Genomic DNA, 72,089 nt, shown 5'->3' with positions numbered 1-72,089 from the left:
TTGTGAAACCCTGAATGTTGCTATTATGTCCATGTACAATAGTCCCTGTGTCGGCTGAGTGTCCACTGGTGTCATTGTTGTTAGATGACGTATTGATGTTTTGATTGTAAGTGTTCAGTGTGTGATCAATCCCGGAATTACCTACAGAGTCGTAACTATTAGATATTATGTTATCTGGTGTCGCTGTAGGGGAACTAGACTGATCATCATTCTGGTCTTCTTCTACATAAATTATTTCATTGAAGCCAAAACTTTCATAGCTTTCAATTTCAACATTATTTGAGTAGTTATTATTTCCATAAGGTGAGTTGGGGTCAGTACTGTTGTCTACGTCACTGGTGAAATCAGGTACAGCTGGGGGCTCGTCCGGGACAGAGCTATCGTCAGTGCTACTATAGTCAGTGGAATTTTCTCCACCAAGTCCTGATCCTCCTTGTAACAACACACTGAAATTATTGTCCCCGGCTGAATAATTAGTAGGATTGGACACATTATGACTTTCTCTCAGAGTAAGGACACTAGCATTGCCAACACTAGAGTTGTTTCCACTTCCCATAGGGTTGGCCCCTGAGATATAATTTCCAGATCCATTATTGTTTGCAATATTTGGATTATAACTATTAGAGTCGTATCCTGAAATTTGCTGATCAGTATCAGAATTGTACGTTTTTGTTGTCGTAGGTGTGACATTCTGAGTACTGCCATTATTTTCTTGTGTATTTTGGACATTATAGCTACCAATGTCCTCTTTGTCAACTGAATATCCGCTGGTCTCATTGTTATTATCTGATGAAATTATATTTGTATTATTGGTGCTGGTTTGATTCTTAGAATTACTAACAGAATCGTATCCATTAGGAATTATGTTATCAGGTACCACTGTGGGGGAATTAGGCTGATCATCATTCGAGTCTATGTCTGTAAACACTACTTCTGTGAAGCCTGCACTCTCATAGGGGTTAAAGTCATCATCATTTGGGTAGTTCATATTGTTGTCGTAATATGAGTTGGGATGAGTACTGTTCTCTACGTAATTGATGTAATTAGGCACAATTTGGGGTATGTCTTGGGTAGAGATATTGTTATTTGGTATCACTATGTTTTCTGGTGTCACTGTGGGAGCAGTAGATTGATTGTTATTTACATCTACATTATTTATCATTGTGTCTGTATACACTATTTCTGCGAAGCCTCCATTCTCAAAATTAGAGTCATCATTCGTCATAGAGTCCTGATCTGTACTATCATCTACATTCTTGGTGAAATCAGGTACAGTTGGGGGTGCGTCCGGGATGGAGCTACTGTCACTGTGATTATAGGCAGTGGAGTTTGACAAACGTTCACCACCAAGTCCTAATCCTCCTGGAACTAATACATTGTTTCCCCCTGATAAATTACTGATAGAATTGGGAACAGTGTTACTTTGATTCTCTACAAAGTTCCCATCACGGTCTGTAGTTTGATTATCATCTGAAAGGACATTAACTGAATTTGGGTTCCTTGCGGTTAAGTCATCGTATAAGCTGCCTTGGTCAACTTCGGTAATATATGGAGAACCACTATTGCTAAACTCATTATAAGAGGGGTTGGGATAGCCACTGTTACTATTACTGTTCCATGAACCTTTGATGCCTTGATCATTGCCGTTTCCTGGAGACATTTTGAGGCCGTTAAACACACTGACACAATCATCATTGCTATAGCCTGAAGATGTGGCGGTCAGGCTACCAGTGCCATATTTGTTATTAGGATGATGTCCTGTTTTGACTGAGCTGCCGGATTGTCTACGTCTTCTGGAATTTCCACCAGAAATAGCATGAGAAGGTTTGTTTTTGATACCTGTTCCTGGAGAAGCATTTCCTATGGGCAGATAGCCACTGGCTTTGAGACTGCTCTCTGAAAGTTGGTCGTTGCAGAGACTTCCGTTGCAGCACTTGACAGTTGCAGAGCCCAGCTTTTGTAACATGGGGAGAAAGGAGGAGTCACACATTGATGGGGTGGCACAGCCTTTCATCACGGTGGGTATAGCTCGTCCATCTGGGACACAAACACAAGAATAGTTGAGATCACATTATGGCATTAAATTAGGATGCAATTTGGAAAGCTGTCTATGGTTTCAACCCATTCTGTGTGTATAGTACTCTAGTGTTTTCCCCTTGTCAATCGGTACGTCTGTTGCTGAGATATCACCATTCTTGTTAGTATGAAATGAGATCTTAGAAGCAGCAATGAGGGCACAGCCATTGCACTAAACAGCTCATTTACATATTGACAAAACCAGTGATATCTGAGCAAAAGAGGCTGGGGTTCACAAGGGGAAAACATTGTTTGATTCAGGTGACCCTTAACTATCTGTGGGGCTCAGTTGATATGCTCTGGTCTGCTGACACTAATCTATCCATCTGTGGTGCTCATTTGAAATGTTGCATCTGATACTAACCTATCTATCTGCAGGGCTGGGGTGATATGCTGGTTCTGGTGACAGTAACCTATCTATCTGCAGGGATGGGGTGATATGCTGGTTCTGGTGACAGTAACCTATCTATCTGCAGGGATGGGCTGATATGCTGGTTCTGGTGACAGTAACCTATCTATCTGCAGGCCTGGGGTGATATGCTGGTTCTGGTGACAGTAACCTATCTATCTGCAGGCCTGGGGTGTTATGCTGGGTCTGGTGACACTAACCTATCTATCTGCAGGGCTGAGGTGATATGCTTGTTCTGGTGACAGTAACCTATCTATCTGCAGGACTGGGGTGATATGCTGGTTCTGGTGACAGTAACCTATCTATCTGCAGGGATGGGGTGATATGCTGGTTCTGGTGACAGTAACCTATCTATCTGCAGGGCTGGGGTGATATGCTGGTTCTGGTGACAGTAACCTATCTATCTGCAGGGATGGGGTGATATGCTGGTTCTGGTGACAGTAACCTATCTATCTGCAGGCCTGGGGTGATATGCTGGGTCTGGTGACACTAACCTATCTATCTGCAGGGCTGGGGTGATATGCTGGGTCTGGTGACAGTAACCTATCTATCTGCAGGGATGGGGTGATATGCTGGTTCTGGTGACACTATAACCTATCTATCTGCAGGACTGGGGTGATATGCTGGGTCTGGTGACAGTAACCTATCTATCTGCAGGGATGGGGTGATATGCTGGTTCTGGTGACAGTAACCTATCTATCTGCAGGGCTGGGGTGATATGCTGGTTCTGGTGACACTATAACCTATCTATCTGCAGGGCTGGAGTGATATGCTGGTTCTGGTGACAGTAACCTATCTATCTGCAGGGCTGGGGTGATATGCTGGTTCTGGTGACAGTAACCTATCTATCTGCAGGGCTGGGGTGATATGCTGGGTCTGGTGACAGTAACCTATCTATCTGCAGGGATGGGGTGATATGCTGGTTCTGGTGACACTATAACCTATCTATCTGCAGGACTGGGGTGATATGCTGGTTCTGGTGACAGTAACCTATCTATCTGCAGGGCTGGGGTGATATGCTGGTTCTGGTGACAGTAACCTATCTATCTGCAGGGCTGGGGTGATATGCTGGTTCTGGTGACACTATAACCTATCTATCTGCAGGGCTGGAGTGATATGCTGGTTCTGGTGACAGTAACCTATCTATCTGCAGGGCTGGGGTGATATGCTGGTTCTGGTGACAGTAACCTATCTATCTGCAGGGCTGGGGTGATATGCTGGGTCTGGTGACAGTAACCTATCTATCTGCAGGGCTGGGGTGATATGCTGGTTCTGGTGACAGTAACCTATCTATCTGCAGGGCTGGGGTGATATGCTGGGTCTGGTGACAGTAACCTATCTATCTGCAGGACTGGGGTGATATGCTGGTTCTGGTGACACTATAACCTATCTATCTGCAGGACTGGGGTGATATGCTGGGTCTGGTGACAGTAACCTATCTATCTACAGGGCTGGGGTGATATGCTGGTTCTGGTGACACTATAACCTATCTATCTGCAGGGCTGGAGTGATATGCTAGTTCTGGTGACAGTAACCTATCTATCTACAGGGCTGGGGTGATATGCTGGTTCTGGTGACAGTAACCTATCTATCTGCAGGGATGGGGTGATATGCTGGTTCTGGGGACAGTAACCTATCTATCTGCAGGGCTGGGGTGATATGCTGGATCTGTGACAGTAACCTATCTATCTGCAGTGCTGGGGTGATATGCTGGTTCTGGTGACAGTAACCTATCTATCTGCAGGGATGGGGTGATATGCTGGTTCTGGTGACAGTAACCTATCTATCTGCAGGGCTGGGGTGATATGCTGGTTCTGGTGACAGTAACCTATCTATCTGCAGGGATGGGGTGATATGCTGGTTCTGGTGACAGTAAACTATCTATCTGCAGGGCTGGGGTGATATGCTGGTTCTGGTGACAGTAACCTATCTATCTGCAGGGCTGGGGTGATATGCTGGTTCTGGTGACAGTAAACTATCTATCTGCAGGGCTGGGGTGATATGCTGGGTCTGGTGACAGTAACCTATCTATCTGCAGGGCTGGGGTGATATGCTGGGTCTGGTGACAGTAACCTATCTATCTGCAGGGCTGGGGTGATATGCTGGTTCTGGTGACAGTAACCTATCTATCTGCAGGGCTGGGGTGATATGCTGGTTCTGGTGACAGTAACCTATCTATCTGCAGGGCTGGGGTGATATGCTGGTTCTGGTGACAGTAAACTATCTATCTGCAGGGATGGGGTGATATGCTGGATCTGGTGACAGTAACCTATCTATCTGCAGGACTGGGGTGATATGCTGGTTCTGGTGACAGTAACCTATCTATCTGCAGGGCTGGGGTGATATGCTGGTTCTGGTGACAGTAACCTATCTATCTGCAGGGCTGGGGTGATATGCTGGTTCTGGTGACAGTAACCTATCTATCTGCAGGGCTGGGGTGATATGCTGGTTCTGGTGACAGTAAACTATCTATCTGCAGGGCTGGGGTGATATGCTGGGTCTGGTGACTATAACCTATCTATCTGCGGGGTTCAATTGATATTTTAGGGTCTGGTGACACTAACCTATCTATAGGTGGGTCTCAGTTGATAATCTGGGTGTGTCGACAGACTAATTTTAAAGTTCATAATAGTTGCAATGAAGATAAAAAAGAGATAAAATAGTTCTAATACTCTAGGAAATGTTTTGCACTTTAATAATGGACCCTCTGAGCCACCATACTGTAAACCCAGAACAAATAATTGTAAATTGACAAGATATTATATAGACACTAAACTATACATTTTGTTATATGGCACGAGCCAAGTTAAATAATCTGAATGAACAGGTTACCTTTCAAACTTATACCAGCGACTTCTAAGCACGATGTCAGGTCTCCATAGCATTGGGCTTTGACTACCTGGTCAGGTGAGCACCCTGCCCCATCAATGCTATTGCAGCTGTAACATTGTACTCCGTTGGGTGACTTCTTCACAGTTACAGGATCTATAAAGAAGACATGATGCATTACCATCTGATGTCATGCGGACCTTAAAAATAGTCAGTCGGGAAATAGATGAAAATTTTGTGACACGGGATAACAATGGCGATTGGACATGGACCATTGCAATGTCTTTGTGTGTATACCCTAACTTTATCAAAAAACTTATGTATTTTTTTGTCTATCCCATGTTTTTGCCTAGTATTGACAGTTTGAGTTTTCCGTTGACCACGTCCATTGTTTGCCAAAAGTATAGTCTATCTTGAAGGAGATATTTCACCAGAATAACTCAGGATTCTTAAAAAATTTACTCATAATTTCGTAACCTGCTTGGAGAACTTCCTAAACCATCTTTGATTTGAGACGTAGTCAATGTCATGAAGACTGGAAACCAATGTCCATAAGTCAAGTGCCATTAAACCATACGGACCTTCTGTACTTGACCCGGGACCTTGTCTTGGATGGGAATTATTTTTGTAGTGTTACATTTTCCTCCTTGGCTATGACTAACCATGACATTCTGAAATCCTTCTACCTTCCACGTCAGCCATTTACCTGTATTGCCGTTGCAAAAGTTTCCATCGCAGCACTGGACAGCCACAGAAGACGTCTGGCTGGAGAAGGCCATGTCCTCGGTACATGATGGAATATATCCACATCCTTTCACATTGACATCTGCTATGTCACCTTTTGTGAGATGAGAAGACACAGAGGAGTCAGAAAGAAGAAACTCAATGAGATTCCGCAAGTGCTAAAAATATCATTAAAAATCTTTGGACCATCATAAGAATTAATAACAAGAATGATTTTTGCAACGTAAATTGATTTATGGATGATCCCCAGCCCCAGATGTACTATGTGGTCCTCTACATATCTCAGGAGGTTAAAGGGGATGTCCAAAATTTACATTTTTTAACTGTTGCAAGTGGAATTATAAAAAAAAAAAAAAATGGATACTCATGTATCCATTTCGTCAAGCACCCACCATTACCTCTTCCAGGTGTCTGTTTACCTGATGGTATATGTCGTCTGCAGACAATTAGTGGCCTCATTGGTCATGTCATGTGCCCCATTACTGGCATTGTGGTTAAGTGAAGGCAGCAACAAGTCACCTGACCACTACAACCGTCACATTCTGTGCACAAGTAACCAGACACCCAGTGAATTCTGGGATCCTAGGGGTCACAAAATTTTTGTAACCCCTGCAAATGGTCTAACATTAAAAAAAGATATATATATATATATATATATATATATATATATATATTGAAATATTCTTATATTTTTTGTTTATCCTTTTTAATTTTACACCATTTGAAGGAGTTACAAAAATATTTAAAACTTGAACAATCCCATTAACGACTGTCTGATAATAAAAAATCCCAAAAAATCCAACCTCCTAAGTAAATGGTTTACATTATAAATCCAGTTTTATCTATCTATGAAAAAAACAAAAAGCACCTCCTAATGTGAACAGGTGCAAGCCGTCTATAATCTATCTATCTATCTATCTATCTATCTATCATCTATATTCTATCTATCTATCTATCTATCTATTATCTATATTCTATCTATCTATCTCCTATCTATCTATCTATCTATCTATCTATCTATCTATCTATCTATCTCATATCTATATATCTCCTATCTATCTATCTATCTATCTATCTATCTATCTATCTATCTATCTCCTATCTATTTATCTATCTATCTATCTATCTATCTCATATCTATCTATCTCCTATCTATCTATCTATCTATCTATCTATCTATCTATCTCCTATCTATCTATCTAGCCTATCTATCTATCTCCTATCTATCTATCTATCTATCTATCTATCTATCTCCTATCTATCTATCTATCTATCTATCTATCTATCTATCTCCTATCTATCTATCTATCTATCTATCTATCTCCTATCTATCTATCTATCTATCTATCTATCTATCTCCTATCTATCTATCTATCTATCTATCTATCTCCTATCTATCTATCTATCTATCTATCTGCTATCTATCTGTCTCCTATCTATCTATCTATCTATCTATCTATCATCTATCTATCTATCTATCTATCTATCTATCTATCTATCATCTATCTATCTATCTTTCTATATATCTCCTATATATCTATCTCCTATCTATCTATCTATCTATCTATCTATCTATCTATCTCCTATCTATCTATCTATCTATCTATCTATCTATCTCCTATCTATCTATCTATCTATCTATCTATCTATCTATCTATCTCCTATCTATCTATCTATCTATCTATCTCCTATCTATCTATCTATCTATCTATCTCCTATCTATCTATCTATCTATCTATCTATCTATCTATCTCCTATCTATCTATCTATCTATCTATCTATCTATCTATCTATCTATTTATCTATCTATCAATCCTATCTATCTATCTATCTATCTATCTATCTATCTATCTATCCATCTATCTATCTATCTATCTATCTATCTATCTATCTATCTCCTATCTATCTATCTCCTATATATCTATCTCCTATCTATCTATCTATCTATCTATCTATCTATCTATCTATCTATCAATCCTATCTATCTATCTATCTATCTATCTATCTATCTATCTCCTATCTATCTATCTATCTATCTATCTATCTATCTATCTATCTCCTAACTATCTATCTTCTATCTATCTATCTATCTATCTATCTATCTATCTCCTATCTATCTATCTCCTATCTATCTATCTATCTATCTATCTCCTATCTATCTATCTATCTATCTATCTATCTATCTATCTATCAATCCTATCTATCTATCTATCTATCTATCTATCTATCTATCTATCTATCTATCTATCTATCAATCAATCCTATCTATCTATCTATCTATCTCCTATCTATCTATCTATCTATCTATCTATCTATCATCAATCCTATCTATCTATCTATCTCCTATCTATCTATCTATCTATCTATCTATCTATCTATCTATCTCCTATCTATCTATCTATCTATCTATATATCTCCTATCTATCTATCTATCTATCTATCTATCTATCATCTATCTCCTATCTATCATTTACATTTTACTAGCAGGAGGACCTGGCTTTGCACGGGTATATTCCATTTTTTGTGTAGTGGCCCCATAAGGATTGCCCAGTTATGCAATGAAGTATTTTGTATATCGTTTGTGTGTGTGTCCATAAGCTTCATGTGATCATTTGTATCTCAGTTTGGATGTCAATGAAAAACCTGCAATCAGTTATTATGGAAACCTGGAGTAAAGCTGTGTGTATGTGACCTTGTATAACAGTGTCATCCACAGCGCCCTGCCTCTTTAAAGCTGACCAACAGCAGTGAAGAAAAATGTCTGTGTTGTTATGTAAACCTGGAGTAAAGCTGTGTGCATGTGGAGACTAAGCACCTGTGAGCTTCTATTGTCTGTATCTCAGGAACAGTATGTCTTAGAGAGATGAGGTCTGTTCTAAAACCTCCCCAGTCACCTGATGTTCCTGTGTGCCAAATTTGGTGAGAATTGGTGCAGTCATTTGATCACGCATAAAGAACAGACAGACAGACAGAAACTCATGTTTTTCTATATATAAATGGTAAGTGATAAGAGATTTACTCACCAAAGCTCCCTATGACGCTCATGTCCACACACTTGTTCTGCTCTCCTATACATGTCAGTGGTGCCATTTTGGCACTGTTGCAACTGGAACCAGGAGATATACATGAGTGACAGTAGAGAGTATTCGGACTTGGTTTGGGTTCTGAAAATAAATACATGATGGTCAGATCGCTGCTAATATAGACTAATCAATTGATATTGGCAAACTGGTGAGAATTATTGAATCTGTTTCTTCTAATATAGCCAGTTTGATCAATACAGTCATGGTGGCCATTGTGATGGGATCAGACAAACCCTTGTGTATGCCCTTGGTGGTCTTTACAATTTGGAGATTAACCCCAATCAATTGTTGCCCATAATGGAACCCAGTGGAAGGCGATTGAATGGTCAACCCTTCTTTGCAAAATCCAAGCCTGGAGATTAACACACCTAACACTGCCCATTGAACAGATTCCTCTCCGCACCACCAAAACTTTTCGATACTTGATGATTTTAATTTCCAAAAATCATAAAGAACATGCAAATCGTGCGGCTACTGTACCTGAGATTTTTTGTTTGTTACAGAGATCTGAGTTGCACATTTCCTGCCGCATGGATAAGGTGACCAGTGAACTTGGGGATAGCGATAGTTTCTTGGAAGTTGCCGTCGAGTTAACGCAGCCCTTGAAAACTTTCCTTACGTTGCAAGGAACTTCATAAAAATGGAAATAAGTGTTACATGGAAGCAATATAAGAGATGACATCAAATATTGGGGAGTTTAACAGTCGAGACAAGACTTTGCTTATTTCTTTAAAATTCCATATTACATAATAATAATGATGATGATGATGAGCATCTACTTACAGGAGTCTATGTTTAGGATGGTGCTAGAGCACATATCACTGTCACCGGAACATGTCACTTCTGTGGGGTTGCAATTCTCTTCATTGCCTACACACATGTGACACTTCACGGAATTGGCTGAAATAGAAAAACGGTAAATAGTTTAGAGGATCGAACCATAAAGTCAGTGAATTTTATCCATATTGGCACCATAGGGATATCAGTTTCGGTTTTATTTACATGTATTTTACCATTTTCAACAGTCAAAAAGTTACCCCAAAAATTCGATTTATATTGGTAGAATAAGCGTCAATCTGCCATGTACATGCCGTGAATGGTGGTTCACAGCTGGGTAATGGCAGACTTTAGACTCTCGAAAGCAGATCAGCTATGCCGGATATTTTTGTCCGGCTGTCGGACAGAACTACCAATTTTTGGCATGAGCCGCCACTTTTGCCCCATCGTCTTCCAATTTGAGCAAACTCCATTTGTCTTTTTCCTCTTAACAGCCATGATCAATCAGACAGGGTTTTTTGGTCAGATTTTGAGGCCATATCCTCCTCAAAATTCTGCCCAAAAAGATAGCTCCCATGGAAATCAATGGGAGCCAGTAAGTTCTTCTTTCTGGGACACCTTTGTTCCGGCTCCTGGGAAAAAAAGAACGGACATGCTCATTATTCAGGCGGCGTTGCCTCATGAGTCTGCCTGAAGACACTCCCTCCTCCCTGCTAGGCCAATTCATGAAGCCTAATCCGGAGCGGAGTGCGCGACTGGATGTCGGTATACTGCAGCGGCATCCAGTCACAGCTACCCGTTTTTTGTTCCTCAAACTGAGGCGGAGACTGAGCTACCCGTTTTTTGGTCCGGAAACAGAGCTGGCCTCCGCCTGAGGCGGAGACTGAGTTACCCGTTTTTTGGTCCGGAAACAGAGCTGGCCTCCGCCTGAGGCGGAGACTGAACTACCCATTGTTTGGTCCAGAAACTGAGCCGACCTCCGCCTGAGGCGGAGACTGAGCTACTCGTTTTTTGGTCCAGAAACTGAGCCGACCTCCGTCTGAGGCGGAGACTGAACTACCCATTGTTTGGTCCAGAAACTGAGCCAACCTCCGCCTGAGGCGGAGACTGAGCTACCCGTATTTTGGTCCAGAAACTGAGCCGACCTCCGCCTGAGGCAGAGATTGAGCTACCCATTTTTTGGTCCGAAAACTGAGGCGGCCTCCACCTCAGTTTCCAGACCAAAAAACCCCATGTGAACCCGACCTTAGAGGATCTTTTCATTTTTGTCATACTGCCAGAGGATATGTAATGTGGTCAAAGACCTGAAAACTCCCAAAAAGTTCAAAAAGTAGGGATCAAAGCTAAGCAGTGTATCTAAGCCTTATCCATACTGATTCTCCCGTATCTGCCAAGTCACAAAATTTGATTATGTAGGTAACCCATTCAGTTACTTTGCTGGTCACCATCATGGATACTCAGTATCAAAAACACTAGCAAAAATTTTCAAACTATCTTCATTTGACATAAATGATGCCCAACCCCATCCAACCTTCAACCAACCCACAGACCACCATGAGAATATCCAACATGACGTCTTAAGGCCATTTGTAACCCTTTCATTGCTTACCTTTTATTCCCCAATTTCCACCCAATATAATAGTATTGTGATCTAATGGACGGAATCTGAATGTTGCAAATTTTTAAAACCAATTTTACAAATTGATACACGATGATCTTGCACTGACGTACAACAGGGGCGTGAAGATTTATGCTAATGTGTTTTTTTGCTTTTGTTGTTTGGTTTTTTCCAGTTGCAGGGCGCGGAGTCTTTTATGAGAAGGGCCGGGACTGATTTCCCTTGTAAGGTTTATTTGCACAGAGCTCATAAATGGAGAGGAAGATCTATAATTAGTCCGTCATTTGTAGTTATTATGTGAGCCCACTAGGGGACGTCCCTGCCGGTTACTTCACTTCTATAGGGCACCTCTTATGTAATAGGGCAGAGATTAGTCAGTCCGTGCGAGATCTTATATAGGGGAAGCTGCTGCCCTGCCCCATTAATCTCAGATAATGACACCCGTAATTAGAGGGCACTTCCATTACAAACTGCCCTGTAATAATATATAATATAACCTAAAAATGAGACAACCAGTAGAACTTTAAGGCCATTTTCACCAGGGAACGAGAGATTCCACCTTCCAGATATCGAGAAATTTAAGCTGTGTGTGCCTAAGACTGTTGAGACACTACTGAATACAGAGATACTACCGGCTGTGGAGATACTACTAACTGTGGAGATAGTAATGGAGATAGTAATGACTGTAGATTTAGTATCAAATGTGGAGATACTACTGAATACAGAGATACTACCAAACATGGAGAAAGTAATGACTGTGGAGATACCACCCACTGTGGAGATACTACCGAATACAGTGATACTGCCACCTGTGAGAATACTACCAAATGTGGACATTAAAGATGAGCAAATATTCTCAATCAAATACCTCGGCCGCATAGCTCCCGGTGCAAAAACACTTCTGGGGCTTCGAGTTTTACTGCCCCTCCCACCTTCCCTGCCGCCGGGAGCTATGCGGCCAAGGTATTCGATCGAGCATATTTGCTCATCTCTAGTGGAGATACTACCGACTGTGGAGCTACTTCTTAATGTGGAGATATTATGGACTGTGGAAATACTACCAACCATGGAGATACTACCAACTGTGAAGATACTAGCGAATGTGGAGATAATAATGTGAAGATACAAATGTGAAGATACTACCAACTGTGGAGATACTACCAACTATGAAGATACTACCAACTGTGGAGATACTACCAACTATGAAGATACTACCAACTATGAAGATACTACCAACTGTGGAGATACTACCAACTATGAAGATACTACCAACTGTGAAGATACTACCGAATATGGAGATACTACCAACTATGAAGATACTACCAACTGTGAAGATACTACCAACTATGAAGATACTACCAACTGTGGAGATACTACCAACTATGAAGATACTACCAACTGTGAAGATACTACCGAATATGGAGATACTACCGTCTGTGAAGATACTACCAACTGTGAAGATGCTACCGAATATGGAGATACTACCGTCTGTGAAGATACTACCAACTGTGAAGATGCTACCGAATATGTAGATACTACCAACTATGAAGATACTACCAACTATGAAGATACTACCGAATATGGAGATACCACCAACTATGAAGACACTACCAATTGTGAAGATACTACTGAATATGGAGATACTACCGACTGCGAAGATGCAACCACGGTTAGGATACTACGAAATGTGGAGATATGACTAGATGTGGAAATACTACCAACTGTAGAGATACCACCAACTGTGGAGATACAACAGAGTGTGGAGTGCTGCCAACTGTATAGATACTATGGACTGCGGAGATACTACCGAATGTAGAGAAGCTACTTATCATCTTTATCTATTGCTGTTTATTTACCGCCTTCTATCATCTGTATGTTTTCCATTATTGACCATGTTACACATCCAAATCAGCATGGACAGAGACGCCTGCCTCCTGCCCCGCACTGCTTCCCCTGGTTTTACTATAGCTCATACATTGCAGGTTTCCCCACAAGTATACAAAATTCCATATCACAGGGAAAAAAAGTTGGAGGTGAATCCTTGCCAACAAAAACAGGGACAAAACCAGGGTGGGAGGCCGAGCAAGGATTGGCCCCATGTAGACCCCATGTCCAACATGGACAATTCCTTTAAATTCCCATCCTTCGAGGAACTGATATGTATCTTAGCTGATCCCGTCCTGCCTCAGCTGTGATTATTTCACCACAATAGGAGCTCATTTCAGTGTACAAGGTGTGGTGGTTGCGTTATCACACATCTGAGTCCACCCCGCCCCGGCCCAGGTTATTAATAACAGTAATTATATCCTCCCATCATCTGCACTTTCTCTCGCTCCATTGTTTTAGCTCTGCAATGACAATATTTCTTCTTTTACGATTCCTCCCGCTCGCTCTTCCACCCACTCTTCTCACCCGCACCCAGAACTTCTGACTTAATGAAGTCTTCACCCATAATATATACATTAAGATCATTCACACTTGTATTGTCCCATCCTGTCCAAATGCAAACACATTGGCACTTCTCATACTGATCAACCTATGTGGGGGACGGCGTTGATCGTGTGCCCCAATGGGCTCGCCTAAATTTTGCAGACTTTGAGATTTCCGAAACATCATCCAACAATGTCTAACAGATGTAGCAGAGATTATTTGGTGCTAAGATTTGAGAATACATAGGACTGCAGGTAAAGTATTGTGCGGCCCATGTGTTACACACGAGGTTAGCTCTGCTATATCTGTACACATTGTATCCATATATGCTACGTAAACTTTGTCCATCGTGGTAACACATTTGCTTTCCTACAAATCACTGCCCATCATGAATTGTTTCATGGACCACAATCTATAGCTAAGCCCCACAATCGTGTGATGTCCATATCTGATCGTCTACAAATTCAACATCTGTCACTTATGGTCACCAGAGAAGCATCAAATCCCAGTTTTCCATAAATTTTCATTGCAATAAGTCCTCTCCAATGAGAAGACCACCACCTTCTCCAGACCATAGTCCTTCCACCATCTCTTAGGCACACTGGCCATGTTCCTTGAGAAGTCCACCAACTAGAAGACCTTGTCCAATGCAATTTTTGAGGTTGGATGAACTTTTTATGATCGTTTGATATAATCCAGATTAAGTTGATACATTTTCTAGATTTCTTAAAGACACCATAAGTTTTATCTTTAGTCTCCGAACATGAGCAAGAATTCTAACTCTTACCTGGAATAACCAAAGCCACAAGGCAGCCGAGCAGCAGGAACCTCTCCATTGTGTGTGCACCCATCCTGAGTGCTCCCCGTGTGCCCTCACCCAGGGCACAGCATGAGGTATATATACCTGTGCCACCATCCTGCATCACCCATCAGATACGCCCGAGATCCTCCACCCCGGTAGTCCTGATGATGAGTAACACATGCAAAAGCCTGCCAGGCCTGTAATTAATATTTTGGTGTAGAAAGAGTGAGAGAGAGAAAGAGAGAGACAGAGAAAGAAAGAGAGAGACAGAAAGAGAGAGAGACAGAGAGTGACAGATAAAGAAATAGAGAGACAGAGATAGAGAGAGAGATAGAGAGAGACAGAGAAAGAGACAGAGAGTGACAGATAAAGAAATAGAGAGAGACAGAGAAAGAGAGAGGCAGAGAGAGAGAGACAGAGAGTGACAGATAGAGAAATAGAGAGAGACAGAGAAAGAGAAACAGAGAGTGAGAGATAGACAGAGAAAGAGAGAGACAGAGAAAGAGACAGAGAGTGACAGATAAAGAAATAGAGAGACAGAGAGAGAGACAGAGAAAGAGACAGAGAGTGACAGATAAAGAAATAGAGAGACAGAGAGAGAGATAGAGAAAGAGACAGAGAGTGACAGATAAAGAAATAGAGAGACAGAGATAGAGAGACAGAGAAAGAAACAGAGATAGACAGAGACAAAGAAAGAGAGAGACAGAGAAAGAGAGACAGAGATAGAGACAGAGAGTGACAGATAAACAGAGAAATAGAGACAGAGAAAGAGAGACAGATAGAGAGAGACAGAGATAGACAGAGACAAAGAAAGAAACAGAGAGTGACAGACAGAGAAATAGAGAGAGACAGAGAAAGAGATAGAGAGAGACAGAGAAAGAGATAGAGAGAGACAGAGAAAGAGACAGAGAGTGACAGATAAAGAAATAGAGAGACAGAGAGAGAGACAGAGAAAGAGACAGAGAGTGACAGATAAAGAAATAGAGAGACAGAGAGAGAGATAGAGAAAGAGACAGAGAGTGACAGATAAAGAAATAGAGAGACAGAGATAGAGAGACAGAGAAAGAAACAGAGATAGACAGAGACAAAGAAAGAGAGAGACAGAGAAAGAGAGACAGAGATAGAGACAGAGAGTGACAGATAAACAGAGAAATAGAGACAGAGAAAGAGAGACAGATAGAGAGAGACAGAGATAGACAGAGACAAAGAAAGAAACAGAGAGTGACAGACAGAGAAATAGAGAGAGACAGAGAAAGAGATAGAGAGAGACAGAGAAAGAGAGAGAAAGAGACAGAGAGTGACAGATAGACAGAGATAGAGAGATAGAGACAGAGAAAGAGATAGAGAGACAGAGAGTGACAGATAGACAGAGAAATAGAGAGACAGAGAAAGAGAAACAGAGATAGAGAGAGACAGAGAAAGAGAGAGAAAGAGACAGAGAGTGACAGATAGACAGAGAAATAGAGAGACAGAGAAAGAGAGACAGAGAAAGAGAGATAGAGACAGAGAAAGAAACAGAGATAGACAGAGACAGAAAAGACAGAGACTGAGAGACAAAGAAAGAGAGAGTCAAAGACAGACCACGGAAGAGCGAGAGAGACAAAGTCAGAGAGAAAGATAAACAGAGAAAGAGACAGAGACGGAAAGACCAACAGAAAGAGAGACCGTGATTTCTTGGACATTGTTGCAAACATTGCCAAAGCAAATTGTATGACCTCCAGAAAGGCTTGAGCCAAAGAATAAGAAGTCTCCATCTACTATTGTACTGAGAGACGTGAAGTGCTTAAAGGGGTTGTGCAGGAATTTCTTTATTATGGCCTCTCTTTAGGACCGGTGGTGGCCACATCCTGATTGGCTGTACACGGCCGCTTCTGAATTAAAATTGAGAATATAGGTCCTCAACATATTCCAAATAAAATGGCGCCTCCTAAGCCTACAAGTTTGGGAAATAGCTGAGTCTGACATCAGTCTCTGAGGAGAATATTCCTTTAAGGGTTCGTTCACACTTGCACTCGGTGTTCGGTGTCTGCATTCCGCTGGGTTTCAGTCTTCAGCCCCGGCGAAACTGGACAGGGGACGGAAACTCGGTGGTCAGCTTTAAACCCCATTCACTTGACTGGGTTTGTAAAGGAGACCGCCTGTGTCCACCTGTGGACTATCAGCAGGGAAACTGTTTCTTTTTAGCCGGACACAAAGTCAGACATACGGCTGAAGACGGAAACCTGGCGGATTGCACACACCGGTACACAGGGCGCAAGTGTGAAGGCCCCTAACCATGAAAATGCCAAGTAAGGTGAAATCGAAAAAGAACCCTGTATGGTAAAATAATCAGTGCAAATCATGTGATAGACCATGAAAAATGAGCATGGCCAAATGTTTCCAAAAATTTGGGGATTGAATAAAAAAGAAATGGAGGATGCCATGTAAAATCCTGGAGAAAGCAGAGAAGAAGGGTCCCATGTCCTCAGGGACCACCTTTGTAACCGACCTCATGACTTGGGACAGCCCACCATGGTGGATTATAGGGCAGAGGTCTCTGATGTCTCACAGGCAATGTACAAGGCCCAGGGAGAAAGAGGAATTCATTTTGTGGGGAGAGATGAGAGAGATAAGGTCTCAGAGGCCAAACTGATGAAGATAGGCAACTATGCACTGTTGGTAACCCCTGGGCATTCTGGGTACAGTGTTGGATTTCACCATTTGATTTTGGTGATCCATTCTTTTTAACGCTTGTGTAGCAATCCAGTATTAGAGATGAGCGATATTTGTGTTGGGTCCATTCTCCCATTGCTGAGTTTACGGACCCAGCAGTCCCATAGCAGTGAATGGAGCACCCATCCTGACCCCCGTTCTCCTGATCCCTGGAGGCCCCGGCCGTCTGACCCTCAGCCATCGGACACTACGGCCCGGTCCTGCCACATTGCTCTTTGCAAAGGAGGTCTTGAGTAGAGGCCTCCACAAATGGGAATAGGGCCAAACCAAATTACCAAAACTCTTTAACAAGATGGCGGCCGAGATATTTTTGCGTTCCTCTCCGCCTCTAGGTGACGTGTCTGACGGTTGAGCGAGCAGATAATGAGCGGGTAAGCCTGTGCTGTAATATCTTATGGTTCAGTCTTGTTATTACGCATTTACCAAAACAGAAACCGGCCCATAATAATTGATTGTCCTCTGACTCATGTCACTTGTAGGCAAAACCTTCCGGATTTTCTACCTTTCGCCAAACTGGTTACGACTGGCTGGAATTTTTGTATTCTGTTTTACTTTATGCCGGATTATTTTGGAAGAGCTTGTGACTTCTGATGGACGATACGAAGGAGGCCAAAGATCGAAGACGTTGTGCAAAGATAATCATGGTTTATCACGGATATCTGTCAAATCTGTCAAACCAGGCTCCGCCCCCAATGCACTTGCAGGCTGATTTGCAAATCCATCAGATTGCTCACACTAAATTATGTTTTTGTTTTCCCATTGCTGACATGTGACATAACAGTGCAGTAGATGTGGCGCCCTCTCTGGAGCAGGGCAGGCGCTAGAACTGCCTGGTCTCCGTTGTATTATATAGTGCCAATGCCCATGAGCAGTCTGCGCCCTGATCACCAACATTAACCTTGGGATTCCCCAGTCAAATGGGAGTTTTCGAGCTTACCAATGCATTGTACGGAGTATTAAGTGGCACCATGATGAAGTGCAATTTGTTCTGCAAAAAATAAGCCCTCACATACCATAACAATGGGTGCAACAGAAGACTTTTAAAGGAGCACTGTATGGGACTATTTGGTACTGCATGGGGCACTGAGTAGTTATACCCCATCAGGTATAAATATCTGGGTGCAACGTCCCCCCCCTGCAGCCCCTGTAGCTGCGCCCTGCACGGTATACTGTACACTATTTATCTCCATATTGTGCAACACTGGCCCGGCGCTGCACTAAACTATGTGCATGGTTTTTGGACTGATCTGGGCACATTATTTAGGTACCCTATAGCGATACCTAAGGGCAGCTGGCATGCTTTTTCAGGGCACTGTATAGCACCATTTATCTGAGCACTATGTCTTATCATCTGGGTACTATAGGCACTATATAGAGGTACCTGAGCTTTGCAGGCATGCTTTTTCAGGGCACTTTAGGGAGCAGTTTATTAGTGCACTGTATGGCATTATCTGGGCACTGTATGGGCTAATTATTAGGTAACCTACAGCGATACCCGGGTCTTATAGGCATGCTCATTCAGGACACCATATAGCCTGATTTATTGGTGCATAGTGTGACATTACCTGGGCACTGTCTGGCGTGATTTATCAGGGCACTATACGTATTATATAGAGATACCTGGGCCTTGTACACTTGCTTTTTCAGGGCGCTGCATGGCACGATTTCACAGGGCACTGTGTGGTATTATTTATGCACTGTATGGAATAATTATTAGGTTCTCTACAGCGATACCTGACTCATAGAAGCATGCTTTGTCATGATGTAGTATGGCCAATTTATTTGGGCATTGTGTGGCATTATCTGGGCACTGTATAGAGATACCAGGGTTGTATATGCATGCTTTATCAGGGCGCTATATGGCACGAGTTATCTGCTCACTGTTTGGCGTTATCTGGGCACTGTATAAAGATACCTGAGTTTTATATGCATGCTTTTTCAGGGCACTGTAGGGTGTGGTTTATCTGTGCACTGTGCAGTATTATCTGGGCACTATAGATATTATATAGATACCTGAGCATTGTATACATGCTTTTTCAGGGCACTATAGGGTGTATGATTTATCTGTGCACTGTGCGGTATTATCTGGGCACTATAGATATTATATAAAGATACCTGAGCATTGTACACATGCTATTTCAAGGCACTATATGGCATGATGTATCTGGGCACCGCGTACCATTATCTGGGCACTGTATACAGATACCTGAGCATTGTATACTTGCTTTTTCAGGGCATTGTATGGCATTATCTGGGCACTATAGATATTATATAAAGATACCTGAGCATTGTATATCTGCTTATCCAGGGCACTGTATGGCAGGATATATCTGGGTAATGTGTAGCATTATCTGGCCGCTGTATAAAGATACCTGAGTATTGTATACCTGCTTTTTCAGGGCACTATATGGCATGATATATTTAGGCACTGTGCGACATTATCTGGGTACTGTATGGCACAATTTATCTGGGCACTATAGGTATTATATAGAGGTACCTGAGCATTGTATACTTGCTTTTCCAGTGTGCTCTAGGGCATGATATATCTGGGCACTGTGCGGCATTATCTGGGCACTGTATGGCATAATATATCTGGGCACTGTGTGGCACAATTTATCTGGGCACTATAGATATTATTTAGAGATACTGTACCTGAGCATTGTATACCTGCTTTTCCAGTGCGCTCTAGGGCATGATATATCTGGGCACTGTGGGGCATAATCTGGGCGCTGTATGGAGGACCTATCTGGGCACTGAGTAGCATTATCTGGGCACTGTATACAGATACCTGAGCATTGTATACATGCTTTATCAGGGCGCTGTATGGCAGGATATATCAGGGCACTGTACGGCAGGATATATCAGGGCGCTGTACGGCAGGATATATCAGGGCGCTGTACGGCAGGATATATCAGGGCGCTGTACGGCAGGATATATCAGGGCGCTGTATGGCGGGATATATCAGGGCGCTGTATGGCGGGATATATCAGGGTGCTGTATGGCAGGATATATCAGGGCGCTGTATGGCAGGATATATCAGGGCGCTGTACGGCAGGATATATCAGGGCGCTGTATGGCAGGATATATCAGGGCGCTGTACGGCAGGATATATCAGGGCGCTGTATGGCGGGATATATCAGGGCGCTGTATGGCAGGATATATCAGGGCGCTGTATGGCGGGATATATCAGGGCGCTGTATGGCAGGATATATCAGGGCGCTGTATGGCGGGATATATCAGGGCGCTGTATGGCAGGATATATCAGGGCGCTGTACGGCAGGATATATCAGGGCGCTGTACGGCAGGATATATCAGGGCGCTGTACGGCAGGATATATCAGGGCGCTGTACGGCAGGATATATCAGGGCGCTGTATGGCAGGATATATCAGGGCGCTGTATGGCAGGATATATCAGGGCGCTGTACGGCAGGATATATCAGGGCGCTGTATGGCAGGATATATCAGGGCGCTGTACGGCAGGATATATCAGGGCGCTGTATGGCAGGATATATCAGGGCGCTGTACGGCAGGATATATCAGGGCGCTGTACGGCAGGATATATCAGGGCGCTGTACGGCAGGATATATCAGGGCGCTGTACGGCAGGATATATCAGGGCGCTGTACGGCAGGATATATCAGGGCGCTGTACGGCAGGATATATCAGGGCGCTGTATGGCGGGATATATCAGGGCGCTGTACGGCAGGATATATCAGGGCGCTGTACGGCAGGATATATCAGGGCGCTGTACGGCAGGATATATCAGGGCGCTGTACGGCAGGATATATCAGGGCGCTGTATGGCGGGATATATCAGGGCGCTGTACGGCAGGATATATCAGGGCGCTGTACGGCAGGATATATCAGGGCGCTGTATGGCAGGATATATCAGGGCGCTGTACGGCAGGATATATCAGGGCGCTGTACGGCAGGATATATCAGGGCGCTGTACGGCGGGATATATCAGGGCACTGTACGGCAGGATATATCAGGGCGCTGTATGGCGGGATATATCAGGGCGCTGTACGGCAGGATATATCAGGGCGCTGTACGGCAGGATATATCAGGGCGCTGTACGGCAGGATATATCAGGGCGCTGTATGGCAGGATATATCAGGGCGCTGTATGGCAGGATATATCAGGGCGCTGTATGGCAGGATATATCAGGGCGCTGTATGGCGGGATATATCAGGGCGCTGTACGGCAGGATATATCAGGGCGCTGTATGGCGGGATATATCAGGGCGCTGTACGGCAGGATATATCAGGGCGCTGTATGGCAGGATATATCAGGGCGCTGTATGGCAGGATATATCAGGGCGCTGTATGGCGGGATATATCAGGGCGCTGTATGGCAGGATATATCAGGGCGCTGTATGGCGGGATATATCAGGGCGCTGTACGGCAGGATATATCAGGGCGCTGTATGGCAGGATATATCTGGGCGCTGTACGGCAGGATATATCAGGGCGCTGTATGGCAGGATATATCAGGGCGCTGTATGGCAGGATATATCTGGGCGCTGTATGGCGGGATATATCAGGGCGCTGTATGGCAGGATATATCTGGGCACTATAGAATATACTTTTTCCTATAATATTTCATTTGTATATGAGATTTCTTTATCCTGCCTTTGATCCTGCTCACGACCTATGTCAGGGATTATCGGTGATGTGATGTCAGGCTTCTTGCTGCAGGCAGGTATTTTTGACATTTGGGCTACCAGTCTTCCGCCACGCGCTCTCGCGTTGCGCTGTCACTCCAGTATTTACAGCTTATTATTTCCTTTCTGCTTTGTTTCGTTCTGTTTGTTTTTCCATCATAATCCAATAATGAGATCGTGAAGGAAATGAATCCGTGACAGTCTCATCCTCCAGCCGTGTATACTGTGCTGGGGTGTCTGAAAAAGACTTGTCTTAGGTTTATCTTTGACCAGGAAAGCTGGGTGACAACCAGTAGGTAAGATACAGTGGAAGAAACAGCGCCACCCTTTTTCACAGGTTGTTTCTGGTATTGCAATTGATCGGCTTTGAAGTGAATAGGGCCCAGATGCAATACCAGACACCGCCTGTGGACAGGTGTGGCGTTGTTTTTGGATGCTTATATCATCATAGACACCTCCTTTAAGCGATTCTAAATCCCCCGATCCATATTGTTGTATTTGTGACATTCCGGAGTGAAAGATCGTCAATCACCCAGCTTTCCCAGAAACAGACTAAAGCACTTTCCTATTGTATCCACATCTTTCAATGCCTGCACCAGTCCAAATCTAAACTGGGAATAGCACAATGAAACTGGGAACGCCACACCTAATAAACTGGGAATAGTGCAATAGTAGAAGTCTCTCCACCCTGGGCAGACCTCATTCAGCAACGCGGAGTCATGTTTTTATATGGGCACAATATGTGCCCATCTACCCCGGGGCTTCCATGGCATCATGGTTACTGCCCGGGCGATACGGCACTAACAAGGGACCTAGTTGACTCTGTGCAGCTTTCTGTGCAGGGAGATGTGTACTTACATATTTGATACCTTGTTATCCCTGCATGTAGATCTGCAATAAAATGCAAAATGGGGGCTGAGTGTCAGTCATCACTGCAGTTTCGGAGTTCTATTCAGGTCTATATGACGTTCGCAGCATGAAGTTGTATAATCCAGGGAGATGCTGCAGAACATAATGTCCGGGATAATTATGCTTTATGGACTGTATTTTTAGTTGCACAATTTTTTGGATCCAACTTTTCCACCAGGTTATTGGTAATCAGTAATTTTGCATCATATAAACGGCCATAAATAAAGTTCATTACAAGTCTCTTGTCAGCGACTATAAATATTAGTCATTGCACCCTCTCCATAGACAAGGAACACGAGGACCGTATAATTATGGAGCACCAACAACCGAGGATGAGGAGGATAATGAGGAGGCTGAGCATGATAGCGATCTTACACAATCGATACGACCTATTCACACTCAGTGATATAAGTGGAATATTTAATACACTGCCACTTAACCTGTTCACGACCATATTGCAATAGGTGGCACCGGCTGCCAACAGATAACAACAGCTGGCACTGACTGAACAAGGCGCTGAAATCCTTGTACATGGGGTCCGCCAGCCACAGTAATGGCCCCACACCATCAACTATGACTTGGCGCACATGAAGAAATAGCACACAGCAACAATATCAATGGACACAGGTGGCGCTCTAGGGGGCATTCTGCTTTGAGAGGGGTGGTAAGAGGGAGAATACTCCTGTGAAAAGGGATTTAAGGGGAGAATTCTGCTAGGAGCAAAGGGTGAGAAGAGGGAGTATTCTACTGTCAAGGGATGGGAAGAGGGAGCAGTCTGCTGTAAGAGGGGTGGGAAGAGGGAGCATTCTGCTGTGAGAGGGGTGGCAAGAGGGAGCATTCTGCTGTCAGAGGGATGGGAAGAGGGAGCAGTCTGCTGTGAGAGGGGTGGGAAGAGGAAGCATTCAGCTGTGAGAGGGATGGGAAGGGGGAGCAGTCTGCTGTGAGAGGGGTAGGAAGAGGGAGCATTCTGCTTTGAGAGGGGTGGTAAGAGGGAGCATTCTACTGTGAGAGGGGTGGTAAGAGGGAGCATTCTGCTGTGAGAGGGGTGGCAAGAGGGAGCATTCTGCTGTCAGAGGGATGGGAAGAGGGAGCAGTCTGCTGTGAGAGGGATGGGAAGAGGGAGCATTCTGCTGTCAGAGGGATGGGAAGGGGGAGCAGTCTGCTGTGAGAGGGGTAGGAAGAGGGAGCATTCTGCTTTGAGAGGGGTGGTAAGAGGGAGCATTCTACTGTGAGAGGGGTGGTAAGAGGGAGCATTCTGCTGTGAGAGGGATGGGAAGAGGGAGCAGTCTGCTGTGAGAGGGGTGGCAAAAGGGAGAAGACTGGTGTGAGAGGGGTGAGAAGAGGGAGCAGTCTGCTGTGAGAGGGGTGGCAAGAAGGAGCATTCTGCTGTGAGAGGGGTGGTAAGAGGGAGCATTCTGCTGTGAGAGGGGTGGGAAGAGGGAGCATTCTGCTGTGAGAGGGGTGGCAAGAGGGAGCAGACTGGTGTGAGAGGAGTGAGAAGAGGGAGCAGTCTGCTGTGAGAGGGGTGGCAAGAGGGAGCATTCTGCTGTGAGAGGGGTGGGAAGAGGGAGCATTCTGCTGTGAGAGGGGTGGCAAGAGGGAGCAGACTGGTGTGAGAGGGGTGAGAAGAGGAAGCAGTCTGCTGTGAGAGGGGTGGCAAAAGGGAGAAGACTGGTGTGAGAGGAGTGAGAAGAGGGAGCAGTCTGCTGTGAGAGGGGTGGCAAGAGGGAGCATTCTGCTGTGAGAGGGGTGAGAAGAGGGAGCATTCTGCTGTGAGAGGGGTGGGAAGAGGGAGCATTCTGCTGTGAGAGGGGTGGCAAGAGGGAGCAGACTGGTGTGAGAGGGGTGAGAAGAGGAAGCAGCCTGCTGTGAGAGGGGTGGCAAGAGGGAGCATTCTACTGTCAGAGGGATGGGAAGAGGGAGCATTCTGCTGTGAGAAAGGTGGTAAGAGGGAGCAGTCTGCTGTGAGAGGGGTGGGAAGAGGGAGCATTCTGCTATGAGAGGGGTGGGAAGAGGGAGCATTCTGCTATGAGAGGGGTGGGAAGAGGGAGCATTCTACTGTCAGAGGGATGGGAAGAGGGAGCATTCTGCTGTGAGAAGGGTGGCAAGAGGGAGCAGTCTGCTGTCAGAGGGATGGGAAGAGGGAGCATTCTGCTGTCAGAGGGGTGGGAAGGAGAATACTGATGTGAAAGAGGGGTGAGAAGAGGGAGAATACCCCTGTGAAAAGTGATTGTATAGGGGAGAATGCTGCTATGAGCAAAGTGTAGGAAGAGGGAGCAGTCTGCTGTCAGAGGTAGAGAATGCTGCTGTGACAGAGGGGTGAGAAGGAGTAGACTGCTGCTTATGAGAGAAGGGGAAGGAAAGAGCAATCAAAAAGGATGGAATGTAGAGAAGGTGGAAAATGTTCTCGTCTGAGCATCAAACATGGCCGACGTCTCCCCAGATGAGGAGATTACTTGTATGTTATTGATTGGCTATGGCTGAAATCATCGATTATAGTCTAATGTGTATGGACACCAAGAGTCAATCATAAAACATGGAAAAAAGCGAAAGCAGCGAATATAAAACCTCCTGCAAACTCTCCCCTTTGGCCTAGTTTTCGCCTTCTTCTTGCGCAGGATTACACAGCGGAGAAGAATCCGTCACGTTGCTCAATCTTTATGCAATAAGAAAGATAAAAATAAATCAAACCAGAGAAAATAAACTTTGCTGTTTGTCTGAACACAACTCTATAACTCGTGTGTATAGAACATGGATCCTGCCCCCGGGGCACCCACATACGTCCCCGCCCATCAGGAGCCATCACAGGTGACACCAAACAAGTCCCATCCTGCACCCAATAAAGTCCTGAGAAACACAAGAAAATCCGGTTTAATAAAGTTCTCAATTGCAAATTAAATGTAATGAATTATTCATCAGAGAAATCATTAGTAACTGATTAATTTATCAACACCAGAGACAAGAAATACAAGTGAAGGCTACAATGTCTGCGGCCATGTATTATATCTACAGATGGCACCTGCAACATCCACAGCAAAGTACAAGAAACCATAAGATATACATATAAAGCAAATCATAATGGAAAAACGTGAGATATTTTGTAAAAACATTACATAACCTGTATTATACTCCAGAGCTGCGCTCACTATTCTGCTGGTGCAGTCACTGTGTACATACATTACATTACTTATCCTGTATTATACTCCAGAGCTGCGATCACTATTCTGCTGGTGCAGTCACTGTGTACATACATTACATTACATATCCTGTATTATACTCCAGAGCTGCGCTCACTATTCTGCTGGTGCAGTCACTGTGTACATACATTACATTACATATCCTGTATTATACTCCAGAGCTGCGCTCAATATTCTGCTGGTGCAGTCACTGTGTACATACATTACATTACTTATCCTGTATTATACTCCAGAGCTGCGATCACTATTCTGCTGGTGCAGTCACTGTGTACATACATTACATTACATATCCTGTATTATACTCCAGAGCTGCGCTGACTATTCTGCCGGTGCAGTCACTGTGTACATACATTACATTACTTATCCTGTATTATACCCCAGAGCTGCACTCACTATTCTGCTGGTACAGTCACTGTGTACATACATTACATTACTTATCCTGTATTATACTCCAGAGCTGCGCTCACTATTCTGCTGGTGCAGTCACTGTGTACATACATTACATTACTTATCCTGTATTATACTCCAGAGCTGCGATCACTATTCTGCTGGTGCAGTCACTGTGTACATACATTACATTACATATCCTGTATTATACTCCAGAGCTGCACTCACTATTCTGCTGGTACAGTCACTGTGTACATACATTACATTACTTATCCTGCATTATACCCCAGAGCTGCGCTCACTATTCTGCTGGTACAGTCACTGTGTACATACATTACATTACTTATCCTGTATTATACTCCAGAGCTGCGATCACTATTCTGCTGGTACAGTCACTGTGTACATACATTACATTACTTATCCTATATTATACTTCAGAGCTGCGATCACTATTCTGCTGGTGCAGTCACTGTGTACATACATTACATTACATATCCTGTATTATACTCCAGAGCTGCGCTCACTATTCTGCTGGTACAGTCACTGTGTACATACATTACATTACTTATCCTGTATTATACTCCAGAGCTGCGCTCACTATTCTGCTGGTGCAGTCACTGTGTACATACATTACATTACTTATCCTGTATTATACTCCAGAGCTGCGCTCACTATTCTGCTGGTGCAGTCACTGTGTACATACATTACATTACTTATCCTGTATTATACTCCAGAGCTGCGCTCACTATTCTGCTGGTACAGTCACTGTGTACATACATTACATTACTTATCCTGTATTATACTGCAGAGCTGCGCTCACTATTCTGCTGGTGCAGTCACTGTGTACATACATTACATTACTTATCCTGTATTATACTCCAGAGCTGCGCTCACTATTCTGCTGGTACAGTCACTGTGTACATACATTACATTACTTATCCTGTATTATACTCCAGAGCTGCGCTCACTATTCTGCTGGTACAGTCACTGTGTGCATACATTACATTACTTATCCTGTATTATACTCCAGAGCTGCGCTCACTATTCTGCTGGTACAGTCACTGTGTACATACATTACATTACTTATCCTGTATTATACTCCAGAGCTGCGCTCACTATTCTGCTGGTACAGTCACTGTGTACATACATTACATTACTTATCCTGTATTATACTCCAGAGCTGCGCTCACTATTCTGCTGGTACAGTCACTGTGTGCATACATTACATTACTTATCCTGTATTATACTCCAGAGCTGCGCTCACTATTCTGCTGGTACAGTCACTGTGTACATACATTACATTACTTATCCTGTATTATACTCCAGAGCTGCGCTCACTATTCTGCTGGTACAGTCACTGTGTACATACATTACATTACTTATCCTGTATTATACTCCAGAGCTGCGCTCACTATTCTGCTGGTGCAGTCACTGTGTACATACATTACTTATCCTGTATTATATCCCAGAGCTGCGCTCACTATTCTGCTGGTACAGTCACTGTGTACATACATTACATTACTTATCCTGTATTATACTCCAGAGCTGCGCTCACTATTCTGCTGGTACAGTCACTGTGTACATACATTACATTACTTATCCTGTATTATACCCCAGAGCTGCGCTCTCTATTCTGCTGGTACAGTCACTGTGTGCATACATTACATTACTTATCCTGTATTATACTCCAGAGCTGCGCTCACTATTCTGCTGGTACAGTCACTGTGTACATACATTACATTACTTATCCTGTATTATACTCCAGAGCTGCGCTCACTATTCTGCTGGTACAGTCACTGTGTACATACATTACATTACTTATCCTGTATTATACTCCAGAGCTGCGCTCACTATTCTGCTGGTACAGTCACTGTGTGCATACATTACATTACTTATCCTGTATTATACTCCAGAGCTGCGCTCACTATTCTGCTGGTACAGTCACTGTGTACATACATTACATTACTTATCCTGTATTATACTCCAGAGCTGCGCTCACTATTCTGCTGGTACAGTCACTGTGTACATACATTACATTACTTATCCTGTATTATACTCCAGAGCTGCGCTCACTATTCTGCTGGTACAGTCACTGTGTACATACATTACATTACTTATCCTGTATTATACTCCAGAGCTGCGCTCACTATTCTGCTGGTACAGTCACTGTGTACATACATTACATTACTTATCCTGTATTATACCCCAGAGCTGCGCTCACTATTCTGCTGGTGCAGTCACTGTGTACATACATTACTTATCCTGTATTATATCCCAGAGCTGCTCTCACTATTCTGCTGGTACAGTCACTGTGTACATACATTACATTACTTATCCTGTACTATACTCCAGAGCTGCGCTCACTATTCTGCTGGTACAGTCACTGTGTACATACATGACATTACTTATCCTGTATTATACTCCAGAGCTGCGCTCACTATTCTGCTGGTACAGTTACTGTGTACATACATGACATTACTTATCCTGTATTATACTCCAGAGCTGCGCTCACTATTCTGCTGGTACAGTCACTGTGTACATACATGACATTACTTATCCTGTATTATACTCCAGAGCTGCACTCACTATTCTGCTGGTACAGTATAGTACAGTATAGTATAGTATATATATAGCTTGTATATACAGTATAATACGGGGTGTACGTTACATGGACATGTGTGATTGTTGTATCTATATCTCTTCTTGTGTATACAGTATAGTATATATATATATAGATTGTGTATATAGTATAATACGGGGTGTACATTACATGGACATGTGTGATTGTTGTAGCTATATCTCTGACTGTGTATACAGTATAGTATATATATTTAGTCTGTGTATATAGTATAATTTGGGGTGTACGTTACATGGACATGTGTGATTGTTGTATCTATATCTCTTCTTGTGTATACAGTATAGTATATATATATATAGCTTGTGTATATAGTATAATACGGGGTGTACATTACATGGACATGTGTGATTGTTGTATCTATATCTCTGTCTGTGTATACAGTATAGTATATATATATATATATATATATATATATATATATATATAGTCTGTGTATATAGTATAGTATATATATATATATATATATATATATATATATATATATATATATATATAGTCTGTGTATACAGTATAATACGGGGTGTACATTACATGGACATGTGTGATTGTTGTAGCTATATCTCTGACTGTGTATACAGTATAGTATATATATTTAGTCTGTGTATATAGTATAATTTGGGGTGTACGTTACATGGACATGTGATTGTTGCTGCAGTGAATCACCGGGAGAAAATATTTGTGTTCCCTCATTGAAGATTCTCACAATCCTCATAAAGATCTGCACAGCCGAAACTAGGTCAATGTCAGTGTTGCTCATTGCCGGGACACCCCGGGGGTTTCAGGCTGACTGATCCATTAAATAATACATCATTACAAGGGCAACTGCAACCTAATTCCTAATTCCGGAGGAGCCGCCATGTATCCATCCTGCAGCCTTTCATTGACCACATGCAAACAGCAGCCACGTGTCCTTAGTATACAGGTGACCAAGGGATTGACTATAAGAGTCACAAATGGACCACGGGCAGGAGAAGTCATCAAGGACTAGCAATACAGAGGACTAGAGGGGCGATAGAAGGGATTAGGCAGTAAATGCAGAGTTCCTAGACCAGAGAAGAAGGGGCACTAGGAAACCCCATATTAATCCATCTCCAGCTGGCTCTGCTTGGACTTCTTTGGAAGTCAAATGGTCGGACATTGGCTAAAATGGAGAAGACCCAAGGCTTTACCAACACTATGTGTAAGATGGTGAGCAATGATGCCTCACCCAACCCCTAAGAAGTGTTTGCTGAGGGCCTTCTGTCCTTGGGGACAATCACGTTGTGTGTTTTGGTTCTTTTGTACAGGTGGGTGGTACATTTAGGGGTGGATGGAGCTACATGTTCAGTCTCAGGCCTCCTTGTTTCTCCAGGGTCTTTGACATCTGTCAGAAGTCTGAAAGATGACCAAAGCGGATTACGAGAGATCCTAAGAGATGTGAAGGAGCTGAGAAGATTGAGGGGTGGTGAACTCCAAAATTTGTTGGATAATTTGTAACAAATCTGGTTTAAAAATCGGTCCAGTCTTCTCTAGTCCCAAGACAATATGTAGGTGCATTGATTGAGGTTCAGGTTCAATAGATGATATTGACAATTTTGTAAGGGGACTTACCCAAAATTTTGATGTGGGTATATTCACAATGGAGGAAACCACAAAGTTAGCCCCACATCATGGTGGACTATGTTCTTCACTCATGTATGATCTAAAACAATACAGGTCTTACCAATTTAGCAAATAATGGAAGACAAAATCCATAGGATGATAGGACGCCACCACCATGTGAGGGATTGGTAATAGCCAAGACATAGCCAAGTGGCCCATTGGTCCTGGGATGGGATTTTTTCATTATATTCATGTGCATTCTGGGCTTAGGAGTCCAGAGGGTGGTGTGACTTCCCATACAGATATAGCTGTCAATCAACAGATAGGACCGCCCACTGGACTCCTAAGCTCATAATGAGCATAAATTTAGATTCCTGAAATACATTTGTCCTGTATTTGACTCTTTGTATTCGGCTGTTCACGAGTCTCCAGCACAAGAAGGCGAGTAAGGAGAGGCGCGGCGTGGTGTTGTGTATACGGCTTTTATTACTACAGTGGTTGATGAGTAATTTGGCACAGTCATCCCGCTGGTAAAAGCATCAGAGAGACACAATACAAAACTCCAGAATGGTGAAGGCAGAGAGAACCCCGACGCATGAGACTCCAGATCAATAACAAGATGGGTTGACTGGTCACCAGGAGCCATTCTCAGTGCAAACCCTTAAAGGCACCAGTAGGCGTACTAGTAGTGAGAGTGGACGTTGGCAATGTGTGACTGGTTGGGTAGATTTCAGGGACCTAAAAATACAAGTGTGCACTACTTTGAATAGTGACTAAGTGTTAGTGATAGATGCAGCAGAGCTGAATTCATCATTTTTGGTGGGGCATCATGTGTGTATCCCAATGAATGTTGGGTATTAAAGACCATCAACCAACCTAGTTGAGACCAATAACAAACTCAACACTGCTACATCCAAAGTTCCACTCCATTTGTCAACAATAGAGGAGTTATTGGTTGTTAAGGCGCATCCATGAGGTTGTTCTATCTACCAATACCGTAAGTAGGAAAAATGGGCCTTGAACATGTCTCTGATTTGGGGGCAGGTAGATCTACAGCGGACATAATACTATTAGAACCTAAAGATTTCTGGAGATCTAGCCAATGAAGTCTTCATCTCAATCAAGACTTGCACCAAACATCTAGACCAACAATCACCATACTGTGGCTCTCCATATTCCAAAATTACAAGACCAAAAATGCCCTGACAGCTTGTGGCCAAGGCTGTGCATATAATTGAGAATTCGATAGTTGCCATGTGGCTATCCAGTTGATGGTGGGATCGCTCTTACTAACAATCCCAACTTCAACATGAACAATTTAGGTGATGGTTGGCCAAAATCAGTAAATAATGTCAAGTACTGGATGAAAGTATCCAACATGGCGGATCTGTTTTCAGCAGATTCTAGGCTAGATTTCCAAAGCCGTGGCTATCAGGATATGATGGGAGAATCACAACTTAGAGACTGCTGCTGTAGGACAAAATCATTTTAGCTTTGGCTTGACCTGCCTTGACTTTGTGGAATCCGTAAGAGTGTCAAGAAGATACAATGGTTGTGCTGAGACCTTCGAAGACTTGATTTTGGAAATACAGAGATCTATTTTTTATTCCTTTTGGCACCAAGTGACCGATGACCTTGGCAAATCCTCACCTGCTGCCCATGGTGTCACGTCATGTATGGGTACAAGGATATGATGGAACACTATCAGGACACAACATGGCACCCAGAAGATGAATATCTAGATGGAGCATTCCCACCTTTATATAGACATTGAGACACCTAGTATGAAGTGTATCAGTAGTTTCTCCATAATAATTTTGGCTAAAGAACCCAAATGTGATGTGGGAATGGGGTGGTCTAAGGAACAGAATAAAAGTCTAAAAAACAAAGTTGCAATTGACAACATCTCCAAATTAGAATGGACTAGAAGGCCAATGGTAGGTTGGGAAGTCACCTTGACTTGTTGTTATCTGGGAGAAGTAGAGCAGTGGAAGGTTCACGTTTTGGTTTACCCTAGCCTGTATGACCAATGTAGCTGCATTTTTAAGATTTTTTTTTATATCTTTGGCAAAATAAATCTGGAACCTTCTTGGAACATGTATAAGAGAAACCCTATAGGGTTCAGCATCTCTATGATGCCGGTCATGGCTGCCATTCTTCGATGGTATATTGTAACATCCAAAGTTCAAGGTATGGAAGACGTTTGTCTCAGACAATAGAAAATAAAGGACCCGGGATCGAAAGTCTTAAACACAGCGACAAGTACTTGGTAGAACAGAGTAGAGTACACACTGCATAAATACCTATAGGGTGGAAGGTGGCCGCAGGCTACACTGGTCATATGAAGATATAACAGTCTGCTTGCAGGATCTATATAATGATGACTATTGAGTGTGTCGAATAGGGACTGTGCCGTGAAATCTGCTTTACGTAGGTTCTTAATCGACTTCTTCAATGGTGGGTCCAGAAGATCCACCTCCTGTGCTTCCCCCAGCTCCAGGGAAACCACCTGGCATCCCACCGGGCATTCCAGCCCCACCAGCTCCTTGGTATAACTTGGTGATTATTGGGTTGCAGAGGTTCTGCAGCTCTTTCTGTTGATGTTCATATTCTTCTTTCTCAGCCATCTGAAAAATAGGCAAAGATAGGCAATGGCGTGTGAGATTTAACCACTGAAAAAGGAATTAGAACATGTCCTCCAACTGCCCCCAGAACATCTCCTCCAACCTATGTCTATACATTCCACCTGGTCAGCCAGTACCCTGGTTGGCACTGATGAGGGGCAATAACCTCGAAACATTTGTCTCTTCCTTTTGGAGGAGATCTGGTTTGGCTTCAATCCAAGGTCATGTCTCTAGGTTTTTGAGAAAACCTGCTTATCTCATGATACACCTATGTGGACATGTCCAACCAAGGGGACAAGTAAGGGAGTACATAGCTGTATGTGAGTGCCAGAGGTGAGACTCACCTCTATCCAACATTGATAGCATATACTATGGATAAGCCACAAATGGGAATACTGCTTTAACTGTATCTTCTACTGGATTTGGTAAGTGGCCACTGGACCTGCTCCACATGGGAATAACCAAAGCCTTCTAAGACCAAACCCATAGATGGGGTTACTAATAAACAACGCAAATCCTTAGATTTGGTTGCACGTAGTTAAAAATTTCCTGGAGCTTGAATGTGCCACTCCTTGTATTTGCAAGTTCCCAAAGAACTTGCTTTCGACTTACTTGACATCACACCTGGGCAGATGACCAATGAGATAATCTTGGCAGATGAGACAATATAATATTAATTGACTTGTAAATTTTATGAATGGTTTAGAAATGTCTTAAAATAGGAAGATAAGAGTTCAGGGCCGGGCAAGTATCTTGTCTTGAGGCTTTCCTCGGGGATTCACCCTGAAAATACTCTACAAAATATGCATCCAGTTACTTAGAGTCCTATTACAAGGAGGAGCACTCACTTGGTTTCTGTCCAACCAGGAGATGACCTCATTGCACTTGTCTAGGATCTTCTGCTTATCCTCTGGGCTTATTTTGTCTTTCAGCTTCTCGTCTTCAGCTGTGCTCTTCATGTTGAAGGCCAAAGACTCCAGCGAATTCTTGGCAGCAATCTTGTCTCTCTGAGCTTCGTCTTCAGCTTTATATTGGTCCGCCTCTTGGACCATGCGCTCAATCTCCTCCTTGCTCAGGCGGCCTGTAATACACATTATAGCATTAACCTTGGTTTTATCCTAGGAGTCTATATGAGCAGGAGCGGAGACTCGCTATGGCTTGGGGTATTGAAAGTAAAGAGATGCAATTAACTTCAAATATTGTAGTTTTCATATTGACCTCTAGGTGTCAACACAGATTACCATCCTGGAACCATGGCCTCACTTTACAGGCTGTTGTAAAACAGGATCCTATTGTCTTTTTATCACATTTCAACCCCATTTTATGACTGTTCTTCAGCCAAGCAGTCAACCAAGTCCAATCCCACCTCTGGATTCATGTCCTCCACCTAAGCCCTTACAATGGGAATGTGGCCTACAATGCACATGGCATCATAGATAGATAGATAGATAGATAGATAGATAGATAGATAGATAGATAGATAGATAGGAGATAGATAGATAGATAGATAGATAGGAGATAGAGATAGATAGATAGATAGATAGATAGATAGATAGATAGATAGATAGATAGATAGATAGATAGATAGATAGATAGATAGATAGCACATACCTTTGTCGTTGGTTATGGTGATCTTATTTTCCTTGCCGGTGCTCTTGTCTACAGCAGACACATTCATAATCCCATTAGCGTCAATATCAAATGTCACCTCAATTTGAGGAACCCCGCGAGGAGCAGGTGGAATTCCGGTCAACTCAAACTTCCCGAGAAGATTGTTGTCCTTGGTCATCGCTCTTTCACCCTCAAACACCTATAAACAAAGATTTATGTTATTGGTTGTGTTGACCATGGTCACCCAACCATTAATGTGAAAGTAGCATCAAAATGGTTGCAAAGGGCAACATCACCGCTTACCTGGATGAGGACACCTGGCTGGTTGTCAGAGTAGGTGGTAAAGGTCTGGGTCTGCTTGGTGGGTATAGTGGTGTTACGTTTGATGAGCACGGTCATGACTCCTCCAGCGGTCTCAATGCCAAGAGACAAAGGAGTCACATCCAGTAACAGAAGATCCTGAACGTTCTCAGACTTATCTCCAGATAAGATTGCGGCCTGAACAGCTAAGGAAAGAGCAATGGACGCAAGAGTCAGCGTCATCCTAAATAAATGTGAATAACATGGTGAGAAATCTACGAATCGTAGGTGAGGATATCTCAGGTTCTCAAAGAAAAGGTCTCCATCCCCAGATACAAGAATTGTGACATCTTAGTATAGAAATTAACCAAATATACAAAATTTGGGAATCTGTAAATTTTCTCCAAGATAAAACCCATTGGACTCTTAATAAACGTACTTGAAGCATTTATATATTTATAGTGGGAGGTCCTTGTTCCGGATCCTGATCCTCATCTCTAGCTCAGAGTGGAGATCAAACCACTTTGGAACAAACAAGATTGTTCTTGGATTTTCCAATAGGTTCAGCTTTAACCCAAGGGCATCAATGTACTCCATGTGACTGCTGAAGCCCAATCCAAGGCCTCAAAGGTCCATCGAGGACATGACATCACTCAGGAGGGCAAAAGAGGCCTGAAGAAGATCCCAATGGAGCACCAGATGCTTCTCACGTCCCCTGGGCCTCTTCTCTCTCTCTCTCTCTCTCTCTCTCTCTCTCTCTAGAGTATCTCCACTGGTCTAACCAACAAAGACAACCAACCCATTGATGGGGACACTGTGTAAGACTTAGTTTTATGGTTGTCCTGCAGAGAATTTGATGAACCCTTCTAACAACTGGAAATTCCTTTAAGATATTTTGGGTACTCTTGGACGATCCCTTTAGACTTGATCCCTCAGTAACAGGACGTTCTACCTAGTCCCCTAATGTCACATGTCCCTGTTCCCATTTCTAGCTGTCGCACCACAATTTCCCTGTTGCCATAACAAACCCTTTGCATAAACCGGTTCCTGTTATTTCACCAAATAAATTGATATAAAACATTGAGTAACCTTGGAAATTCTTATTTTCGGCAGAGATTTGGAAGAACGTCATGTCTTTCCCGTCTTTATGTATGAAGATGTTTTCAGAATTCTGGTGCTTGTCCTTGGAATGGATCATGGATAGATGAAGCGGAATCTGACTGTTTCGCTCGCGCTATAAAATTGCTGCAGTGTAGGGGTGGGAAATTTTTGGGTCCATCTATGTAGGACATGTCCAAATACACTCACACAGGGCATGTCATCAAGAAGATCTAATGGGTTATTTGTAGGGTTGAGCCAATCTTGAGATTTCAGGATCGATTTTATAATCCAATTTTCGGTCATTTTCCAGCCGATCCCGATCATGAAATTTGCTCAATTGCCGATCGGAATCCGATCTTTTGCAATCCCGATTAATCAACCCTAGTCAATGCCTCTCTATGGGAAAAGTCACTTTTAGGGTGGAGCCGATCTTGAGATTTCCAAATCCGATTTCCAATTTGGAATTTTCTCAATCGCTGATCGGAATCTGATCTTTTCCGATCCCTCAACACTAGTTATTTGTAAGTCCTCCCATAAGATAAACCCACTTACGTCAAGGACGGGCTCAAAGGTTAAGCCTACCCCACTGTAGACCCTGGCCAGCACCGCGCTCCTAATTCATGATGATCAGGAGATCATCCATGGTTCCCAGGCCCCACCAGTAACTCATCAGGGCACCTCGTTGGTTATCAGTAGGGTCCGAGGAGTAATCGGTCTTAGGACTGACACCATGTAGAGGCCGGAGGCAGTATACTGTGTGGTGGATATACTTTGTAGGGGGCCACAAGGGCATTATACTATGGTAGGGTCTCAGCTGAGGCATTATACTGTGTGTGGGCCATGAGGGGGCATTATATGGGACATAGTGGCCCCAAAGGGGGGGGGGCAATGTACTGTGTTTTGGCCATTGAGGGGACATTATACTGTCAGGGCACATTTAGATGACAATATACTATGTGGTGGCACTAGAGAGAATCATACTGTGTGTGGAGATGTTACTCACGTTCCCCTACCTCCTACTTAGCTGAGCCCCCCAAAAAAACCCACCATACTGGGTTGGCTTATTCTGGACCTGGCATTGTGATGGATCAGAACATCCCTGATATAGTGCACTAGGGTAATTTATTAAAAAAATAATAATTTGGGAAGTGAAAGTTGTAAAATATATGGCGATCTCACCAGCTCCGTAGGCCACAGCCTCATCAGGGTTAATGCTCTTGTTCAGTTCTCTTCCATTGAAGAAATCCTGCAGAAGTTTTTGTATTTTTGGAATGCGTGTAGATCCTCCAACCAAAACAATATCGTGAATTTGGGCCTTGTCCAGCTTGGCATCTCGAAGGGCTTTCTCCACTGGCTCCAGAGTGCCACGGAAGAGGTCGGCATTGAGCTCCTCGAAACGCGCCCGAGTTAGAGAAGTATAAAAGTCAATACCCTCAAAAAGAGAATCAATCTCAATACTGGCCTGAGTACTGGAAGACAGGGTACGCTTGGCACGCTCACAAGCTGTACGCAGACGACGTATGGCGCGCTTGTTCTCGGTGATATCTTTCTTGTGTTTACGCTTGAACTCGCCAACAAAGTGGTTAACCATACGGTTGTCAAAGTCCTCACCGCCCAAGTGAGTGTCACCAGCTGTAGACTTTACCTCAAAGATGCCATCTTCAATGGTAAGTATGGACACATCAAACGTGCCACCACCAAGATCAAAAATTAGGACGTTCCTCTCTCCACCGACCTATAGGTAGAAATTGTGGAATATTTAGTATCAGCCAGGACTTGGTTTTAAGTAGCGTTGAGAAGTCCATGTTAGTGTTACCTTTTTGTCCAAGCCATAAGCAATGGCAGCAGCAGTGGGTTCATTGATGATACGTAGGACGTTGAGTCCTGAGATGGTCCCAGCATCTTTGGTGGCCTGTCTCTGGGAATCATTGAAGTAAGCTGGGACTGTGATCACCGCATTATTGATCGTCTAGGAAAAAGATCACATGTTAGTAGACATAGACAGTAGGAGAAGAACAAGTCAAACTTTGAAACCTCGGGCCACACCAACCCCATCCAAAAAGGAAAGCCAAAATGAGTATCCGGTGCTTTTTGACACCGTTGTGATGGTGGAAACAGATAGGGTCAACTATAGATGGAAGACGTCTCCATGGGATCCACTAAGGCCTACACTTGAGAACGTCACTCCTGCTCCTCAGAAGATAACTGGACATTATGCCTTCAAAAAGTTTCTTTATCTGTTGTTTCTTCCATGGCAGTCTTACAATCCGATCCCTCAACACCACCGACTCCATCTTGGAAAGCCATCTCTACTTCTACTGATAATGGGCCAATTTATGGGTCACGGAGAACATGATCTCACCTTTCCAAGGTAGGCTTCAGAGATCTCTTTCATTTTTGTCAGGACCATGGAGGAGATCTCTTCAGCATAGAACGACTTGGTCTCTCCTTTGTATTCCACCTGAACCTTGGGTCTCCCTCCATCGTTTATGACTGAAAATGGCCAGTGCTTCATATCAGAATGTACAATGGGGTCATCGAAGCGTCGGCCGATAAGACGTTTGGCATCTGTAACACCAAGAAGAATATGTCACGTTAAGCTTTTAGCATATGATCGCAATACAACATTGGTCGGGAACTCATCGGAGGGGTAATACTCACCGAATACTGTGTTTGTTGGGTTCATAGCCACTTGATTCTTTGCTGCATCCCCAATGAGTCTCTCAGTGTCGGTGAAGGCCACATAACTGGGCGTGGTGCGATTACCCTGGTCATTGGCGATAATCTCCACCTTGCCATGCTGGAAGACGCCCACACATGAGTAGGTGGTGCCCAAGTCAATACCAACCGCTGGACCCTTTGACATTTTGCCTCTGAAAAAAATGGATAAATTCAATCATTGAGCCCTACATGATCCGGTCCCATCATTTTCAGCATTACAGAGGTCACCCGTGATAGGTCCTCCAAAGAACGTTGTACATATCCTATGTGTTCCTCTGTTCTGTCTCTTGCTCTATGTTCACATCTACATCATGTGCAGTCTAACTAGTGGTTGGTAAATCAGGAGGTCTATGTTCCATCATCTAGGACCATCTCCAGGGAGGTCTACGCTCCATCATCTAGGACCATCTCCAGGGAGGTCTACCCTCCATCATCTAGGGCCATCTCCATGGAGGTCTACACTCCATTAACTAGGACCATCTCCAGGGAGGTCTACGCTCCATCATCTAGGACCATCTCCAGGGATGTCTACGCTCCATCATCTAGGACCATCTCTAGGGAGGTCTACGCTCCATCATCTAGGACCATCTCCAGGGAGGTCTATGCTCCATTATCTAGGACCATCTCCAGGGAGGTCTACGCTCCATCATCTAGGACCATCTCCAGTGAGGTCTATGCTCCATCATCTAGGACCATCTCCAGGGAGGTCTACGCTCCATCATCTAGGATCATCTCCAGGGAGGTCTATGCTCCATCATCTAGGACCATCTCCAGGGAGGTCTACGCTCCATCATCTAGGATCATCTCCAGGGAGGTCTACGCTCCATCATCTAGGACCATCTCCAGGGAGGTCTACGCTCCATCATCTAGGATCATCTCCAGGGAGGTCTATGCTCCATCATCTAGGACCATCTCCAGGTATCCATTTATCTCATTAGCCCAGTGTTTGTGCTGTACGGTGGAATATCTGTATGGTACATACCGTCATGTAGTCATAGATAATATTAGTATTTGTTTAGACTGTCAGGAAGGGTGATAATATTATTTACAATCAGATAAACTAGGGCAACACATCCTGGCACATGGAGGGGAAAATGACAACCCTGCCTGTCACACCCAAAACCCAAACAGTGCACAAGACCGAACCTCCAACAAAAACACTGAATATATCAGAAAGTATGAAGTGCAGGAAAATGACATACCCAGGAACAAAGAGGATACACATCAGCATACAGCTCTGGAGTATAATACAGGATAAGTAATGTAATGTATGTACACAGTGACTGCACCAGCAGAATAGTGAGCGCAGCTCTGGAGTATAATACAGGATAAGTAATGTATGTACACAGTGACTGCACCAGCAGAATAGTGAGCGCAGCTCTGGAGTATAATACAGGATAAGTAATGTAATGTATGTACACAGTGACTGCACCAGCAGAATAGTGAGAGCAGCTCTGGAGTATAATACAGGATAAGTAATGTAATGTATGTACCCAGTGACTGTACCAGCAGAATAGTGAGCGCAGCTCTGGAGTATAATACAGGATAAGTAATGTAATGTATGTACACAGTGACTGCACCAGCAGAATAGTGAGCGCAGCTCTGGAGTATAATACAGGATAAGTAATGTAATGTATGTACACAGTGACTGTACCAGCAGAATAGTGAGCGCAGCTCTGGAGTATAATACAGGATAAGTAATGTAATGTATGTACACAGTGAGTATACCAGCAGAATAGTGAGCGCGGCTCTGGAGTATAATACAGGATAAGTAATGTAATGTATGTACACAGTGACTGTACTAGCAGAATAGTGAGCGCAGCTCTGGAGTATAATACAGGATAAGTAATGTAATGTATGTACACAGTGACTGTACCAGCAGAATAGTGAGCGCAGCTCTGGAGTATAATACAGGATAAGTAATGTAATGTATGTACACAGTGACTGCACCAGCAGAATAGTGAGCGCAGCTCTGGAGTATAATACAGGATAAGTAATGTAATGTATGTACCCAGTGACTGTACCAGCAGAATAGTGAGCGCAGCTCTGGAGTATAATACAGGATAAGTAATGTAATGTATGTACACAGTGACTGCACCAGCAGAATAGTGAGCGCGGCTCTGGAGTATAATACAGGATAAGTAATGTAATGTATGTACACAGTGAGTATACCAGCAGAATAGTGAGCGCAGCTCTGGAGTATAATACAGGATAAGTAATGTAATGTATGTACACAGTGAGTATACCAGCAGAATAGTGAGCGCGGCTATGGAGTATAATACAGGATAAGTAATGTAATGTATGTACACAGTGACTGTACTAGCAGAATAGTGAGCGCAGCTCTGGAGTATAATACAGGATAAGTAATGTAATGTATGTACACAGTGACTGTACCAGCAGAATAGTGAGCGCAGCTCTGGAGTATAATACAGGATAAGTAATGTAATGTATGTACACAGTGACTGTACCAGCAGAATAGTGAGCGCAGCTCTGGAGTATAATACAGGATAAGTAATGTAATGTATGTACACAGTGACTGTACCAGCAGAATAGTGAGCGCAGGTCTGGAGTATAATACAGGATAAGTAATGTAATGTATGTACACAGTGAGTATACCAGCAGAATAGTGAGCGCGGCTCTGGAGTATAATACAGGATAAGTAATGTAATGTATGTACATAGTGACTGTACTAGCAGAATAGTGAGCGCAGCTCTGGAGTATAATACAGGATAAGTAATGTAATGTATGTACACAGTGACTGTACCAGCAGAATAGTGAGCGCAGCTCTGGAGTATAATACAGGATAAGTAATGTAATGTATGTACACAGTGACTGTACCAGCAGAATAGTGAGCGCAGCTCTGGAGTATAATACAGGATAAGTAATGTAATGTATGTACACAGTGACTGTACCAGCAGAATAGTGAGCGCAGCTCTGGAGTATAATACAGGATAAGTAATGTAATGTATGTACACAGTGACTGTACCAGCAGAATAGTGAGCGCAGCTCTGGAGTATAATACAGGATAAGTAATGTAATGTATGTACACAGTGACTGTACCAGCAGAATAGTGAGCGCAGCTCTGGAGTATAATACAGGATAAGTAATGTAATGTATGTACACAGTGACTGTACCAGCAGAATAGTGAGCGCAGCTCTGGAGTAAAATACAGGATAAGTAATGTAATGTATGTACACAGTGACTGTACCAGCAGAATAGTGAGCGCAGCTCTGGAGTATAATACAGGATAAGTAATGTAATGTATGTACACAGTGACTGCACCAGCAGAATAGTGAGCGCAGCTCTGGAGTATAATACAGGATAAGTAATGTAATGTATGTACACAGTGACTGCACCAGCAGAATAGTGAGAGCAGCTCTGGAGTATAATACAGGATAAGTAATGTAATGTATGTACCAAGTGACTGTACCAGCAGAATAGTGAGCGCAGCTCTGGAGTATAATACAGGATAAGTAATGTAATGTATGTACACAGTGACTGTACCAGCAGAATAGTGAGCGCAGCTCTGGAGTATAATACAGGATATAGCTCTAAATAGCTTTGAGATGACTCAGCCAAGGGTCCCAATGGCTAACACTGAAGAGAACAAGATGAAATCTAATTTGTCTGTGTATTGTGAAAGAACTCGGTACCATAATCTACATAATATCCCTGCCCTTACATATTGTGCTGCATTCTAAATTCTACAGTTGAGCTTGCTGTGACTTCAGAATAATAACATTAGGTGGCGCTGTAGAACTAGTGAGGAACAGATCCAGATTGCCATTCAGGGTTTGGAGAGGGGTCAGACGTTTACTGTTCAGCTCAGGCTTACAGCTAGTGAGAGCTTTCCTTGACTCAGCAGCCTCCGGGCATTGTGCACTATTCATATGGGTCTAGATTCACTGCATGGTCAGCCAGACACATTGTAGTGGTGGACATCAGTGGTCACTGGTGGGGTTACCGGTGGGATTACTGGTGGGAATTACTGATGAGCTGAGTGACCGAAACCATATCATGAAATGGTAAAAAAATTAAAGGAAATAAACTATAAGCGCATGCAATTCTGCCAATCTCCTTTAGTCCTAACTATGAGACTTTCTTAATTACTGGCTGTTTGAAAACTTCCAGTGTCCTAAACCCTGCACAGCAGCTGGTATCTATTATAGGGTGTCATCAGGACGGTATTATAAAATAATAGGTTCATAGGATTAGTCACCCACAGCAGAGTCACCCAAGGGTGCCCAAAGTGTGTAGGTGTCAATTACAGCGCGGCGTCAGAAAACCCGAGTCTCCAGAAACCATCACCTCAAATCACTGGGAATAGATCAGTAGATACCATCATGTGAGGTTCAGCTGGAAGGAGTCACCGAAATACTGTGTACTACAGACATAGGGGAGGGCGGGAATATACCAGAATCAGCGAAGGATTGGCTGCTCCTCAACAGGACAAGATATTACACACAGAAGCGTCAAAGTATACTGACATACAGAATAGGAGTCAGGGAAATAGCACCGCCTAGTGGGAGACCAACGTATCTTATTTCTATAGGAGCAGTATTATAGTAGTTATATTCTTGTACATAGGAGCAGTATTATAGTAGTTATATTCTTGTACATAGGAGTAGTATTATAGTAGTTATATTCTTGTACATAGGAGTAGTATTATAGTAGTTATATTCTTGTACATAGGAGTAGTATTATAGTAGTTATATTCTTGTACATAGGAGTAGTATTATAGTAGTTATATTCTTGTACATAGGGGCAGTATTATAGTAGTTATATTCTTGTACATAGGAGGTAGTATTATAGTAGTTATATTCTTGTACATAGGGGCAGTATTATAGTAGTTATATTCTTGTACATAGGAGTAGTATTATAGTAGTTATATTCTTGTACATAGGGGCAGTATTATAGTAGTTATATTCTTGTACATAGGGGCAGTATTATAGTAGTTATATTCTTGTACATAGGAGCAGTATTATAGTAGTTATATTCTTGTACATAAGCGTAGTATTATAGTAGTTATATTCTTGTACATAGGAGCAGTATTATAGTAGTTATATTCTTGTACATAAGCGTAGTATTATAGTAGTTATATTCTTGTACATAGGAGTAGTATTATAGTAGTTATATTCTTGTACATAGGAGTAGGATTATAGTAGTTATATTCTTGTACATAGGAGGTAGTATTACAGTAGTTATATTCTTGTACATAGGAGGTAGTATTATAGTAGTTATATTCTTGTACATAGGAGGTAGTATTATAGTAGTTATATTCTTGTACATAGGAGGTAGTATTATAGTAGTTATATTCTTGTACATAGGAGTAGTATTATAGTAGTTACATTCTTGTACATAGGAGGTAGTATTATAGTAGTTATATTCTTGTACATAGGAGTAGTATTATAGTAGTTATATTCTTGTACGTAGGAGCAGTATTATAGTAGTTATATTCTTGTATATAGGAGTAGTATTATAGTAGTTATATTCTTGTACATAGGAGGTAGTATTATAGTAGTTATATTCTTGTACATAGGAGGTAGTATTATAGTAGTTATATTCTTGTACATAGGAGGTAGTATTATAGTAGTTATATTCTTGTACATAGGAGGTAGTATTATAGTAGTTATATTCTTGTACATAGGAGTAGTATTATAGTAGTTATATTCTTGTACATAGGAGGTAGTATTATAGTAGTTATATTCTTGTACATAGGAGCAGTATTATAGTAGTTATATTCTTGTACATAGGAGGTAGTATTATAGTAGTTATATTCTTGTACATAGGAGTAGTATTATAGTAGTTATATTCTTGTACATAGGAGCAGTATTATAGTAGTTATATTCTTGTACATAGTAGTAGTATTATAGTAGTTATATTCTTGTACATAGGAGTAGTATTATAGTAGTTATATTCTTGTACATAGCAGGTAGTATTATAGTAGTTATATTCTTGTACATAGGAGTAGTATTATAGTAGTTATATTCTTGTACATAGGAGGTAGTATTATAGTAGTTATATTCTTGTACATAGGAGGTAGTATTATAGTAGTTATATTCTTGTACATAGGAGGTAGTATTATAGTAGTTATATTCTTGTACATAGGAGTAGTATTATAGTAGTTATATTCTTGTACATAGGAGCAGTATTATAGTAGTTATATTCTTGTACATAGTAGTAGTATTATAGTAGTTATATTCTTGTACATAGAAGCAGTATTATAGTAGTTATATTCTTGTACATAGGAGTAGTATTATAGTAGTTATATTCTTGTACATAGGAGGTAGTATTATAGTAGTTATATTCTTGTACATAGGAGGTAGTATTATAGTAGTTATATTCTTGTACATAGGAGGTAGTATTATAGTAGTTATATTCTTGTACATAGGAGGTAGTATTATAGTAGTTATATTCTTGTACATAGGAGTAGTATTATAGTAGTTACATTCTTGTACATAGGAGGTAGTATTATAGTAGTTATATTCTTGTACATAGGAGTAGTATTATAGTAGTTATATTCTTGTACATAGGAGTAGTATTATAGTAGTTATATTCTTGTACATAGGAGGTAGTATTATAGTAGTTATATTCTTGTACATAGGAGGTAGTATTATAGTAGTTATATTCTTGTACATAGGAGGTAGTATTATAGTAGTTATATTCTTGTACATAGGAGTAGTATTATAGTAGTTATATTCTTGTACATAGGAGGTAGTATTATAGTAGTTATATTCTTGTACATAGGAGCAGTATTATAGTAGTTATATTCTTGTACATAGGAGGTAGTATTATAGTAGTTATATTCTTGTATATAGGAGCAGTATTATAGTAGTTATATTCTTGTACATAGTAGTAGTATTATAGTAGTTATATTCTTGTACATAGAAGCAGTATTATAGTAGTTATATTCTTGTACATAGGAGTAGTATTATAGTAGTTATATTCTTGTACATAGGAGGTAGTATTATAGTAGTTATATTCTTGTACATAGGAGTAGTATTATAGTAGTTATATTCTTGTACATAGGAGTAGTATTATAGTAGTTATATTCTTGTACATAGGAGGTAGTATTAGGCTGTATTCACACAGAGTAACGCCAGGCGTTTTTTGTGTGTTTTTTGCACATAGCGCCACGTTTACGCCGCGTAGCGCCGCGTTAACGCCGCGTATACGCCGCGTTAACGCCGCGCTATTTAGCGGTGGCATTGCCCGGCGTTAACGCGGCGTAAACGCGGCGCTATGTGCAAAAAACACACAAAAAACGCCTGGCGTTACTCTGTGTGAATACAGCCTTATAGTAGTTATATTCTTGTACATAGGAGGTAGTATTATAGTAGTTATATTCTTGTACATAGGGGCAGTATTATAGTAGTTATATTCTTGTACATAGGAGCAGTATTATAGTAGTTATATTCTTGTACATAGGAGCAGTATTATAGTAGTTATATTCTTGTACATAGGAGCAGTATTATAGTAGTTATATTCTTGTACATAGGAGCAGTATTATAGTAGTTATATTCTTGTACATAGGAGCAGTATTATAGTAGTTATATTCTTGTACATAGGAGGTAGTATTATAGTAGTTATATTCTTGTACATAGGAGTAGTATTATAGTAGTTATATTCTTGTACATAGGAGCAGTATTATAGTAGTTATATTCTTGTACATAGTAGTAGTATTATAGTAGTTATATTCTTGTACATAGGAGTAGTATTATAGTAGTTATATTCTTGTACATAGCAGGTAGTATTATAGTAGTTATATTCTTGTACATAGGAGTAGTATTATAGTAGTTATATTCTTGTACATAGGAGGTAGTATTATAGTAGTTATATTCTTGTACATAGGAGGTAGTATTATAGTAGTTATATTCTTGTACATAGGAGGTAGTATTATAGTAGTTATATTCTTGTACATAGTAGTAGTATTATAGTAGTTATATTCTTGTACATAGGAGGTAGTATTATAATAGTTATATTCTTGTACATAGGAGTAGTATTATAGTAGTTATATTCTTGTACATAGGAGCAGTATTATAGTAGTTATATTCTTGTACATAGTAGTAGTATTATAGTAGTTATATTCTTGTACATAGAAGCAGTATTATAGTAGTTATATTCTTGTACATAGGAGGTAGTATTATAGTAGTTATATTCTTGTACATAGGAGGTAGTATTATAGTAGTTATATTCTTGTACATAGGAGGTAGTATTATAGTAGTTATATTCTTGTACATAGGAGGTAGTATTATAGTAGTTATATTCTTGTACATAGGAGTAGTATTATAGTAGTTATATTCTTGTACATAGGAGTAGTATTATAGTAGTTATATTCTTGTACATAGGAGGTAGTATTATAGTAGTTATATTCTTGTACATAGGAGGTAGTATTATAGTAGTTATATTCTTGTACATAGGAGTAGTATTATAGTAGTTATATTCTTGTACATAGGAGGTAGTATTATAGTAGTTATATTCTTGTACATAGGAGCAGTATTATAGTAGTTATATTCTTGTACATAGGAGGTAGTATTATAGTAGTTATATTCTTGTACATAGGAGCAGTATTATAGTAGTTATATTCTTGTACATAGTAGTAGTATTATAGTAGTTATATTCTTGTACATAGAAGCAGTATTATAGTAGTTATATTCTTGTACATAGGAGTAGTATTATAGTAGTTATATTCTTGTACATAGGAGGTAGTATTATAGTAGTTATATTCTTGTACATAGGAGTAGTATTATAGTAGTTATATTCTTGTACATAGGAGTAGTATTATAGTAGTTATATTCTTGTACATAGGAGGTAGTATTAGGCTGTATTCACACAGAGTAACGCCAGGCGTTTTTTGTGTGTTTTTTGCACATAGCGCCGCGTTTACGCCGCGTAGCGCCGCGTTAACGCCGCGTATACGCCGCGTTAACGCCGCGCTATTTAGCGGTGGCGTTGCCCGGCGTTAACGCGGCGTAAACGCGGCGCTATGTGCAAAAAACACACAAAAAACGCCTGGCGTTACTCTGTGTGAATACAGCCTTATAGTAGTTATATTCTTGTACATAGGAGGTAGTATTATAGTAGTTATATTCTTGTACATAGGGGCAGTATTATAGTAGTTATATTCTTGTACATAGGAGCAGTATTATAGTAGTTATATTCTTGTACATAGGAGCAGTATTATAGTAGTTATATTCTTGTACATAGGAGCAGTATTATAGTAGTTATATTCTTGTACATAGGAGCAGTATTATAGTAGTTATATTCTTGTACATAGGAGCAGTATTATAGTAGTTATATTCTTGTACATAGGAGGTAGTATTATAGTAGTTATATTCTTGTACATAGGAGTAGTATTATAGTACTTATATTCTTGTACATAGGAGTAGTATTATAGTAGTTATATTCTTGTACATAGGAGTAGTATTATAGTAGTTATATTCTTGTACATAGGAGTAGTATTATAGTAGTTATATTCTTGTATATAGGAGTAGTATTATAGTAGTTATATTCTTGTACATAGGAGTAGTATTATAGTAGTTATATTCTTGTACATAGGAGCAGTATTATAGTAGTTATATTCTTGTACATAGGAGTAGTATTATAGTAGTTATATTCTTGTATATAGGAGTAGTATTATAGTAGTTATATTCTTGTACATAGGAGCAGTATTATAGTAGTTATATTCTTGTACATAGGAGGTAGTATTATAGTAGTTATATTCTTGTACATAGGAGGTAGTATTATAGTAGTTATATTCTTGTACATAGGAGCAGTATTATAGTAGTTATATTCTTGTACATAGGAGGTAGTATTATAGTAGTTATATTCTTGTACATAGGAGGTAGTATTATAGTAGTTATATTCTTGTACATAGGAGGTAGTATTATAGTAGTTATATTCTTGTACATAGGAGCAGTATTATAGTAGTTATATTCTTGTACATAGGAGTAGTATTATAGTAGTTATATTCTTGTATATAGGAGTAGTATTATAGTAGTTATATTCTTGTACATAGGAGTAGTATTATAGTAGTTATATTCTTGTACATAGGAGCAGTATTATAGTAGTTATATTCTTGTACATAGGAGGTAGTATTATAGTAGTTATATTCTTGTACATAGGAGGTAGTATTATAGTAGTTATATTCTTGTACATAGGAGGTAGTATTATAGTAGTTATATTCTTGTACATAGGAGGTAGTATTATAGTAGTTATATTCTTGTACATAGGAGGTAGTATTATAGTAGTTATATTCTTGTACATAGGAGGTAGTATTATAGTAGTTATATTCTTGTACATAGGAGGTAGTATTATAGTAGTTATATTCTTGTACATAGGAGCAGTATTATAGTAGTTATATTCTTGTACATAGGAGTAGTATTATAGTAGTTATATTCTTGTATATAGGAGTAGTATTATAGTAGTTATATTCTTGTACATAGGAGTAGTATTATAGTAGTTATATTCTTGTACATAGGAGCAGTATTATAGTAGTTATATTCTTGTACATAGGAGGTAGTATTATAGTAGTTATATTCTTGTACATAGGAGGTAGTATTATAGTAGTTATATTCTTGTACATAGGAGCAGTATTATAGTAGTTATATTCTTGTACATAGGAGTAGTATTATAGTAGTTATATTCTTGTATATAGGAGTAGTATTATAGTAGTTATTTTCTTGTACATAGGAGTAGTATTATAGTAGTTATATTCTTGTACATAGGAGTAGTATTATAGTAGTTATATTCTTGTATATAGGAGTAGTATTATAGTAGTTATATTCTTGTACATAGGAGTAGTATTATAGTAGTTATATTCTTGTACATAGGAGTAGTATTATAGTAGTTATATTCTTGTACATAGGAGTAGTATTATAGTAGTTATATTCTTGTATATAGGAGTAGTATTATAGTAGTTATATTCTTGTACATAGGAGTAGTATTATAGTAGTTATATTCTTGTACATAGGAGTAGTATTATAGTAGTTATATTCTTGAATATAGGAGTAGTATTATAGTAGTTATATTCTTGTACATAGGAGTAGTATTATAGTAGTTATATTCTTGTACATAGGAGCAGTATTATAGTAGTTATATTCTTGTACATAGGAGTAGTATTATAGTAGTTATATTCTTGTATATAGGAGTAGTATTATAGTAGTTATATTCTTGTACATAGGAGCAGTATTATAGTAGTTATATTCTTGTACATAGGAGGTAGTATTATAGTAGTTATATTCTTGTACATAGGAGGTAGTATTATAGTAGTTATATTCTTGTACATAGGAGCAGTATTATAGTAGTTATATTCTTGTACATAGGAGGTAGTATTATAGTAGTTATATTCTTGTACATAGGAGGTAGTATTATAGTAGTTATATTCTTGTACATAGGAGGTAGTATTATAGTAGTTATATTCTTGTACATAGGAGCAGTATTATAGTAGTTATATTCTTGTACATAGGAGTAGTATTATAGTAGTTATATTCTTGTATATAGGAGTAGTATTATAGTAGTTATATTCTTGTACATAGGAGTAGTATTATAGTAGTTATATTCTTGTACATAGGAGCAGTATTATAGTAGTTATATTCTTGTACATAGGAGGTAGTATTATAGTAGTTATATTCTTGTACATAGGAGGTAGTATTTTAGTAGTTATATTCTTGTACATAGGAGGTAGTATTATAGTAGTTATATTCTTGTACATAGGAGGTAGTATTATAGTAGTTATATTCTTGTACATAGGAGGTAGTATTATAGTAGTTATATTCTTGTACATAGGAGCAGTATTATAGTAGTTATATTCTTGTACATAGGAGTAGTATTATAGTAGTTATATTCTTGTATATAGGAGTAGTATTATAGTAGTTATATTCTTGTATATAGGAGTAGTATTATAGTAGTTATATTCTTGTACATAGGAGTAGTATTATAGTAGTTATATTCTTGTACATAGGAGCAGTATTATAGTAGTTATATTCTTGTACATAGGAGGTAGTATTATAGTAGTTATATTCTTGTACATAGGAGCAGTATTATAGTAGTTATATTCTTGTACATAGGAGTAGTATTATAGTAGTTATATTCTTGTACATAGGAGTAGTATTATAGTAGTTATATTCTTGTATATAGGAGTAGTATTATAGTAGTTATATTCTTGTACATAGGAGTAGTATTATAGTAGTTATATTCTTGTACATAGGAGTAGTATTATAGTAGTTATATTCTTGTATATAGGAGTAGTATTATAGTAGTTATATTCTTGTACATAGGAGTAGTATTATAGTAGTTATATTCTTGTACATAGGAGTAGTATTATAGTAGTTATATTCTTGTACATAGGAGTAGTATTATAGCAGTTATATTCTTGTATATAGGAGTAGTATTATAGTAGTTATATTCTTGTACATAGGAGGTAGTATTATAGTAGTTATATTCTTGTACATAGGAGGTAGTATTATAGTAGTTATATTCTTGTACATAGGAGTAGTATTATAGTAGTTATATTCTTGTACATAGGAGTAGTATTATAGTAGTTATATTCTTGTACATAGGAGTAGTATTATAGTAGTTATTTTCTTGTATATAGGAGTAGTATTATAGTAGTTATATTCTTGTACATAGGAGTAGTATTATAGTAGTTATATTCTTGTACATAGGAGCAGTATTATAGTAGTTATATTCTTGTACATAGGAGCAGTATTATAGTAGTTATATTCTTGTACATAGGAGCAGTATTATAGTAGTTATATTCTTGTACATAGGAGTAGTATTATAGTAGTTATATTCTTGTACATAGGAGGTAGTATTATAGTAGTTATATTCTTGTACATAGGAGCAGTATTATAGTAGTTATATTCTTGTATATAGGTGTAGTATTATAGTAGTTATATTCTTGTACATAGGAGTAGTATTATAGTAGTTATATTCTTGTATATAGGAGTAGTATTATAGTAGTTATATTCTTGTACATAGGAGTAGTATTATAGTAGTTATATTCTTGTATATAGGAGGTAGTATTATAGTAGTTATATTCTTGTACATAGGAGTAGTATTATAGTAGTTATATTCTTGTACATAGGAGTAGTATTATAGTAGTTATATTCTTGTATATAGGAGTAGTATTATAGTAGTTATATTCTTGTACATAGGAGTAGTATTATAGTAGTTATATTCTTGTACATAGGAGTAGTATTATAGTAGTTATATTCTTGTACATAGGAGTAGTATTATAGTAGTTATATTCTTGTATATAGGAGTAGTATTATAGTAGTTATATTCTTGTACATAGGAGTAGTATTATAGTAGTTATATTCTTGTACATTGGAGTAGTATTATAGTAGTTATATTCTTGTACATAGGAGCAGTATTATAGTAGTTATATTCTTGTACAAAGCTGCGGTATTTTTTAGTTATCAGGATAGTATAATTGATATTTCCCACATGATGTTCTCCATTACGCACTTTGTACAGGACGTCCCAGTCTGGTTCTTTCTACCATGAAGAACAATATTGAATAATATCTTATTAAGGTACTAGTACATGCAGTGACGGGCGCGGTGTCCAGTACATACTTTCTCTACAAATCCCGAAACACTACATGTACCAGCAATACACTGACATTATGACAATGCTTATAGTCAATCTGCAAGAACAACCTGAACTGTAATTAGAAGTTCTATGCAGATTTACATAGGACTGCAGATAAACTTTTAATGCTATTTTTTGAATTCACTGCACTAACTCAGCTCTGCTACATCTGATGTATTATATAGATATGGATGAATATATGCCATTACTATATATAGTGTAACATATGTCATCGCTCCATGGGGTAAGATCATGTAGTCCAATAACCTGCAGTCCTATATAAAGCGATATAGATTTGGGATCTCACTGTGCGGTGACACATGACAAACTCACCTCTACTACATTTGCAAATTTAAGGGTATTCCTAGACCTATAGAAGTTTCTTTGGAGGTGTTTGGTCCAGTGACACAGAGCCCAGACCTGAGTATTAGAAGGGCCCACAGTCTAAACTTGTGCACAGCAGTAACTTTCATATGTGGCCGGAACGTTCTCCCCCCAATACTTAAAGGGACAGTAACCCTGAACCCTAAGAGTGCAGCAGCATTGTAATAGTGGCTGACAACAGAGAACAACAGCTCGGTCAATGGCATCAACTTTGGCTTCTACTTTGCAAAATTTGGTGTCACAAAAAAGTGTGATAGGCCATGCAGCAATGTAAGGGTTAACAACCCCGCAAGCAGCGCTTACACAACAACCCGTCACTACGTCACGTCTCCTATGCGTGTGGATGTAGCAGAGCTGGATTTGTCCTCTAAGTTTTGGAGCAATGCAATAGGTTTATTTGCAGTCCTACGTAAAACCAGGACAGATGACAAAGTCTGCTCTGCTGCACCCACACGTAGCCCCTGGCCCTCGATCCGTCCGTCTGCACCTCACCTGTGCCAGTGCCCTCAGATATCGCCTGCTGTCTGCCTGCGGACTCCCTCTATATAGACGGCCGCACAGCTGTGACGGATTCAGAAGCTTCTAGATGTCCCTGTATCCTCCGCACCCTCCCCTGCTGCCCCCCCTCAGCGGCTGGCAGTCACGCAGGCACACACTACAGATAGAGGGAGGGCGAGCCCAGGACCAGAACAGAATTTTCTGGATTTTGGCATCGATTTCTCAGATAGTCGCCACGCCCAAACTGGCTTCGTACGGCCATGGATTGCACAAGTGGAAGTTTATGCAGGCCAAAAAACTGAGACCCCCGGAGGCCAGACACGAGACCTAGACAGATGTAGCAGAGCTGAATGTGCTATACACTACTATGTATCACTTACTATCTATGGTATTAGGAAGGGGTGCAGCTAAACCGGCTGCAATAAAGTAACTGATCAACGTACAGCACAGGGCAACCCCATAGACAAAGTCAGCTCTGCTACATCTATACAGACGCAATGAAGCGGTGCGTTTGATTTAACCCTACGTATTACCAATTCAGTTGTAGACAAGTCTGCTCTCTACATCCAGGATGTCACATGTTTCCTGACACAGAGGCAGGGCCTGCTTATCTTATGTCACCACGAGCTGTGACCAACAACAAACTCAGCTCTGCTGCCTCAATGTTAATCCCTGTGGAGATGGAAAGAGGGGAGGTCACCACAGTGTTCTGGAAGTGACCGTCCTTCTAGACAAACATACAATTGCCCCTCACTGAATTGCCTGCCCTGTCGTCACCACTAGGGGGAGTCACTCAATATAAAACTTCCATTGGGTTCAGTACTAGCTATATTCATTACTGAGCGCACCCTAGTGGTGACTGCAATCCCCTGCAAATAGTAAACTCCCCCTAGTGGTGACTGATCTGTACATAGTGAGCTCCCCCTAGTGGTGACTGTATAAACTGTATGTAGTGAGCTCCTCCTAGTGGTGACTGTATAATCTGTATGTAGTGAGCTCCCCCTAGTGGTGACTGTATAAACTGTATGTAGTGAGCTCCTCCTAGTGGTGACTGTATAATCTGTATGTAGTGAGCTCCCCCTAGTGGTGACTGTATAATCTGTATGTAGTGAGCTCCTCCTAGTGGTGACTGTATAATCTGTATGTAGTGAGCTCCCTCTAGTGGTGACTGTATAATCTGTATGTAGTGAGCTCCTCCTAGTGGTGACTGTATAATCTGTATGTAGTGAGCTCCCCCTAGTGGTGACTGTATAATCTGTATGTAGTGAGCTCCTCCTAGTGGTGACTGTATAATCTGTATGTAGTGAGCTCCTCCTAGTGGTGACTGCATAATCTGTATGTAGTGAGCTCCCTCTAGTGGTGACTGTATAATCTGTATGTAGTGAGCTCCTCCTAGTGGTGACTGTATAATCTGTATGTAGTGAGCTCCCTCTAGTGGTGACTGCATAATCTGTATGTAGTGAGCTCCCTCTAGTGGTGACTGTATAATCTGTATGTAGTGAGCTCCCTCTAGTGGTGACTGTATAATCTGTATGTAGTGAGCTTCTCCTAATGGTGTCTGTATAATCTGTAGGTAGTGAGCTCCCCCTAGTGGTGACTGTATAATCTGTATGTAGTGAGCTCCCTCTAGTGGTGACTGTATAATCTGTATGTAGTGAGCTCCCTCTAGTGGTGACTGTATAATCTGTATGTAGTGAGCTCCCTCTAGTGGTGACTGTATAATCTGTATGTAGTGAGCTCCCCCTAGTGGTGACTGTATAATCTGTATGTAGTGAGCTCCTCCTAGTGGTGACTGTATGTACTGAGCTCCCCTTAGTGGTGACTGTATAATCTGTATGTAGTGAGCTCCTCCTAGTGGTGACTGTATAATCTGTATGTAGTGAGCTCCTCCTAGTGGTGACTGTATAATCTGTATGTAGTGAGCTCCTCCTAGTGGTGACTGTATAATCTGTATATAGTGAGCTCCCTCTAGTGGTGACTGTATAATCTGTATGTAGTGAGCTCCTCCTAGTGGTGACTGTATAATCTGTATATAGTGAGCTCCTCCTAGTGGTAACTGTATTATCTGTATGTAGTGAGCTCACTCTAGTGGTGACTGTATAATCTGTATGTAGTGAGCTCCTCCTAGTGGTGACTGTATAATCTGTATGTAGTGAGCTCCCTCTAGTGGTGACTGTATAATCTGTATGTAGTGAGCTCCTCCTAGTGGTGACTGTATAATCTGTATGTAGTGAGCTCCCCCTAGTGGTGACTGTATAATCTGTATGTAGTGAGCTCCTCCTAGTGGTGACTGTATAATCTGTATGTAGTGAGCTCCCTGTAGTGGTGACTGCATAATCTGTATGTAGTGAGCTCCCTCTAGTGGTGACTGTATAATCTGTATGTAGTGAGCTCCTCCTAGTGGTGACTGTATAATCTGTATGTAGTGAGCTCCCTCTAGTGGTGACTGTATAATCTGTATGTAGTGAGCTTCTCCTAATGGTGTCTGTATAATCTGTAGGTAGTGAGCTCCCTCTAGTGGTGACTGTATAATCTGTATGTAGTGAGCTCCCTCTAGTGGTGACTGTATAATCTGTATGTAGTGAGCTCCCTCTAGTGGTGACTGTATAATCTGTATGTAGTGAGCTCCTCCTAGTGGTGACTGTATAATCTGTATGTAGTGAGCTCCTCCTAGTGGTGACTGTATAATCTGTATGTAGTGAGCTCCTCCTAGTGGTGACTGTATAATCTGTATATAGTGAGCTCCCTCTAGTGGTGACTGTATAATCTGTATGTAGTGAGCTCCTCCTAGTGGTGACTGTATAATCTGTATGTAGTGAGCTCCTCCTAGTGGTGACTGTATAATCTGTATGTAGTGAGCTCCTCCTAGTGGTGACTGTATAATCTGTATGTAGTGAGCTCCTCCTAGTGGTGACTGTATAATCTGTATGTAGTGAGCTCATCCTAGTGGTGACTGTATAATCTGTATGTAGTGAGCTCCTCCTAGTGGTGACTGTATAATCTGTATGTAGTGAGCTCCCCCTAGTGGTGACTGTATAATCTGTATGTAGTGAGCTCCTCCTAGTGGTGACTGTATAATCTGTATGTACTGAGCTCCCCTTAGTGGTGACTGTATAATCTGTATGTAGTGAGCTCCTCCTAGTGGTGACTGTATAATCTGTATGTAGTGAGCTCCTCCTAGTGGTGACTGTATAATCTGTATGTAGTGAGCTCCTCCTAGTGGTGACTGTATAATCTGTATATAGTGAGCTCCCTCTAGTGGTGACTGTATAATCTGTATGTAGTGAGCTCCTCCTAGTGGTGACTGTATAATCTGTATGTAGTGAGCTCCTCCTAGTGGTGACTGTATAATCTGTATGTAGTGAGCTCCTCCTAGTGGTGACTGTATAATCTGTATGTAGTGAGCTCCTCCTAGTGGTGACTGTATAATCTGTATGTAGTGAGCTCATCCTAGTGGTGACTGTATAATCTGTATGTAGTGAGCTCCTCCTAGTGGTGACTGTATAATCTGTATGTAGTGAGCTCCTCCTAGTGGTGACTGTATAATCTGTATGTAGTGAGCTCCTCCTAGTGGTGACTGTATAATCTGTATGTAGTGAGCTCCTCCTAGTGGTGACTGTATAATCTGTATGTAGTGAGCTCATCCTAGTGGTGACTGTATAATCTGTATGTAGTGAGCTCCCCCTAGTGGTGACTGTATAATCTGTATGTAGTGAGCTCCCTCTAGTGGTGACTGTATAATCTGTATGTAGTGAGCTCCTCCTAGTGGTGACTGTATAATCTGTATGCAGTGAGCTTCTCCTAATGGTGTCTGTATAATCTGTAGGTAGTGAGCTCCCTCTAGTGGTGACTGTATAATCTGTATGTAGTGAGCTCCCTCTAGTGGTGACTGTATAATCTGTATGTAGTGAGCTCCCTCTAGTGGTGACTGTATAATCTGTATGTAGTGAGCTCCCCCTAGTGGTGACTGTATAATCTGTATGTAGTGAGCTCCTCCTAGTGGTGACTGTATAATCTGTATGTACTGAGCTCCCCTTAGTGGTGACTGTATAATCTGTATGTAGTGAGCTCCTCCTAGTGGTGACTGTATAATCTGTATGTAGTGAGCTCATCCTAGTGGTGACTGTATAATCTGTATGTAGTGAGCTCCTCCTAGTGGTGACTGTATAATCTGTATGTAGTGAGCTCCCTCTAGTGGTGACTGTATAATCTGTATGTAGTGAGCTCCTCCTAGTGGTGACTGTATAATCTGTATGTAGTGAGCTCCCTCTAGTGGTGACTGCATAATCTGTATGTAGTGAGCTCCTCCTAGTGGTGACTGTATAATCTGTATGTAGTGAGCTCCTCCTAGTGGTGACTGCATAATCTGTATGTAGTGAGCTCCCTCTAGTGGTGACTGTATAATCTGTATGTAGTGAGCTCCTCCTAGTGGTGACTGTATAATCTGTATGTAGTGAGCGCCCCCTAGTGGTGACTGTATAATCTGTATGTAGTGAGCTCCTCCTAGTGGTGACTGTATAATCTGTATGTAGTGAGCTCCCTCTAGTGGTGACTGTATAATCTGTAGGTAGTGAGCTCCCTCTAGTGGTGACTGTATAATCTGTATGTAGTGAGCTCCCTCTAGTGGTGACTGTATAATCTGTAGGTAGTGAGCTCCCTCTAGTGGTGACTGTATAATCTGTATGTAGTGAGCTCCCTCTAGTGGTGACTGTGTAATCTGCCTTTGCTGACACTTCTTTTTTGTGGGGGTTTTCAGCCGTATACAGCAGACCACGGCGGCCCCATCAATGTGATGTTACTGCTGCAGCCATTTTGTCCTTCTTGGTAATATGGAATATAGTTGGCCCTGGTCTTGTCTGGATGGGCGCCAGCCATGTCCCTCGGGTGCCAGGGTTATTTTCGGGAGGTGACACCCGCTCCGGCTTGGAGGTGTTGAATGTCAGAGTTCAGATGCACAGGTGGCGGTGACCCTGCGGGGGTACGTGGTGCGGGGAAATAGTCTATAGATCTTTATATAACTCTGCAGTCAGTCCGTGGCCTCGCTCCCGCCTTGTCCTCAGAACATATAGTTACAGAAGAAATTAGCAACAGAGATGAATCTGATCCCGGAGAGCGGCCGCGGGGTGACGGAGGGTAATATTACAGCCGGACAGATTTAGAATCTGGAGGTGGCGATGACGGGGGAGCAGTCGTATTGTGCTTATATTATTGCCATGGCAGCGCCCCCAAGAGTCAGTGCCAGGTAATGACTGTCAATGACAAGTGATCCCAGACGTAGATATTTATGAGTGAACCGATTTGCATTTGAACCAAAATTTTCAAAAATTTCAGGTTCGATCCAAACCGAAACTTTTGGGATTTATCAGCCACAAAATAATATTATACTGCGGGGTCTCCTCAGATGTGTCCTTCCTTGATCTCTCCTGCGATCCTCCTGGTGTTTGGTGACCCATGGGATTAATGAGACCCAATCACAGGCCTGACATCCTTATGGGGGGGCTAAGCTGCAGTAACCCAGCACTACCACTACATCATGGGGGGAGCTGTCTGCTTCCAGCTTCATCTGTGTAGTTCCCGGGTGTCAGACTCTGATATTGATGACCCATGTGTCCATTTGCGTCTTCTTCATCCTCAGTCTGGATATTGGTCGGGCCTTTGACCAGATTGGAGGGGCCCCTAAGTACAAGTTGAACTAAAACAGGGCTGTTAACCCCTTAGATGCTGCAGTCTAATGAGACTGCAGCATCTAAACAGGACCAAACCATGGAAGTTAATCGTTTTTATCCTATACTGCAATTTAATAGGGGGGGGGGGGGGGCTAGAAACACAAGTTTATTTAAAAAAATAATAATAAAAAAAAAAACTCCTAGAAAAAATTGAAATGTGACCAAACTGTCAAAGGCTCCCCAAAACAGTATAAATAAAATCTGCACCCCACATACAAAGACACCTCCCCCAGGTCTATACACGGAAATATAGACAAGAGAGTCACACTATGGCAATCTTAAAAATGCGACCCTGCAGTGCAGGTCAGCGGCCAGCAGATGGCGGAAGAGTCAAAGAGTTCAAGATTCTGACAATGAGAGGAAATGAAATGAGAAACTTTCCTACTTTCACTTTCATTTCTCTTGAAAAAGAAACTGGATCGTAAGAGGCGACGAAGGCGCAGAAATATCCGCAGCCCAGCGCACCATACTGCGGCAGGTAAATATGTCCCCGATACACGAGGGCGAAACTGTGAGGAGTTGTCTTGTAGGGGGCACTGAGGCCATGGGGGTAGTATTATACCTATATAGGGGGCACTGCGGCCATGAGGGGAGGGTTATGTCCATATAGGGGGCACTGCGGCCATGAGGGGAGGGTTGTAATATTTTAGGGGCGCAGTGCAGTAATGGGGATACTGGGGAAATAAGGGGAGTATTATAACCCTGTGCTGTGGCTGATAGGGGCGCTCTGGGCCTTCTGCGGGGGCGCGGTGGTTCTTTATTGGCAGATGTGGCTTTGATTTGAGTGCTTTGGCTATGGGAGGCCATTGTGGATGTGATGGAGTCATCGGGGCTGTGAGAAGCGCTGCGGGATAGAACTTGGAGAGGTTGTTATTGTTGTGGCTGCTACGTGAGGCCCCGAGTGTCCTAACCCCAAATATCATCTGCAAAGAAACTGGAAAAGATTCCCTACAAAGTATATGAGAAGTATCTTATATATGTCACTGCCCTGCTCCATTACTGAGGCCGCGTTACAGCTCGTCTTATACTGCAGAGCAGCACTCACAGCTATAATGTACTTACTGTAAAGAGTAAAAAAGCTGCAGCTCACACACCAACCGAAATATCAGGCTGAGCTTATATACCATGGGAGTATTATTATATATACAGAATGCCTGTATACTGTCTGCACTACCCAGAAAGCAAATCACCAGAGTAAGCACAACACAAGAAGGACAAGAGATATCAGCTATGAAGACTGCAGAATAGTGAGCGCAGCTCTGGAGTATAATACAGGATAAGTAATGTATGTACACAGTGACTGCACCAGCAGAATAGTGAGCGCAGCTCTGGAGTATAATACAGGATAAGTAATGTAATGTATGTACACAGTGACTGTACCAGCAGAATAGTGAGCGCAGCTCTGGAGTATAATACAGGATAAGTAATGTAATGTATGTACACAGTGACTGTACCAGCAGAATAGTGAGCGCAGCTCTGGAGTATAATACAGGATAAGTAATGTAATGTATGTACACAGTGACTGTACCAGCAGAATAGTGAGCGCAGCTCTGGAGTATAATACAGGATAAGTAATGTAATGTATGTACACAGTGACTGTACCAGCAGAATAGTGAGCGCAGCTCTGGAGTATAATACAGGATAAGTAATGTAATGTATGTACACAGTGACTGTACCAGCAGAATAGTGAGCGCAGCTCTGGAGTATAATACAGGATAAGTAATGTAATGTATGTACACAGTGACTTCACCAGCAGAATAGTGAGCGCAGCTCTGGAGAATAATACAGGATAAGTAATGTAATGTATGTACACAGTGACTGTACCAGCAGAATAGTGAGCGCAGCTCTGGAGTATAATACAGGATAAGTAATGTAATGTATGTACACAGTGACTGCACCAGCAGAATAGTGAGCGCAGCTCTGGAGTATAATACAGGATAAGTAATGTAATGTATGTACACAGTGACTGCACCAGCAGAATAGTGAGCGCAGCTCTGGAGTATAATACAGGATAAGTAATGTAATGTATGTACACAGTGACTGCACCAGCAGAATAGTGAGCGCAGCTCTGGAGTATAATACAGGATAAGTAATGTAATGTATGTACACAGTGACTGCACCAGCAGAATAGTGAGCGCAGCTCTGGAGTATAATACAGGATAAGTAATGTAATGTATGTACACAGTGACTGCACCAGCAGAATAGTGAGCGCAGCTCTGGAGTATAATACAGGATAAGTAATGTAATGTATGTACACAGTGACTGCACCAGCAGAATAGTGAGCGCAGCTCTGGAGTATAATACAGGATAAGTAATGTAATGTATGTACACAGTGACTGCACCAGCAGAATAGTGAGCGCAGCTCTGGAGTATAATACAGGATAAGTAATGTAATGTATGTACACAGTGACTGCACCAGCAGAATAGTGAGCGCAGCTCTGGAGTATAATACAGGATAAGTAATGTAATGTATGTACACAGTGACTGCACCAGCAGAATAGTGAGCGCAGCTCTGGAGTATAATACAGGATAAGTAATGTAATGTATGTACACAGTGACTGCACCAGCAGAATAGTGAGCGCAGCTCTGGAGTATAATACAGGATAAGTAATGTAATGTATGTACACAGTGACTGCACCAGCAGAATAGTGAGCGCAGCTCTGGAGTATAATACAGGATAAGTAATGTAATGTATGTACACAGTGACTGCACCAGCAGAATAGTGAGCGCAGCTCTGGAGTATAATACAGGATAAGTAATGTAATGTATGTACACGGGGACTGTACCAGCAGAATAGTGAGCGCAGCTCTGGAGTATAATACAGGATAAGTAATGTAATGTATGTACACAGTGACTGCACCAGCAGAATAGTGAGTGCAGCTCTGGAGTATAATACAGGATAAGTAATGTAATGTATGTACACAGTGACTGCACCAGCAGAATAGTGAGTGCAGCTCTGGAGTATAATACAGGATAAGTAATGTAATGTATGTACACAGTGACTGCACCAGCAGAATAGTGAGCGCAGCTCTGGGGTATAATACAGGATAAGTAATGTAATGTATGTACACAGTGATTGCACCAGCAGAATAGTGAGCGCAGCTCTGGAGTATAATACAGGATAAGTAATGTAATGTATGTACACAGTGACTGTACCAGCAGAATAGTGAGCGCAGCTCTGGAGTATAATACAGGATATGTAATGTATGTACACAGTGACTGTACCAGCAGAATAGTGAGCGCAGCTCTGGAGTATAATACAGGATAAGTAATGTAATGTATGTACACGGGGACTGTACCAGCAGAATAGTGAGTGCAGCTCTGGAGTATAATACAGGATAAGTAATGTAATGTATGTACACAATGACTGTACCAGCAGAATAGTGAGTGCAGTTCTGGAGTATAATACAGGATAAGTAATGTAATGTATGTACACAGTGACTGCACCAGCAGAATAGTGAGTGCAGCTCTGGAGTATAATACAGGATAAGTAATGTAATGTATGTACACAGTGACTGCACCAGCAGAATAGTGAGCGCAGCTCTGGAGTATAATACAGGATAAGTAATGTAATGTATGTACACGGGGACTGTACCAGCAGAATAGTGAGCGCAGCTCTAGAGTATAATACAGGATAAGTAATGTAATGTATGTACACAGTGACTGCACCAGCAGAATAGTGAGTGCAGCTCTGGAGTATAATACAGGATAAGTAATGTAATGTATGTACACAGTGACTGCACCAGCAGAATAGTGAGCGCAGCTCTGGGGTATAATACAGGATAAGTAATGTAATGTATGTACACAGTGACTGCACCAGCAGAATAGTGAGCGCAGCTCTGGAGTATAATACAGGATAAGTAATGTAATTTATGTACACGGGGACTGTACCAGCAGAATAGTGAGTGCAGCTCTGGAGTATAATACAGGATAAGTAATGTAATGTATGTACACAATGACTGTACCAGCAGAATAGTGAGTGCAGCTCTGGAGTATAATACAGGATAAGTAATGTAATGTATGTACACAGTGACTGCACCAGCAGAATAGTGAGCGCAGCTCTGGGGTATAATACAGGATAAGTAATGTAATGTATGTACACAGTGACTGCACCAGCAGAATAGTGAGCGCAGCTCTGGAGTATAATACAGGATAAGTAATGTAATGTATGTACACAGTGACTGTACCAGCAGAATAGTGAGTGCAGCTCTGGAGTATAATACAGGATAAGTAATGTAATGTATGTACACAGTGACTGCACCAGCAGAATAGTGAGCGCAGCTCTGGAGTATAATACAGGATAAGTAATGTAATGTATGTACACAGTGACTGTACCAGCAGAATAGTGAGCACAGCTCTGGAGTATAATACAGGATAAGTAATGTAATGTATGTACACAGTAACTGTACCAGCAGAATAGTGAGTGCAGCTCTGGAGTATAATACAGGATAAGTAATGTAATGTATGTACACAGTGACTGCACCAGCAGAATAGTGAGCGCAGCTCTGGAGTATAATACAGGATAAGTAATGTAATGTATGTACACAGTGACTGTACCAGCAGAATAGTGAGTGCAGCTCTGGAGTATAATACAGGATAAGTAATGTAATGTATGTACACAGTGACTGCACCAGCAGAATAGTGAGCGCAGCTCTGGAGTATAATACAGGATAAGTAATGTAATGTATGTACACAGTGACTGTACCAGCAGAATAGTGAGCACAGCTCTGGAGTATAATACAGGATAAGTAATGTAATGTATGTACACAGTAACTGTACCAGCAGAATAGTGAGCGCAGCTCTGGAGTATAATACAGGATAAGTAATGTAATGTATGTACACAGTGACTGTACCAGCAGAATAGTGAGCACAGCTCTGGAGTATAATACAGGATAAGTAATGTAATGTATGTACACAGTAACTGTACCAGCAGAATAGTGAGCGCAGCTCTGGAGTATAATACAGGATAAGTAATGTAATGTATGTACACAGTGACTGTACCAGCAGAATAGTGAGCGCAGCTCTGGGGTATAATACAGGATAAGTAATGTAATGTATGTACACAGTGACTGTACCAGCAGAATAGTGAGCGCAGCTCTGGAGTATAATACAGGATAAGTAATGTAATGTATGTACACAGTGACTGCACCAGCAGAATAGTGAGCGCAGCTCTGGAGTATAATACAGGATAAGTAATGTAATGTATGTACACAGTGACTGTACCAGCAGAATAGTGAGCGCAGCTCTGGGGTATAATACAGGATAAGTAATGTAATGTATGTACACAGTAACTGTACCAGCAGAATAGTGAGCGCAGCTCTGGAGTATAATACAGGATAAGTAATGTAATGTATGTACACAGTAACTGTACCAGCAGAATAGTGAGCACAGCTCTGGGGTATAATACTGGATAAGTAATGTAATGTATGTACACAGTAACTGTACCAGCAGAATAGTGAGCGCAGCTCTGGAGTATAATACAGGATAAGTAATGTAATGTATGTACACAGTAACTGTACCAGCAGAATAGTGAGCGCAGCTCTGGAGTATAATACAGGATAAGTAATGTAATGTATGTACACAGTAACTGTACCAGCAGAATAGTGAGCACAGCTCTGGGGTATAATACAGGATGTAACTCAGTATCAGTATGATATCAGTAATTTATTGTATTTACAATGTGACGTGTACAATACATATATACATTGAACATTATTCTTTTTCCAAAGTCTGACTTACGAGGAGTTATGTACACCGATGAAATATTCTGTGCTTACTGTGAAGATGAAATAGAAGACATTATCAATGCTCTACACGCCAGCACCTTGTGCGACACAGAAGTTCGGAACAGAGATGGAGAACATGATGCAACTCAAGTTCTGCAAAATAGTAGCTCTTGTGACCAAATCGGAACATACCGTATAAATCCCATAATAAACATTGCAATAATAGGACAGTCGGGCTCTGGGAAGTCCACCTTTGTTAATGCCATCCGTGGTCTTCACAGCGATGAAGAAGAAGATGCTGCTAAAACAGGTGTAGTGGAAACCACAATGGAGCCTAAGGCCTATTCCCATCCCAAGCAGAGAAATCTAATATTTTGGGACCTTCCTGGTATTGGAACCCCCAACAGTATCGCCCAGTCAGTCAACTATGATCAATATGACTTATTTATCATCATAGCGTCTGAAAGGGTGAGGCACTCCGACATGGAACTGGCCAAGAAGATCTGGTCTATGAAGAAGAGATTCTACTTTTTAAGGAATAAAATAGACAATGACTTACGAGCCAGCAAGGTCCGTAGATGGAAGACGTACAATGAGCAGAGAATATTACATGAGATACGGGATAATTGTATTCGAGGCCTTAGTGATCATGGAGTAGAGGAACCTATTGTCTTCATCTTGTCCAGCTTAGAAGTGGACAAATATGATTTTCAACTTTTGGTGAAGACCTTGGATAAAGAATGGTTAGGAGATGGACAACCTGTTTTTGATATGTCCTAAGGTCGTGGTCCCCAAGCGGAGGTCTCCAGTTGTTGTCCACAAGCTTAGAAGCCAAGAAGTTCTTGGTTTGGAAGAACATTACATTCAACCACTGAAGATCTACCTTGAAGATCTTGGGCCCTAATGCAGAATATCTACGAGCCCCAACACCAGGGGTTGTATCGTGACAACCTAACATTCATTCATTGACTATAATTTCTACTATAATTGTCCACATCGTATTACTCTAAATTGTAAATTTTGTAATAAAGTTTATATATTTACAGATATTTTTTAAGTATTCTTGTAGAATAAGATCTTCAGGATTCCTTGACATGGTCAATAGTACACGAGGCAAGAAACTATGTGATATGTCTTATCTTAGAAAAATACTTCTTTCTCCTGTTATCAGCTGATAAGTCCCAAACTGACTTTTACTCAATAATTTGTTGACATTAGTATAAGTCGGTACTTCTCTATATATGTCCTGCATGCTGAGATACGTTGATGGAGCAGATTCTCCTCTACTTACTGTGTGCAGTGTATGTCAGCTCAGGGAAAACTGCAAACTCTGCAGAAGGGAAAACTGCTAAAGGCGCAAAATCTAAGAGTTATTCCTAAATACACACTGTACTATCGATGCATGTAACGTTTGTATAGCATAGCAGTATAAAATCATGAGGGCCCATGTGGGTTGTCCCTTGGCTAATTGTTTTTGGAAGGATTGCTTACATTTGTGTGGTTAAATAGATATTTTTTTCTAATGACTTTCCACCAATGCCCGAGTGGTGGGGTCTGATCGCTAGAACCCCCCACATATCCTCACTTTAATGGGGCTGTGATGGAATAGCCCAGACAATGTCTAGTAAGAGGTAAAGTTATGTAAGACCCCATGGACACGGGACAATCTGAACTGGAATATCCAGTCTATTCATTGGCCGAATTTCCCAGTCAAAACTTAACCGCGAGATTTGACTCCTTGCGTTATTGTGATCTAGGACTGTCAATACTGTATGTAGGCTGGGAGTCCCATCATCATAGATCACCATGATGGAAGAAGTTCCTCCTCCCGACAAGGTTCGGACAAGATTTCCTGATCTGGATTGATCCATGTGCATGGGACCAAAGAGTCCTGTCTTTCTGAATTTTGCAATATCCATTTGTTTATGAACCAAGAATGTTCTCTGTATATCCAATACAAGGATCCTTATACCCCCAATCATCAGAGGAAGGTCCAAAGAGTGTTCTTTTGGTCATCAATAGGCTGATATAGGTCTGATTGGTATTGAAACAAACTTTTTGGTCTAAAGTCTATCCGATAATGAGTACGGGGTCCATCAGGTCCTCTGGTGGGCTTGTCCGGCCTTGCCTGGGCGTCTATATCACTTGCTTTGTAGACATACAAAGCTAATATTAGTGAGGAAAGGCAAAGTTCTGCTCTCACCAATTCTTTCTTATTTTCCTTCAGGTCAATAAGTAAATATGGATTCTTCTTTTGAGATCATCAGTGAAGAAGAAGTGCAAGCAATCAATTCTGCCTTAGAAGATGGTGACCTCTGCAAAGCAACAGAAAAACTCAACGAGTCCCTTAAGGAAATAGAAAACGCCCCATTAAACATTGCCATCTCCGGAGAGTCAGGATCGGGGAAGTCCACTCTTGTTAATGCCCTTCGTGGCATGGATGATGAAGAAGAAGGATCTGCCAGAACTGGGGTGGTGGAGACAACAAAGAAGCCAATGCCGTACCCCCATCCACTGTATCCCAATGTGACTATTTGGGATCTTCCAGGAATAGGAACTCCAAATTTTGCAGCAGACCGTTATCTTGAGTCTGTTGAGTTCAGTCGATACGACTTTTTCATCATCTTGTCTTCAGAACGCTTCAAGGAGAATGACATTCACTTAGCGAAGGAGATTCAAGCTATGAACAAGAAGTTCTACTTTGTAAGGTCCAAGGTTGACTCCGACTTGCTTGCCTCCCAGAAAAGAAGGAAGAAGACGTACAATGAAGAAAACATACTTAATGAAATCCGGCAGAACTGCATTCAGAGTCTCCATGATGGGGGAATCTCCGAGCCCAAAGTGTTTCTCCTCTCGTGTCTGGAGCTGGAGATGTACGACTTCTACAACATGTATAATACTCTAGAGATGGAGCTTCCGAAGCACAAGAGACACATATTCCTGATCTCTCTACCCAACATTTCTCTCCCGGTTCTCGAGAAGAAGCGTCAGGTCTTCAAGAAGGACATCTGGAAGTTGGCTACTCTGTCTTGTGCAGTGGCTACAGTCCCCATCCCAGGACTGTCGGTAGCTTGTGACATAGGAATCCTGGTAAAAGCCATGGTAAACTACCGCAAATCTTTTGGTTTGGATGAACAATCCCTTGAAAAGTTGGCCGACAAGTTTGGTAAAGATGTCAGCGAGCTGAAATCTGTGATCAAGTCTCCTTTAGTCGTCCAAGAGATAAATAAAGAGCTTGTCGCCACTTTACTGACTAGAGGGGCCGCGGGGGCGCTCATGGTGGTCGAGTATGCCGCTAGCAATATCCCGGTGTTGGGTAGCATGGCAGCGGGGGGCATCTCCTTTGGCACCACTTACTGGATGCTCAATGGTTTCCTTAAAGAGATTGCAGAAGACGCAGTGCGAGTTCTTACCAAGGCGTTAGATTCACCTGTTTAACAATCTTTCTCGAATAGAATAAAATGTAGGGACAACTCCCAAATAAGTGATATAACCAAAAAATATAGGACAAAATTTTATATCAATGATTTATGTATGTGACACAACCAATAAATTCTGATTATTTACTCTGTATGTTACGGAGGTGTTGGCTTTTGTTCCTTCGATTTTCTTCATATAGAAATATAAGACTTTGAGGACATGTCCAGTAAGGTGTGACATCTCATCTGTTGTTATATACAGAAATGAACACAGTAGGCGTGAGTAGAGCCTACTATACAGGTGCAATGTGGGAAGATGCCAACAATATGTAGACTACAGTGTTGGCCAAAAGTATTGGCACCCCTGCAATTCTGTCAGATAATACTCGTTTCTTCCAGAAAGTGATTGCAATCACAAATTCTTTGGTATTATCTTCATTTACTTTGTCTTCAATGGAAAACCACAAAAAGAATTGTCAAAAAGCCAAATTGGATATAATTCCACAGCAAACATAAAAAAGGGGGTGGACAAAAGTATTGGCACTGTTTGAAAAATCATGTGATGCTTTTCTAATTTGTGTAATTAACAGCACCTGTTACTTACCTGAGGCAGCTAACAGGTGGTGGCAATAACTAAATCACACTTGCAGCCAGTTGAAATGGATTAAAGTTGACTCCACCTCTGTCCTGTGTCCTTGTGTGACCACATTGAGCATGGAGAAAAGAAAGAAGACCAAAGAACTGTCTGAGGACTTGGGAAGCAAAATTGTGAGGAAGCATGAGCAATCTCAAGGCTACAAGTCCATCTCCAAAGCCCTGAATGTTCCTGTGTCTACCGTGCGCAGTGTCAGTAAGAAGTGTAAAGCCCATGGCCCTGTGGCTAACCTCCCTAGATGTGGATGCAAAAGAAACACTGACCAGAGATTTCACCGCAAGATTGTGCGGATGGCGGATAAAGAACCTCGACTAACATCCAAACAAGTCCAAGCTGCCCTGCAGTCCGAGGGGACAACAGTGTCACCCCGTACTATCCAGCGTCAGCGTCTGAATGAGAAGGGACTGTATGGTAGGAGACCCAGGAAGACCCCACTTCTTACCCACAGACAGAAAAAAGCCAAAAAAATTGCTGTCACAGTCGGTGGCTTCGACCACAGTGGAACAAAACTTTGTGATACGAGAAAGAAATTGTAAATAAATAACTAGTGCAATGATTTTAGAGTATCTACATTTTTGTTGTTGTTTCTATGACATTTTCTTTGCCTATCAATGTATAAATGTCCAGGTCACACTTCACAATCCAAGGATGGAGAGATATAGTCTTGTGTATGGAGGACCCTCACACTGGAGTATTCAGTTTTTTTTCTCCCACTTTCCTTCGCCTTTCTTTGTTACTTTTTCTAATATTATTTTAAAAAAATCATAAATAATTTATTTCAAAATAATAAATGTAAATTAAGCCGTGGACATCATTTTTTGGGCGCAAACTATGACAAAATTCTGGTACATTTTTATTTACAAATCTCCCCCTGGATCTTTAAGCATGGGCAGAGAAGATGGAAGAAGGGCGAAGCCATGGCCAGGTAATTCTAGAGTAGATTAATGTGAGGCCGGAACATCACGACTTTGCTACTGTGACGCCATCTGATGACGCAGATGTGAGATATACCGCACCAATGGGAAAGCAGTGAACTTTGTGCTGCCGCCATCTGCAACCTTTGGGTTTAGTCATCTGCAAGTTTTGTCTTATAAGACTGTTCTCATCACTAGAGATGGGTGAACATCACAAGAACCATTTCTATGAATGTTCATGAACTAGTCTACCCAGTTTGCTTTGCCCAAACCTGTTCGGCACAAGCTGGAAGTGCTAAAATTAGAAGTGAGACCCAGAGGAGCTGCGGCAACATAAGAAACAGTTATACGCACCTTGACTCACCTCTCCTGGGCTACCGAGGTCCAGTAGCTACTTGGTGTTCTCTTCCAGCCTCTTGGCCGCCATCATGCACCCTGGGACCACTGAGGCCACTGACTGAGCATTATGATGTAGACAAACCCTATGTGACTACTGAAGCTTGGGGCTGCTGATGTCACCCAGAAGACGATTGAAGTCACCTCCGAAGGAGCCCTACAAGAGGTGAAGGAAGGTGAGCATGCCATTTATTACTTCTCGCACCTCCCCTGAACTTTGAAGAGACCCCAGAGAATAATAGTAGCACTTCTGGTTCAGTCCAAAACGACACTGGTGGGAAACCTCAATGGTTAGGTGGAAAATTAAGCTCTCAAGGTTCACTCTCTTGTACTTGTAACCACAAAGGTGCCTCAAATCTTGAAGAAATGACCATACCAATCAATACCTGAGTACGGCTGAGTTACTGCGACATCCTCGAGTGACCCCAAGACCAAATACCACTCACTGGGCCAATTACCCTCGTAAGGACAGACGCCCCCTACGGGCATGGGGCAAATAAGTTTAACGTATAATCTGAGTACTGAGTCTGATTATACCTGGCCTGGGTGTGTAATATATATATAATATATAGTGACCTGGGTGTGTAATACTTGTATATGAAGTGATTGTTTAAGACGCAGGTTAAACAAACACAAAGAGAGCGCTCAGACAAGTCATGGCCATTACAGTGTATATGAGGCCCAACCCATTATTACATAACTGGAGATCCAGAGCTGAACAGAAGAGATAGAAGTCTGAGGGCAGAGAGCACAAGAAGAGACAGAGAGGACAGAAGAGACAGAGCGAGGAAGAGACAGAGAGGAAAGAAGAGACAGAGAGGTAAGAAGAGACAGAAAGGAAAGAAGAGACAGAGAGGAAAGGAGCGACAGAAAGGACAGACGAGACAGAGAGGAAAGAAGAGACAGAGAGGAAAGGAAAGAAGAGACAGAGAGGTAAGGAAAGACAAAGGAAAGAAGAGACAGAAAGGAAAGAAGAGACAGAGAGGAAAGAAGAGACAGAGAGGAAAGGAGAGACAAAGAGGAAAGAGGAGACAGAAAGGAAAGAAGAGACAGAGAGGAAAGGAGAGACAAAGAGGAAAGAGGAGACAGAGAGGAAAGGAGAGACAGAAAGGAAAGAAGAGACAGAGAGGAAAGAAGAGACAAAGAGGACAGAAGAGACAGAAAGGAAAGAAGAGACAGAGGAAAGAAGAGACAGAGAGGAAAGAAGAGACAGAAAGGAAAGAAGAGACAGAGATGAAAGAAGAGACAGAGAGGAAAGGAGAGACAAAGAGGAAAGAGGAGACAGAGAGGAAAGGAGAGACAGAAAGGAAAGAAGAGACAGAGAGGAAAGAAGAGACAGAAAGGAAAGAAGAGACAGAGAGGTAAGGAAAGACAAAGGAAAGAAGAGACAGAAAGGAAAGAAGAGACAGAGAGGAAAGAAGAGACAGAGAGGAAAGGAGAGACAAAGAGGAAAGAGGAGACAGAAAGGAAAGAAGAGACAGAGAGGAAAGGAGAGACAGAGAGGTAAGAAGAGACAGAAAGGAAAGAAGAGACAGAGAGGAAAGGAGCGACAGAAAGGACAGACGA

The 72,089-nt window shown here is 41.5% G+C and overlaps 2 protein-coding genes across 2 annotated transcripts; one reads left to right on the top strand and one right to left on the bottom strand.

Moving 5' to 3' along the window:
• Positions 1 to 31,320: 31,320 nt before the first annotated feature.
• Positions 31,321 to 53,808, bottom strand: LOC142209042 (heat shock cognate 71 kDa protein-like). The gene is made up of 9 exons (XM_075277979.1): positions 53,682 to 53,808; positions 39,150 to 39,361; positions 38,851 to 39,056; positions 38,305 to 38,457; positions 37,668 to 38,223; positions 35,391 to 35,593; positions 35,088 to 35,286; positions 34,325 to 34,557; positions 31,321 to 33,479 (listed from the first exon to the last, which is right to left on the bottom strand). The coding sequence occupies exons 2-9, from the start codon at positions 39,352 to 39,354 to the stop codon at positions 33,291 to 33,293; spliced, it is 1,944 nt and encodes a 647-aa protein (XP_075134080.1). The 5' UTR covers positions 39,355 to 39,361; positions 53,682 to 53,808; the 3' UTR covers positions 31,321 to 33,290.
• Positions 53,809 to 59,817: 6,009 nt separating this feature from the next.
• On the top strand, positions 59,818 to 68,674 carry LOC142209904 (interferon-inducible GTPase 5-like). The gene is made up of 2 exons (XM_075278945.1): positions 59,818 to 59,891; positions 67,367 to 68,674. Exon 2 carries the CDS (start codon positions 67,381 to 67,383, stop codon positions 68,575 to 68,577), a length of 1,197 nt encoding a protein of 398 aa, XP_075135046.1. The 5' UTR covers positions 59,818 to 59,891; positions 67,367 to 67,380; the 3' UTR covers positions 68,578 to 68,674.
• The last annotated feature ends 3,415 nt before the right edge of the window (positions 68,675 to 72,089 follow it).

The sequence above is a fragment of the Leptodactylus fuscus genome, chromosome 6 (genome assembly GCF_031893055.1).
Source record: "Leptodactylus fuscus isolate aLepFus1 chromosome 6, aLepFus1.hap2, whole genome shotgun sequence".
NCBI lineage: Eukaryota > Metazoa > Chordata > Amphibia > Anura > Leptodactylidae > Leptodactylus > Leptodactylus fuscus.
This window is presented reverse-complemented; position numbering and strand designations above follow the sequence as displayed.

Coding starts and splice junctions, on each gene's coding strand:
- LOC142209042 (XM_075277979.1), bottom strand. CDS start 39,354: ATGTCAAAGGGTCCAGCGGTTGGTATTGACTTGGGCACCACCTACTCA. Junction 35,594..37,667: donor GGCTGTGGCCTACGGAGCTG/GTGAGATCGCCA, acceptor CTCTTTCCTTAG/CTGTTCAGGCCGCAATCTTA. Junction 33,480..34,324: donor CCTGGTTGGACAGAAACCAA/GTGAGTGCTCCT, acceptor CCTATTTTTCAG/ATGGCTGAGAAAGAAGAATA.
- LOC142209904 (XM_075278945.1), top strand. CDS start 67,381: ATGGATTCTTCTTTTGAGATCATCAGTGAAGAAGAAGTGCAAGCAATC.